The 72089-nt window shown below is 37.1% G+C and overlaps 1 protein-coding gene and 1 long non-coding RNA gene across 2 annotated transcripts; both read right to left on the bottom strand.

Annotated features, from left to right (window-relative positions):
• Positions 1-34329: 34329 nt before the first annotated feature.
• Positions 34330-36765, bottom strand: LOC142175456 (uncharacterized). The gene is made up of 2 exons (XR_012704516.1): positions 36089-36765; positions 34330-34459 (listed from the first exon to the last, which is right to left on the bottom strand). It is a non-coding gene; the product is annotated as an uncharacterized LOC142175456 (long non-coding RNA).
• A 16682-nt stretch (positions 36766-53447) lies between these two features.
• Positions 53448-55565, bottom strand: LOC107815580 (bidirectional sugar transporter SWEET6a-like). The gene is made up of 6 exons (XM_016641190.2): positions 55376-55565; positions 54796-54832; positions 54387-54603; positions 54117-54278; positions 53868-53987; positions 53448-53776 (listed from the first exon to the last, which is right to left on the bottom strand). Exons 1-6 carry the CDS (start codon positions 55419-55421, stop codon positions 53657-53659), a joined length of 702 nt encoding a protein of 233 aa, XP_016496676.1. The 5' UTR covers positions 55422-55565; the 3' UTR covers positions 53448-53656.
• Between the last annotated feature and the right edge of the window lie 16524 nt (positions 55566-72089).

The following is a 72089-nucleotide window of genomic DNA, read 5'->3' as shown; positions in this document are numbered from 1 at the left end:
TCCCAACGATTTTGCTAGCCTTGAATGTGGCTTTTAATGGCAACTTCCCATCTACTAGGGGATTTTCAGAAACTCGTGAAGCACGACACAACTTGGTGACCAGGGAAGGGAAGTAGAAACCTTTGATTATTTTCGGGGAGCGAATGAACATTTCATCCTGAATGAGCTGGGCCACATCAAAATCGTGGTGGGTCATAAAACAATAAATCACCACTGCTTTTGGCTCATTAACATCTGTAGTGTTGCTGGATAGCAGTAAACGGCTATTGATGATTGTGAGCCAACACTTAGCTTCCCAAGTGAGAGATTGGGAGTTCAAGGTAATTCTCTGCTTTATCCATTTTGGATCCCGATCAGCCACACAGATTTTTCAACAATTGGTTGATACCAAATAGGTGGGCGTTGATAATCCTGGTAATAATCCATCTATCCAGTGAAGACTAGCAACCTGTACACTCAGCGGATGGCCTCAAGAGACGCATCCACCAGAGTATTTTGCACCGTGACAACCCTCTCAATATGCTCTAGGCAGTTCACATAAAACTCCCTTACAATCAGTACATTGCCCTCTTTTGGTTCATTAAAGAAGATGTCCAGCTGACGCCTCCTCAATTCTTCAAAGATACTTGGGCATTCAATTTGCAAGGCATTCCTGTCAATGTGTACTTCAGGCAACAACTTTTTGGATGACTTTGCATTAAACCTATCTTAAGCCGCTTTGGAGACGAACTGAGTGCGGTCAAACTGGTCCTCACTTGCCTGAGCTCGAGTTCTGGATGAGCCTCCTGGTCCACTAGCGGAGGAAGCTGTGGCATGTCGCTTCCTTGACTGATGCATTGTACCTGACAAAACAAAGGCTATTATTAGTGAGGGTTTGAGGCGTGTGAACCGTGGGTGGTTACTCAGACTTCACCACCACCAAGGTCACATTAGCCATTACAACTCCATTAAGGCAATTTCACAAGCACCTTGTGAGCATGGACTATAATTTAACACACCAATCCCATAAAATCATAAACTCTCCCCCCAAATCAACCATTATCACTTCATAACTCCACTCCACCACAATTAACTTCACACAACAATACTATTCCCTTCTCTACAACACTTTACACGTTACCCACTAAAAAGAAGAAAAGAAAACCAAAAATTTAACTATAGATACTACAACAATTCAAGCATTAAAATTGCAAAATAGAAGGGTACAAGAAGAGAGATGGACAATATGACATACCTAGTTCTTGTAGAAGTGGAGAGTAATGGAACTTGGGGAGGAGGGAGGTTGGAGTGTGTGTGTGTAGGAGAGGAATGGGTGTGTGAGAGATGGGAGAAAGGAGAAGAAGAAAGGGGCGTGGGTTAGGGATTAGAATAAGAGAATAGAAGTGGGGAACGTGGGGGGTGGGTAGGTTTAGAAGAGAAAAGGATTGGAGGAAGTGGGGGGGGGGGTGTAGGTTTAGAAGAGAAAAAAGGAAAATAAAATTAAAAAAATTTCTTTTTTAGGTAAAACTTACCTGCGCAACAGAACAGTCACATTTCACCGCGGTCCTACCGCGGTCGCGGTGAAAGAAGGGAGATGAAATAGAATACTCGCCATTTACCTCGATCGCGCCGCGGTCGCGTTGGACAGAGTAAACCAAGACAGAATACTCGCCATTTACCGCGGTCGCGGGCTTCCGATTTTTTTCATACACATAAACTACAACATCAAAATAAAAGAAAAAAGAAACAAAAGAAAACATGGGTTGCCTCCCACACAGCGCCTGATTTAACATCGCGGCACGATGTAGGCTCATGTCATCACTCCTTATTTGTGTATTAGGGCTCCTCCAACGTTATCACCACATTGTCCCCTTTTTCTCCAGTCATTCCAAGGTAAGGTTTCAACCTCTACACATTCACTGTGAATTTGTTCGTCCCATCTTCAGATTCGATCTTCACAGCTCCACTTAGGAACATTTGCACCACTCTAAACGGTCCTGACCAACAGGACTTCAACTTACCTATAACAATCTCAATCTTGAGTTATATAGTAGCACTAATTCTCTGGGGTTGAAGTTCCGATTCAAGATATGCTTATCATGCATCAATTTTATCCTTTCTTTATAAAGTCTAGCACTCTCGAATGCCTGGAACCAGAATTCTTCAAGCTCATGCAACCCATTAACTCTGTTGGTGCCCGCTGTCTCCATTTTTAAGTTCAGTTGTCGCAATGCCCACAACGCTTGGCATGCCTTTCCAAATACCAACTTGTATGTTGACATACCAATTGGAGTTTTGAAGGCTGTGCGGTATGCCCATAATACATCATCCAGCTTCCTTGCCAAGTCAGTTCTTGTTGCATTCACTGTTTTTGAGAGGACACTTTTGATTTCTCTATTGGACACTTCCACCTGACCGCTTGTTTGTGGGTGGTATGGTGAGGCTACCTTGTGGCGAACTCCATACTTCCACAACAGGCGTGCAAACGCTCTATTGCAAAAATGAGAGCCACTATGGCTCGGGGGGTGCCAAAACGTGTGAAGATGTTTTTCTTTAGGAAACTGATCACCCCTTTCGCATCATTGGTTGGGAGAGCAACTGCTTCGACCCACTTGGAGACATAGTCAACGGCAACCAATATATACTCCCTCCATTCCAATTTATGTGAATCTGTTTGGCTAGGCACGAAGTTTAAGAAAAAATAAAGACTTTTGGAATTTGTGGTCCTAAACAAGTCAAAAAGAGGCCCATAGTATTTGTGTGGTTATAAAAGCTTCTCATTAAGGATAGAATTGTAAGTTTAAGCTAAATTGTTACCAAATTTAGAAAGGGATCATTTTTTCTGGAACGGACCAAAAAGAAAATAGGTTCACATAAATTGAAACAGAGGGAGTACTTATTACCGTATGAGCTGACAAATAGCCCCATGAAGTCTATTCCCCACATGTCAAACACTTCTACCTCTTGGATTATGGTCATTGGCATCTCATGACAACGGGATATGTTGCCCGTCCTTTGACATTCATCACAGCTTTTGACCCAAGCATGGGAATCCTTGAACAATGTAGGCCAATACAGGCCTGATTCCAGCACCTTTGCTACTGTCCGAATTCCTCCAAAATGTCCACCATATGGCAAAGCATGACAAGCCTGCAAAATAGAGGGTTGATCTTGCTCGGGGATACACCGCCGAATCATGTTATCAACACATATTTTGAACAATAGAGGTTCATCCTAATAATACTCCTGACACTCACGGAAATTTTTTTTCTTTTGAATTGAGGAGAGATCATGAGGTACAATACCACATGCTAAGTAATTAGCAATATCAGCATGCCATGGTGCCTCCTCCATTTTCAAAGCAAGTAATTGATCATCCGGGAATGTCTCAAGGATATCTTCAACCTCCGTTCTCTTTTCTGCCCTTTCCAACCTCGAGAGGTGGTCTGCTACTTGGTTGTCTGTCCCTTTTCGATCATGAATCTCCAGGTCAAATTCTTGTAGCAAGCGAACCCATCAAATCAAGCGAGGCTTTGACTCCTTCTTTGCCATTAAGTACCTAATGGCTACATGGTCAGCATAAACAATAACTTTCGAGCCAATTAGGTATGACCTGAATTATTCGAAGTCAAACACTACAACGAGCATTTCCTTTTCAGTGGCTGTATAGTTCAGCTGTGCACCACTAAGTGTCCCGCTTGCATAGTAAATTGGGTGTATAATTTTCTCCTTGCGCTGCCCCAAAACCGCTCCTATAGCGTAATCACTGGCGTCGCACATCAGCTCGAATGGTTGCTCCCAGTTGGGTGCAACAATGATGGGTGCAGTCACCAATCTCCTCTTTAGCTCCTCAAATGCTAACCTGCAATCATTAGAAAACAAAAAGTGCTGGTCTTTTTCAAGTAGCTTACATAAGGGGTTAGCAATTTTTGAAAAATCTTTGATGAATCGCCTATAGAATCCGGCGTGCCCAAGGAAGCTTGTCACTACTTTCACTGAAGTGGGTGCTGGAGGTTTCTCAATCACATCAACTTTTGCATGGTCTACTTCAATCCCCTTTTTGGACACTCTATGCTCTAACACTATGCCTTCGTGCACCATAAAATGGCACTTCTCCCAGTTCAGCACCAAATTTGTCTCCACACATCGTTTGAGCACTCCTTTAAGGTTGTGAAGACAATCTTCGAATAAATCCCCTACCACAGAGAAATCATCCATAAACACCTCCATTATGTCTTCGACCATGTCGGTGAAGATGGCTAACATACACCGCTGGAATGTGGACGGTGCGTTGCAAAGTCCAAAGGGCATCCTCCGGAAGGCAAAGATGCCATACGGACATGTGAAGGATGTTTTCTCTCTATCTTCCGGGGCTATTGAGATCTGATTGTACCCCGAGTATCCGTCCAAGAAATAAAAATGGGATCGCCCAGCTAACCTGTCCAACATCTGGTCAATGAAGGGCAAGGGGAAATGGTCCTTTCGGGTGGCTGTATTTAATTTCCTGTAATCCATGCAAATCTGCCACCCTGTGACTGTACGAGTTGAGATCAACTTGTTCTTCTCATTTTGTACAACTGTCATTCCACCATTTTTCGGTACACACTGGACGAGGCTTACCTAATTGCTATCAGAGATGGGAAAGATGATGTCCGCGTCTAGCCACGTGATTACCTCCTTTTCACTACCTCTTTCATATTCGGGTTCAGCCTTCGTTGATGTTCTCTGTAAGGTTTGTGCCCTTCTTCCAAACGAATTTTGTGTATGCAGAAGGCCGGGCTGATAACCTTTATATCTGCCATGGTCCAACCAATGGTAGTTTTGCATTCTTGCAATACCTGCAGTAATTGTTCTACCTACACAACTAGCAAACCAGATGATACAATAATAGTCAAAGTAGAATTGGGACCCAAGAAAGCATACCTGAGGTAGGCTGGAAGCGGTTTCAGCTCCAGTTTGGGTGGTTCCTTTATTGATGGTTTTGCAGGTGGTGTAGCTCCCTTTTCTAACTCAAGGGGTCGAACTGAGGTTCCCTCTTCCAGAATCCTTGGCCTTCGAGTGCCATGACCCACTCTGCCAACCCTTCGCTATCCATCTCCTCTAAATTTGTCAAGCAAGCTCCCAATGGATCTTTAGCATTCAAGGTCTCATCATCTTCATACAAGATCACATCCATAGCTTCCACTAGTAAGCAATTTACATATTCACTGGGTCTCTTCATGGATTGTTAGACGTTGAATATTACTTCTTCATCGTTCAACCTCATTTTTAATTCCCCAATTTCATAATCAATCGGTGCTCTCCTAGTGGCTAAGAATGACCTCCCCAGAATGATGGGTATCTCTTCATCTATTTGGCAATCTAGAATAACAAAGTCTGCAGAGAAAACAAACTTTCCCACTTGTACCAGCACATCATCAAGAATTCCTGTCGGTCTTTTAACCGTGTGGTCAGCCAGTTACAACAACATCGAAGTCGGTCTAGCTCTGCCGATCCCTAGTTTTGTATATATTTCCAAAGGCATCTAGTTTGTGCTGGCTTCTAAGTCACACAATGATTTTACAAAAGCATAGCTCCTAATAGTACGCGGAATAATGAAGCTACCTGGATCAGACATCTTTTGAGCCATGGGTCTTGTCACTACCGCGCTGCATGTCTGTGTCAGAGTTACTATGGACAGGTTCTGAAAGTCAAATTTCCATGACATCAGGTCCTTCATCATCTTTGCATAGTCTGTCATCTCCTTCAAAGCATCTATCAGAGGAATATTCAATTGAATCTGATGGAGCAATTCCATGAATTTCCTGTATTGATCTTCTTTATTTTGTTTTGCCAGTCTCTAAGGGAATGGTGCATGCATCACTCTTTGTTCACTGCTTGCTGGCTGTTCTTTATTGGAATTTTTTGGCACAAGAGGTACCACCTGTTCTGCAACTTGTTCACTTTCTTTAGCCTTACCCTTATCAACCTGAGCCTGTTCAGCCACCACTTCAGTGAGTTCTGTTGATTCATCTATCTCTAATGGAACTGGAGTGGCTGGTGTAGTCTCTCTTCTGGGTTGAGCAACTTCTTGCTCCCTATCTAAATATCTCCCATTCCAGAGACTTACTGCCATCAGCTGATTCAGGTTTTTCTCCTTGGGGTTAATGTTTGTATCGGCTGACAATGTTCCCTAGGGGAGGTTATTTAAAGCCATGGACAGCTGCCCCAGTTGAGTTTCAATACCCTTAATTGTTGAGTCATGCGCTGCCAACTTTTCTTGCATCGTACCATTTGTTCTAATGAGTTGTTGCAGCATACCCTTGATTTCTACCATGTTGTTGTCCTGTTGCTGATGAGGTGGCTGATATGTCAACTGTTGCTGGTGCTATTGTTGATAGCCCTATTGTCTCTGATAAGGCACCATTTGGCCATGGGGCCGCATACCTCCAGGTTGTGGCATGTTCGGTCTGTATTGCTGGTTAGGTGCTGGCCCCCATTGTTATCCTCCTTGTCTCTGACCCCCAAAATTGTTGACATAATTCATATCCTCTCTCAACCCTTGGTTGTCACCTTCACCACTCCATGAACACACATAAGACTGATTAATGCAAGGTGTACACAGTCCTCCATTTGTTGTGTCAACGATATGCACTTGCTTTGTACCCATCTCATCAATCTTCTTTGTCAGTATACTCATCTGAGTCATGAGTGTGGTTATGTTCTCTGCATGTGAATTATTTGGGTCAAGAGGAATTGAATGCACTATTGGCGTCAGGGTTGTACCTCTCATCATCCACCCCGAATTCTGGGACATCTTGTCAAGAAGGATTTTACACTCCATGAACATCTTGCTCAGAAATGCACCCCCAACTGAAGCATCTATATTGGCTTTTAAATTGTCTGCTTACCCCATGTAAAATATCTGGCCGAGCATTTGGTCTAGAATACCGTGGTGGGGACACTTCACTAGCATCCCTTTGAATCTTTCTCAAGCTATGCAAGGTCTCAGTGGGCTGCTGCTTGTACTGCAATATCTCATCGATCTGTCTTGCAGTCTTGTTGGGCGGGTAAAACTTGTTCAGGAACTGCTTGACTAATTCCTCCCAAGTGGCAATGGAATTTATTGGGAGCGATTTCAGCCAATAGCTTCCCCAGTCATAAAGAACGAGAACAGTAACAACTTGATGGCTTCTGGGGTCACATTTGGTTGCCTTTGGGTCACATAAATTGACAGAAAATTTTTTAGGTGTTGTTGAGGGTCTTCAATATGTGACCCGGAGAACAATCCCTTATTCCGTAGAAGGTGCAGCATGTTGTTGGTGATCTGGAATGTCTCCGCTTGTATTTGGGGCACATCAATGGCAGTCGCCAAGTTGTCAGCTATAGGTTGTACCCAATCATAAAGTGCAGCTTCTGGCACAAGAGTTGCCACCACTGCTTCGTTTGGCACAATAAGTATCTGAACATTTGCATCGATGTTTTCCTTGTTGTCCATTTCAGTTGCGAGTTGGTGTGTTTGTAGTGATTGATTGTTTTTCTTGTTGGCACGATTTAATGCTCTGAATGTTTTCTCGGGGTCTGAGAGTCCTTCAAGTAGTTCATCAGTCCTCGAAGAATTTCTAGGCATACACCTGAATCACACAAGAGTTCAAACGTGAGAATTTCAATGAAAATTATTTAACACCGTAGAAAATTGATCTAAACTAATAATTCTAGCACTACTTCTAAGTTGTAATAAATAATACCGCTAATTCCCCAGCAACGGTGCCAAAATTTGATCATGCCCAACTATGCCTTATAAAAGACAAAGCGGTCGTTGCAAATATAATCCGGTTTTCAAGTTCGGAGTCGAATCCTCAGGGAACTAACCTATCTATTACAACTCTTAGTGATGCTAGTACAAGCTCAAACAATTTCCGGATGCAAGATTTTTATCAATAAATATTGGGTTTGTTTAACTAAAGTAAAATGATATTAAAACTAACAATATTCTAAATCAAAGATAATTCAATGGTAAAGAGATCTAGGGTATTGACCCCAATTTCTAGTTTAAGTCTTAACTCTTTTGTTATAATCTCGCCGTAATACACTATGAGGATTATGAGCTATGGGTTACCGCTGTCGCGCCCCCTTTTTCTCGTGAAATCGGGTTTATGACATTTGGAGGGACAACTCATTCCTTTTGGGAATTGAGTTTGCATTTGAAGAGTCGCCACATAATGATTAGGGTGAATTAGGACATCAAAAGAGTTTGATTTTGAATAACCAAAGATTATGGTAAGGGCTTGAAATTATTCCAAGGGGAAGGTGTTAGGCTCCCCTTAGAATCCACTAGTGTGGTTCCCGACCAGACAATTATTGTGAATTTGGGGTGCAATTAACATGTAGACAAATATGACTTAAATAAGAGGGGGTTTCATATAATGGTTTGCAAATAAACAAAGTTTGCAAGAGCAAAGAAAGCTGATTTTTTTAAAGAAGGAGTTGAAATGATAAAAGAAATAAAGAAATAAGGGAAAGGGGTCCTAAGTTTATTAACAATATGGATCACCCCACACAATGTCCGGTAATCACTCATCAATGAGGGGCTACACGTGACATTATCGCGTGGTCATCATATTCATATCTATCCTTCCCACCACGTTAAGGTATTTAAAGCACGGATTGGTCTCGTTTACTTATTGCATGCTATTACCCCCTCCCAACCATATCAGTCCCGGAGGCATTTAGGACTACTAATCCTAAAAGGGAGGGATATTAGGCTTATTTGTAGTTAAGGCGACATACAAAACACGTATTGCAAATTGGGGAAAGCATATAACAAGCAGAGGCTCAGATATACCTCCTTAAACAAAGAAGCACGTAATTAGCATGACTTACACATACTGTTTAGGTCTGATTTAAAAGGTATTAAAGACGAGTGAGAGGAAATTGTTGTGACAAATTCAGCTAATCACATAACTCAGATAAGAAGTTCGAATCGGGCCTGCCTGCTGGTTGTTGTAGACATGTGATTTTTGACCCTCCCCAAGATTTTATATATTTTAGCATGTAAATATTTAGTTTAGGCCTAATAACTTATCACAAAAAATAAAAATTATAAAAAATATTTTCTCTTATTTAGCTAGTAAATATTTTTATCTAGTTACTTCTAATTTGTCTACTAAATCCAAAAATACAAAAATATTTCTAGGAATGTTATCTTAATTTATAATGATTTTTCTATTTTTTTTTATCTTTTAGTACGATATTTTGAAAATACCAAAAAAATAGTTTTATTTTAATGGTCAGTCTTATTTTAACAGTTATTTTATTTAAGTAGGACTAATTAATAAGTAAGGTCGTATTTCAGTCCCGTTCGCGAAGAAAGATTAAAATTTGGGCTCGAGCAACCCATCTTTAGGCCTAATTTTGAACCTAGCCCATAATTTCCAAGCCTATAATTCCTAGGCCCATACCCCGAACATAATCCCTACCCCTATATAATAGTACCTACACCTAAAGCATGGACACCAAAAAAAAAGATTGATATGCCGTTTCTCAAAAGGGACGAGACAAAAAGCCAAAAAAGAGAAAATGGCCTGACTTCCAAAAAATGATCCGTCGTTGTCAGCGAAATCAGAGATCGTCGTCTCCAAGCTAAAAAAAAGCAAGGCTGCTCCTTCACAAAAATGAAGGACCTCCTTCCAGCTTCTTCTTAACAGATAACCCAAACGACCTCTGCTCTTTCCTTGGATCTCACACCAACGAGCCTTTTTCTTCTAAAAAATAAAAACACATTCAAAAATCAAGCTTAGCAGCAACAAAAGACCTCTAAAAATCAGTTCAAACCAACTTTTTCTTTCTCCCTAAATAATAGGAAACCCGTCCAAATAAGCTTAAAAGAAAATGCAGCTTGGATAGCTGCATTTGGATTTTTCGTCGCCGGTCGACGTCGCTAGTCTGAGGTTCCATTGGAGGTCCTGACCGCTGGCTGATTTTTTCCGGTTTCTGAATATTCAGAGATGGTTCACCATTGAAATTGCAATTTTGAGGTCCATTTCTCTTAACCCGCTCTTAATTAATGTGATGCACTTTTGATGCCTTACATGTTTTAATGATGAAGAAAGAATTTGATATTTTCTAAAGTGTTTACTTCATTGCTTATGTGTGTCGATATTTTTCAAGATGAGCGATTAGCATGTTTAATCTTGTCTTAATGTTATTTCTGGTTTGTTGGTTTGATTTGTTTTTTACTCTTTTTCATTTACCAGTAGTGTTAATCTCGAGTGGCAGTGAGTTTGTTATTAGGAGAAAAATTGAGATTTTGGGCAAAAGGACAATTGGTTTGGGATTGGTTGTTGATAAAAATTTTCGTTTCAATTAAATGGAAAATTAGCCAATACGTGACAGATCACGTGAGTTGGAATAAAAGTTCTAATATGGACCTTCACAACTAATTTACTTTTTTTTTTGCCACAATGAATTACATAACTTTGAACAATCTCAAATTAGCTTTAGGACAATAATCATGAACATTTGTAGTTTGCTTTAAATTGAATACAATCCTTTTAAAATAAGTTGAGGCGTTCCATGCCAAATAAAACCCCAAGACTCATGACCCTCACTTAATTAATTTTAATCCTTTAGAAATCGAGGTGTTCCATTTAGTTGAATTTTCCATGGCCCTCGCAAACTTGAAAGTGTGTAGCTGCTTTAGGCGCGTAATTTAAATTAACTTCTTTAAACTCGGGTGTGCATTTCATGTGACCCAAATCCAAATCTCAACAATGCTAAATAAAATGTGTCGTGGACCGCGGGTGCATTTCATGTGGCGTGGTTCAAGACGTGTTTTAGATAACGTTGAATCTTTCCTAAAATTAATTAAAAACGGTTTTTAAAGTTAGAAATGCACATAGGTTCAAAAGTGTTTTAAAATCAGATAATTAGGCCAATTATAACAGTTGAGCGACCGTGATAGAACACGGAACTCGGGAATGCCTAACACCTTCTCTCGGGTTAACAGAATTCCTTACCCGGATTTCTGTATTCGCGGATTGTAATACAGAGTCAATCTTTTCTTCGATTCGAGATTCTAAATCGGTGACTTGGGACACCATAAATTATCCCAAGTGGCGACTCTAAATTTTTTTTAAATGAAATAACCCCGTTTCGATTGTCACTTTAATTGGAAAAAACTCCCTTATACACCCTTTACGGGGGTGTAGAAAAAATGAGGTGTGACAGTTGTAATTATTAACAGAAGCAGATTCAATTTATATTTATTACTCTAGGGCTTGCCTAAGTGTTGGACAAGGATGCTATAAGCATGATATCTACTGGATTCAGAAAACAATGAAATAGTAAGACTCGAATGAACTATTTAAATTCATACTCGTTAAACTTGCTAAGTGAGGGACTCAAATTATTGAAAGAGAGAGGAAGAATTTAAATGAATTGATTACAAGTTCTAAAAACGATAGAAGCCATTACTACTTTTTTATATCTAACACTGAGTGAGGCGAATCAGATTTTTTATTAGAAACTCCTATAGGCATGCTTTCTGGGCGTTACTGATTTTAAGACCTTGTAGGCATAGCGTCGAAATGCAGAAGCCTTATAGACATGATTTCTAAGTGAAGTTTGAATATGCAAAATCCTATAGACATGATTTCTAAGTGAATTAAATATGCAAAATCCTATAGACATGATTTCTAAGTGAAGTTAAATATGCAGAATCCTATAGACATGATTTCTAAGTGAAGTTTGAATACGCAGAATCCTATAGACATGATTTCTAAGTGAAGTTAAATATGCAGAATCCTATAGACATGATTTCTAAGTGAAGTTTGAATATGCAGAATCCTATAGACATAGTTTCTATATGAGGTTGAATATGCAGGAATATAGTAGTCCTATAGTCATGATTTCTACCCTTTGCATACATAGTTACCCACCTTTTTTTACTAACCAGTCCCAAATATTTATTACAAATTATTACAAACCAGAATAAATAAAATTACATTAGGAAAAAGTAAAAAAAAAAGTGCAACTAGAGGAAGCCTGATTTTGACTTCCTCTCTGGGTTACATGATAGACCCAACTCAAAGACCATTGATCCAAAGCCTTTCTCCAATCTGAGTGTGTAAAAGTTCCCTAAGAGCATCAATGGGACTCCGGGCAATGCTCACACCCAAATTGCATTATCAGAATGGGGATAAGTGCAGTGGAAGGGCCAATCCTCAAGTGTCCAAGTTCAGAGGGAGCTCAGGGGGTCCCAAGGCAAGGCTCACAAGAGGGGGGCAGAACTTAAAGTCTAAGAGAGAGTGCAAGTGAGGAACAGAGTTCTAAAGGGGTGAAGGAGAGGGAAACAACTACAAACAAGTACACAAACGGGGTTAAGGGGAATAAGGAAGTTGCAAAGAGTCCATGTGCTTAGACATTTAGCTAATTCTGGGCATGCACAACAATAGAGAGTGTTGTTATGCTTACAAATCAACAAGAATACACAATATATGATAGTGACAAGGAGGTTATGATTCCAGGGGAATCAAGTTTGAGCCATAGCCAATAATACTTAATAATGTCATGCCTCAAACAAACCATTAGCATCAAACTCAGTAGGGTAAGGGGTTTTGGATTCGTAATAGTAAGGAAATTACAGCATGCTAAAGTAAATTCTGAACTAAATTCAAAGGAGCAAAATACAGTAGTAGCAGTACTTGAAAGAAAATAGGCCACAATATAAGTAACAAGAGAGAGGGTACTTTTTGAATGTGAGTGTGAGTTCAGAAAACTAAGAGTGTTCGTGTGTTTGTGTCAATGAAAGAGCATGGTATTTATAGTTTGAAAACAGGCAGAGAATAGACAAGAAAATAACTGTGTACCAATTAAATCAATCAGTAGAAGAAATTCCTTTAATTAAGGAGTTCAAACTTAAACGGTAATGAACAGAAATCATTTAAGGAAAGAGATCAAATAAGCATCTTGTGCAAAGTAGACAATTAGGGGTAAATACATAGGAGTTTAATTAAGGGAAGGATCTTTGAAATACACGGTTAAACAAATAAGGTAAGAATCAATTAGTACATAGTAAATCAAGGAGTCAGAGATTCGAAATTACTGGTTCATGAATAAACCAAGTCAGAAAGGCTAAGGAAAGTTTTCAAATCAAACCAAGAAACAGGGAAATTAGTAAAACAAGGAAAGAATCAATCAGACTTACACAAGAGGTTTGAAATCAGCAAAAATTGAAAGTCATTTTAGAGGAGAAGCTCAGCATATATAAAGAGCACACAAGTATTAGGCATGCGAGGTTGAATTTAGGACAAAGAAAAGTGTCATGCAATTTCAAAATCAGTAAGTAGTGGACTATAGGAACATGGTAGTCATATAGGTCAGTTTCAGTAACTCAGCAATGGAGAAGGGAGAGAGTATCAAATGGCATGCAAAGGGTCCAGTAGAAAGACCTTAGAAGAGTTTATCAGGGATTCAGAATCATATAAAGAAACAAAAGATTTTGAAATTCAGTCGAGCAACAGATGAAACAACTTCAGAAACTCAAATAGGTCCAAAGAAATTAGAGTTTTGAAACCAAACAAGTTCGGAGATGAGGAACAAACAAATCACATAACAAATAATATCAGAACTCGAATGAACCCCAAATCTTAGGGTTTTTCCATCAATCGAGTGTAAAGGTGAAAGACAAGAGAATCAGGCGAAAATATCAACAAAGAAAATAAAATCAGAAACCCTAAGAAAGAACTTAAGACTTTGACATAAAGAAACACAATAGAAGAATCAACATAAGAAACATAGTAGAAGAACAACATAAGAAACACAGTAGAACATGCTAAAGATTAGAGAGACTTTTAAATATCTCACAAAAACCCTAAATCGGAAAAGATAAAGGTTTTGAAAGCAGAGTTTTGAATGAAACTTTGAGAAAGCGTTTGAAAGTTTAGGGAAAACACGAATCTAGAACAGATCTAAAGAAATCAGAAGAACCTCAAAAGTTAGGGTTTCAGAAGAACCTAGATGGTGAGAAAGGCTTGGAAAGTCATTGATCTAAGCAGGAGAAGTCGAGATCAGGCTCGAATAGCCAGGGCTGGTCGGAGTAAGGTCGAAGACGGCCATAGAACTCGAATCGAACAAAGTCTGGGCCAAGCTTCTTCAGGGTCAGGCCTTGAAACTATAGTAACCAGGCATGTAGGAGTTATAGGAGGCCGGTATAGGACTTAAGTAGCCTTGGAAGCCATGGATTCCGGTGATTTTAGGGTGGAAGCGGAGGGAGGCGGCTAGGGTTTGAGGGGAGCTTGAGAGAGAACTGGGAGAAAGGGGGGATTCAAGGGTGGCTACAGAAGGGAAATGATTAGGTTTAGGGGTTAGGTCGGGTTAAAAAAGGAAGGGGTTAAGGGTGGCCGTTGATCATTTTGATCAACGGCCTGGATTGAAGAGGAATCCGGGCGGGTTATTTTAAAGGGTCGTGGGTCGGGTAGATTTAGGATTTGCGCTGGGTAATTGGATTCAAAATTGGGTTTAATTGGGGTGTCAAATCTGGCTAAAATTAAATGCAAATGGGCTAACATTTAAATAGCCATTTTTTTATTTATTTTATAAAAAATAGTAAAATAATTTTTGAAAATAAATTAAAGGTACTAAAATGATTAATAATATATAATTATTAAATTAAAAATACTGGAGTCGATTTTATAAATATAATTACAATTAAATCTTGAAAGAGGCCAATATTGCAATTATATGCAATTTAGCTTTAAAAATACTAAATAAATTTGTAAAAATATGCAAAAATTATTCTAGCTATATTTTAATATAAATATAAGATATTTGTTAATATAAATATAGGAATACAATAAATGAATCACCCAAAACGATAATTTTGGGGATAATTACTTGGTTTTTCTTGATAAAATAGGGCAATAAATTGATTTAAAAATCTTTTAACAATTAAGAAAAAAATAATAAAACCTTGGGACATACTTATATATGCACATACATGATATTTTGAGAGTATTTCGTATATTAAAAATATACAGGGAAAAATTGGGTATCAACAACCGCAATTATCTCTCGATCAACTACGATAATTTACTAGAGCATTCTCTCGAATTACTCTAGCTGATAATTTATGCAGCTCTGAATTATCCCACCAATGTTTCGTTATCTCTAACCCCACTTTTAAATTCAAGTAATGAATCTCTTCAATTACCCAAAACTGGTGTTGTTCAACAACAATCTAACCTAGTATTCTTTCTCAAGTAACACAAGACAATTGTACACGATTAATCAAGAGCCCATTCAATTAATCACCATACAAAACGTAATTGAACAATCATGTAATAAACCCAACTCGATTATAATAAAATTGAGTCAAAACTTCATCTAACAATTGGTTCCATCAACTCTAGATTAAATGTTTAGCTACTCATAGCAAAACAAGATAAAACCATAAAATAATTCATGATCTCAAAATAATGATAAAAAGAAGAAGAAAGAAAAACTCTAATGGTGTCTTGATCTTCTCACACTTGTTCTTGCCTCCAATTGAGTCTAAAAACAAGCTTAACCTTGACTTGGGCGAGTTTGTTGAGTTTATATAGGATTAGGATAAGTTTCCCACAATTTACACTTTGGCCCTTAAACTTCTTGGCTATCTCCAGATCGACCGCGGTTGCGGCACGACCGTGGCGATTTACAAGTATTTTATTTTTTGCCTTCTTCCACCGCATTCCAGCTGCGGTCCCACCGCGGTCGCGGTGAGATGTTGCCAGTTTTTCTTCTCCTTTTCTTGCTTGTTTTCCTCCGGGCTCTTCTCAATTAGCCTTGTATCTACATAATTGACTCCAAAACACTCTATATCCTCTTCCTAACTCGGAGTAGTTCCTGAAAAGTATAAAAACCTCAATTAGATCATTTTACTATCATTTAGCACTTAAAACATCAATAAAGTATGGTTAACTTAGAGCATAAATAGCATTTACATCGTATAATATAGGCTACTATCAATGTTATTCGCCAATTATTTATTCATTCAATCTAACTGTATTCATCTATGTTTTAAAACAACAATAAAGTGAAATACAGTAAAATACGCTCAATACAAATAAAAAATCAATGAATACAACCAATAAAATATACTCAATAAAGAATGTCTGATAAATCTTCTCATTAATTGGATTGATAATGTTGTGTGTTATAATTGATTTAGGTGAGTTATATTAGGAGTGTATCCCATTAAATTAGCATCTTTCCATTATTAAACAACTGGAGAGACCTATTATTACGTTGTATTCATGAATACATGGTATGAATACATGTGAATATAGAGGATGGCAACTGGCCTGGCCTAGTTTTTAGCTGATATTTGCTACTGTATTCATGAATACAGTAGCTTGAATACATCAAATACATTACCATAACAACTGAAAGGTAGCTACGGAAAGTAATTATGTATATGGTAGCTATAGGAAGTTAATAGCCACTAAACAATAGTCATTTCTGAAAATTCCTCTAGAAACATTGCGGCCTTTTACACTTGCACAAATATGTGATGACCCTAAGAGTAAATTCTACGTTCCAAGGCCTTAAAAACCTCTTTCAACATCACCTCAATTTACGTGCGCATAACCGGAAAGCCATTTTGTGAAAATCTATGAAAAATGATGAATTTTGCCTTTAAAATGAGTTTGAGTTGACTTCTGTCAACATTTTGGTAAACGGACCCAGACCCGTTATTTGACGGTCCCAGAGGGTCCGTAGGAAAATATGGGACTTGGGCGTATGCCCAGAATCGAATGCCGAGGTCCCAAGCCCGAGAAATGAATTTTTAAAGAAAATTATTTTCTGGACTTATTTATGAGTTTTTGAAATGAAATGTGTTTAAAACTTGATGGTATCGGGCCCGTATTTTAGTTCTGGTGCCCAATACAAGTCTTATATGTGATTTAAGATCAATATGTGAAATTTGGTAATAAACGGACTTGAGATGACGTGAAACGGACCTTATTTGAGAAAATTGGAAAATTTGAAGTTCTAAAGAAATTTCATGATTTTGATGCTAAATTCATAGTTGTTGATGTTATTTTAGTGATTTAAATGCACGAATGAGTCCGTATGATATTTTTAGGTTAATGTGCATATTTGGTTTGGATTCCCGAGGGATCGGGTGAGTTTTAGATAGGCCACGCAGTGAAAATTTTACTTAGGAATTTGCTGGTATATTGCAGGCCTACAGGCTTTGCATTTGTGAAGCCTGGCTCACAAATGCGAGCATTGCATCGCAAATGCGAGAAGTGGCATGGGTTGCCTTATTCACAAATGCGAAGGCATAGTCACAAATGCGAATAGGCTTGGTTTTCCTCAGGGTTCGCAAATGCGAACCCATGTTCGCAAATGCGAAGGTAGCAGAAGTCTGGGGCGCAATTGCGACATCTGCAACCTGCAATTTTATAACTTAGCCAAAAATCTTTCATTTTTCACACTCTTTCAAAACGAAAACACTTTTGGGCGATTTTTCAAAGCCAACTTTTATTCCAAATCGATTGTCAATTTTAACTCATTTTCTTCAATCATTAACATATTTTCACATAATTTCAACTCAAAATCAATGATTTTTATGGGGGAAATTGAGTGTTTTGGGTAGAACCTAGGTTTTTCAAAAATTGGGGATTTGGACCTCAATTTGGGGTCTGATTTCAAAACAAATTATATATTTGAGTTCGTGGGGAAATGGGTAATCGGGTTTTAGTTTGAACCTCGGGTTTTGAGCATGTGGGCCTGGTGGCGATTTTTGAATTTTTGGGTAAAACTTTGGAAAACTCATTTTCATGCATTAGAATTGATTTATTTAGCATTTATTGGCGTAATTAAGTAACTTGTGGCTAGATACGAGCGAATTGGTGGTGGAATCAAGAAGTAAAGCGATCATAGAGACTTAAATTGTGTTCGTGGAATCGAGGTAAGTATTTGGTCTAACCTTAGCTTGAGGGATTAGGAGTTCTGTCCTATTTTCTATGTGTTATTTGTTGAGTACGACGTACAGGTATGGTGACGAGTATCTATATGTTGGTGCCAAGCATGCCCGTGAGTCTTATACTATGATTAATGTGACTCCATTTCGTATTGTTCATGCTCTATATGATAATTTCTATTGAGGAATATGACTTGTGGAAGTATTATCTTTAAATGAACATGGTAGAGCGTTGGCTCAAGTTGAGAATTTAATTGTTGAACATGGTAGAGCATTGGCTCAAGTTGAGAATTGAATTGTTGAATATTGTAGAGCATTGGCTCAAGTTAAGAATAGAATTGTTGAACATTATAGAGCATTAGCTCAAGTTGTGAATTGAGTTGTGAAGTAAATGTGAAAGAAGAAAGGAGAGAGAGAATCATGATATTGTCTCCCTTGCCTGGATGTTATTGTTTCCCTTGCCGCGATTTGATTGTTGCACTATTGTTCCCTTTCCGGAATTTTATTGTGATTTCATTTATTTCCTTGCCCTTATTTCTAGGGGTGTGTATTCGATTTATTGATTCGATTTTGACCCTTATCGATAATTACTTATCGATTATCGATTTGTACATATGCTTATCGTTATCGTTTCAATAAGGTTTCAATTTTTTCGATTTCGATTTATCGATTTTTAGGGCTTATTGATTCGGTTATTGATTACACCAATAAGAAAATTTGCAGGATTCCACGGAAAGTATATCGCTATAAATACACCTAACTAATATGGACAAAAAGAAGCTAAAATAAGACGAACACCGTTTATAACATAAAAATTGTGTCAACAAGCACATGCAACGAATTAAAGTAAGGGATCAAATGTATGCCACCAATACTCCAACGGTATAAAAAAAATAAAAATACATCAATACGGCTAATTCTATTTTCCATTAATTTGAACTTCATTCCCTTGAGCTTTAATTATGGTCATTCCTTAAATGTGGTAGATGAAATAATAGGGTTAGGGTCTTAGGGTAAATGAAAGGGTATTATAGAATAAGGGTAAAAAAAAAATTTAGTATATCTTATCGGTTTATCGATAAACCGATAACCGAAGAGGACAAAATCGAAATTTTTAATCGATAAGGAAAAATTTGAAATAGAAATTGTAATCGATAAATCGATAAACCGGTAACAAATAATCGATTCGATTTATCGATAAACCGATTCGAATGCACACCCCTACTTATTTCTTGTGATTGTTGTTTGGGTGAGGAAGAGTGTTAAAGCACGAAGGGTGATGCCGTGTATGATTTTGTGAGAAAGAGTGTAAATCACGAAGGGTGATGCCGTGTCGCACGATGTACAATTTCGTGCCGATTATATTGATTTTATGGTGAGGATGAGAGTAAAATCACGAAGGGTGATGCTGTGCAGTTTATATTGATTCTTATGGTGAGGACGAGAGTAAAAACACGAAGGGTGATGTCGTCCACTTGTCCTTAATTTTCCCGATTCTTGCTGATAATTGAGTTATGTTGTCCTTTACATTTATTTACTGATTTTCTGTTGTTACTTGATTTTATTTCGATGTTATAGATTCTCTTACCCTATTTGCCTTGTGTTTGTTGCTTGGGTGAGGAAGAGTGTAAAGCACGAAGGGTGATGCCGTGTATTGTTTTGGTGAGAGAGTGTTAAAGCACGAAGGGTGATGCCATGTATTGTTGTAGTAAGAGAGTGTTAAAACACGAAGGGTGATGTCGTGCACTTGTCTTTGTTTTCCTGATTTTTATTGATAACTGAGTTACGATTTCTCTACATTTAATTATTGGTTTCATGTTGATACTTGTTGTACCCCGCAACATGATCTCCCCTTCCTATTTTCAATTAAACTGTGGTGATCCTCATATTTATTTGTTGTTCTTCTATTATTATTCAATATCCCCGCAGCATGTTACCCCCTCCCATACTTAACTGTACATTACTGTTCTTCTTTTCCACTGTATATGATTTAACTGCACACGTTTATTTGGTAGTCTGGTCCTAGCCTCGTCATTACTTCGCCGAGGTTAGGCTAGGCACTTATCAGCACATGGGGTCGGTTGTGCTGATACTATACTCTGCACTCTTTTGTGCAGATCCCAGTGCTGTAGACTTTCGACCGCAGTGGGATTGCTTTTTCTTGTTCATCAGGCGACCCAAGGTAGTCCTGCAGGTGTCCGCAGGCCTTGGCATCTCCTTCTATCTACTATTCCTGTTTCTTTCATGTATTTCCAGAGATATTATTATATTTATTTCTTTTAAACCTTTATTTGTAGTACTCCTAGACAGTCTGTGAAGTTGTGACACCAGTCTTGGGTAAATTTTTTATGGATTTGTATTAGCAGTATTATTAAATATTTACAATGCAGTCTTCTGCTTATTTAATTCTATTGTTATCTAATTGTTGGCTCTAAATTGTTATCGGATTAAAAATGGAAAGACAGTAAAATAGTTCAGTTGGTTGGCTTGCCTAACTTTCACTAGTAGGCGCCATCACGACTCCCGAGGGTGAAAAATCTGGGTCGTGACAAAATAGCCACTTTTTAAGGAGTTATATTAGGAGGTGGTCACATATTCAAAATTAGACTAGTAATTGGTCACATGTCTTATTTTAAAAAGAGTTAATACCCTAAAAATCTCCTAAACTATACAAGATTTGTCAGTTGCCTACCTAATCTATCACATGTCCCCGAAACCCCCAAAACTATATTCCCCTTCATAATAAAACCACATCGTCGCATTCTTACTAGTGTGTGTAATACACTCTCCAAATTATTTTTAAAATCTGCCATGTGGCAATCTACATAAATATTTGTTTATCTTAATCTAAAAAATAGACTTAATTAAGATTTTAATACTCCTTGTTATACCCTTATAAAAAATTATATGGTAAAAATAAAAAAGGGGCTAGGGTTAAAATTAGTGGGTCAATTGTAAAATACTCATTTTCTCTTTGCTCTTATCGGAGAATGGCTATACTAATCTCTCAGTAGCGATTTTCTCCATTAATCTTGGTTCTAACCTCGATTGCTTTGTCTATTCTTGCTTCCATTTGAAAATCGAGATAAAACTAGGTTTTTGCTCCTCAATCGGTATATAAGATAAGGGTTTCAATAGACCTAAATTCTAAAGATTGTTGAAATGAGATGCCTAAATTGTTAAAGAAGATAGCTACACACAAATTCTATTTCTTTATTCCCAAATTTCTTGAAAGGCATTAAATCTCGTGCTCTACAATTACTTTAAAGGATGTTACTTCTTTCAAATAAATTTATGTAAAAAATGAAGGATGGATAAAACGAGAAAGAAAAGAAATAAAATCAGAAATAATGAGAGAGAGAGAGAATTTCCTATTGATTGAAATGAAGAGATGGAGAAGAAAGGCAAAAAATGGAGAAGAAAGATATAAAAAAATGAGGAAGGAAAATGATATATAAAGAAAAAGAGGAGAAAATAAAAAGAAATATAAATTTTAAAAAAGAAGGGCTAATTATCTGTTAGATATGCCATTTTAATGGCTCTTTTTTTAAAGACTTGTCACACCTCCTTTTTCCGCCCCCGCGAGGGGTGAAGAAGTTTTTTCCAATTAAAGGACAATCGAAACGGGATTTGTTTATTTATTTCAGAGTCGTCACTTGGGAGATTTAGGATGTCCCAAGTCACCAATTTAATCCCGAATCGAGGAAAAGAATGACTCTGTATTACAGTCCGCGAACCAGAAATCCGGATAAGGAATTCTGTTAACCCGGGAGAAGGTGTTAGGCATTCCCGAGTTCCGTGGTTCTAGCACGGTCGCTTAATTGTCATATTCGGCTTATTTATCTGATTTTATACAATTATGAGCTCATGTGCAAGTTTTAACTCTTTACCGCTTTTATTATTATATTTCAAAAGAATGTGAACATCGTTTAAAAACATGTCTTTGGATTGCGTCACATGAAATGCACCCGCAATCCGGAACACATTTTTATTCAATGTTTTGGGATTTGGATTTGGGTCGCATGAAATGCACACCCGAATTTAAGAAGGTAAGATTATTATAATGCGCCTAAAGAGTCTAACGCGTTATTATCTTTGGGGAAGACAGTGAAATTCACTAAACAGTCCTTCCCGAATTCGAAATATTCAATTAAACGTTTATTGAGGGCCCTATAATTAGTGCGTTTTATTGGGCGAGGCTCATCTCATTTATTTTTAAAAGACAATCCTAAAATGCCTACATTTTTCTCTATTAAATTTGTCTCTACAAAATAAAAAAATGTCTTAATTTATTTACATGCTGAAATTAACCAATAATATTTAATTAAACAACATTCCTCCAAGTTCCAAAATGGTCTATTCGCTTGATGAACTAACGTGCTTTTTGAGACATGGTAATCATCCAACAATAGCGAATTAACTAGACGAAGTTATTACACCATTTATTTATTTTTAGGCAATATATAGATAGTTTGTCCGTTAAGCTATCGTCCGATGTTTCACTATATATATTAAACAGCTACATGATTCTGATTAGAGTAAGCTAAACAATTTATATATACAAATAAAATTTAGAATATAATTAAAATAAATCTGGAACTTCAACTCTTCATTTTCGTATTCTTGCTACATGTTTCAGTTTACAATAATCAACGTGTCAGTTGTGTACCTGATATTGGAAGCAAAAGAAAAGTGAGATCAGTAGAAATTCAGTAGCATACAACAACAGCAACCCCAGCAACCAGTAACAACTAGCAATGAGAAACCAGTGACAGATTTTAAAATCAAGATGAAAATCCCCAAAAAAAATTGACAACAATCAACGGACAGAAGCCAAAGGAATTTTTTCAGATTTGAAGGACTAATTAATGTTCAACCCTTAATTTCTGAATCCGTATATCAGAATACTTAAATTGTATATCGGGTGTATACTATTCTTCTTTTGAATTTCCAGAATGTTTTTATTTGTATTTTTTGAAGTTTTTATATTTTCGGAAATTTTCTCTCTCTTCAATATTCAGCTCTCTCTTTTTATCTATTTCTTCTTCTCTCTCTCCTCTTTTTTTTTCTCCTCTTAAAATCTGATTCAAGTCCCTTATTTATCTCCCATCCCAAACCCTTTAATCAATTAATAAAACAACCAATTTCTCCTACCAAACCCACTATCTTCTCACTCATCCCCCTTTTAATCTCACTACCTAATGCTTTGTCCCCCACTACATTAAACAAATATATCAACCCCACCCCATTACATCTTGTCCCCCATGCTTAACATAAAAAATTATATTATTCCCCCACTAATTTATGTCTTGTCCCCCATTATATTAAACAATTGTTCAAATGTTTAATTCCAAAAATACCCCTCCGACCTTACTGAAATTACCAATTTACCCTGAAAACATTGTAATTTACCAATCTACCCCGTCAGCTATAACAAGTTCAACTAATCAATTCTAACCAAAATATAGCAGCTATAACCAATTCCTAATCAGATTTTACGAACAACTCAAACTAAATGATGAACAACAAAGAAACCACTAAAATTATCTTGATTGAACAATATTTTTAACAACAAACAAACCTACTTTCAGATTCAACAACAACAAACATGTATATTCAGATTTCTAAATTCGATAATCATTTGAACTTAAAATTAAATCTAACAACATTACAACCAACAATTTCTATATTAAAACTAAACAAGATCATGAAGCAAACTGAAGAAATAATCATAAATGATAAACAACAAACAAGAAAATCAAACTTATACTAATTTCGGATTCAAGAACAATCAAACAAAGTATGAACATAAATGAAAAGTTTCAACAACAATAACAAGCAAGTTTTATTCAAATTCGAATTAAGCTTAAACAAAACAAATAAACATATTCAAATCACTAAACTTCAAATAATCAATTGATCTTTTTAATTAACTCCAATAAAATTATAACAAAGATACATGATTCAAAAAATTAAAAACCAAAACATAACTTCTCATTAAATCAGTGAATTAAAAACGAACTTTAAACAAAATGAACACGAATTTAATCTACAACAAACAACGGATTCAGGCGATTTAAACTAAGATTCTTTTATATTAACATTAAATCCTTTTAAATTAATAAAACAAACTGAAAAATAATTAATTGAATCTTCAACTTAAATCTTAACAACATTATAATTAAACTAATCAATTTTTATCTAAAAATAAATAAGAAAAATGAAACAAACTTATACTAATTTCAAATCTGAAAATATCAAACAAATTACGGACGAAATAAAACTTAAACCAACTAACCGTAAATGACCAACGACGAACTCGAACGAACTTTAAACGAAACCAACGAAACTTTGACATAAACGAACTTGAAGACGACGAAGCGACAAGCTGCGATGGCAGCCATGGAGAAAGAAAACACAAAACAGTAGCAGCACAAAACAGTAGCAGCAACGGAACAGTAGCAGCGGCAGCCATGGGAACAGTAGCAGCGGCAAGGAATAGTAGCAGCGACGGAACAGTAGCAGCGGCAGCCATGGGAACAGTAGCAGCGACGGAACAACAGTGGTGGAGCAGTGCAGCAGCAGTGGTGTAGCAGCGGCAGCAGCAGTGGTGGAGCATGATGACGATGGTCATTTGGAGCTGGGTGTTCATGGTGCGACGAAGAAGATGAAGCAACAACGACAGGGCTGGTCGTTTATGGACGTGAGGGAGCTAACCATGGCAGACGCAGCAGCAGTAGAAGAAGCAACGACGCAACGAAGAAGAAACAACAGTACGAATGGAGGTAAAGTAGAAGACGGAGCAGCAACGCAGCAGGTCGACGAAGAAGAAGAAGAAGGAGAAAAAGATGTGCAGCCATGAGAGCTTGACGAGCTCGTCAATGGCGGATGTTGTTTGACGATGAAGATGAAGCTTGGGACGAAGAAGATGAAGACGGGACAACCATGGATGGAGGTCATTTGGAGCTTGAAGAAGAAGAAGGAAAATGAGGGGGGGGGTGGCGGATGTTGTTTGTTTTTAGGTTTAGGGTTTTTGTTGTCTTTTTGTTTTGTTTGTTTTTTGTCAAATGTAAGATATGGGGTGTTGGATATTTGGGTTATGGACCGGGTCGACCCGTGTGGAGATGGACCGGGTCATGGGGAAGGTTGGGTATTATTTGGGCCCGTGGCTTGAATTTGAAGAAGAGACCCAATTCCGATTTTCTTTATTTTTTGCTCTCTTTTCTTCTTTTATTTTTCTAAAACTAAATTCTAAAAATCCTTAAACTATCATATAGAACTAAATTAATTTATAAAAGTGCAAATTAACTCCCAATAACAATTAACATACAATTGAGTAATAATTAAGCATGAAATTGTACAATTGGACATTAAATGCTAAAAATGCAAAAAATGCCTATTTTTGTAATTTTCAATTTTTGTAAAACAAACTTAATTACTAACAATTGTAGAATTAAATCCTAATGCAAAATGCGACATATTTTTGTATTTTTTATTAATTTAACAAATAAACATGCACAGACAAATATACAAATAATTACACAAAAATACCACAAAAATTCAAAAAATTGCACACCAAGGAAAAATCATTTTATTTTGAATTTTTTGGGAGTAATTCTTTCATAGGGCAAAAATCACGTGCTTACAGCTGCCCCTCTTTGCCCGAAGACACGAAGGGTTTTCGTGCAAAGATAAAGTGAGTGATTTTTGCCCATCCGAGTACTTTGTATGAAGCATTTTTTTTGAAAAAGATTTGACCGAACCTTTGCTTCAGAGGTTTCCTACATATCCTGGGCTAAACAGGAATCAGGTCAATGTAGTTCGGGAAGTTTTGGTAGCTGGGACTACCGTGGGACTGCAAGGTTACTGCTGTTGCATGCTATTACCACTGCTTACCGATCTCCTTATTACACCGTGCTTAAAAGAAAATAAGAAGCTAGGCTAGACTGCAACTTGTTCTTGTTGCCTTGCTTTCTTGTCGGCTTGTGTTTCCTCCGGTTCTTTTCTTCCGTGAATTTGGGGATGACACTGGCCCTTTGCTTTTCTGAATACCAGTTTCATCATTTTGCTCGGTCCATTGGGGATATGGCTTCCTTCATTAAGCTTTTCGGTGGTTCCTTTGGGGATACGACTTTCTTCATCAGATTTGTTATGCTGGGCATAATTAAATGTTCACAAGCCGCTTCTTTCAAAACGCATATTTTCTTCCTTTTGACTCAGGCGCTTGAATTTGTGCTGGGACCTCTTGTTGCAACCTTCTGCTTCCCGGTGCTGGGGATTTTTATTGTTTCCTGCTGGGGATTCCTGTTGTAACCTTCTGCTTCCCGGTGCTGGGGATTTTTATTGTTTCCTGCTGGGGATTTCTGTTGTAACCTTCTGCCTTCCGGTGGGGTTACTGATTTCAAAATCTGAAGTATAAGACTAAAAAGTATTCCTCTCGTTATACAGGTGGGCTCCTGAGTGCAAAATATATAATGTATGCCCGCATTATACTGGTGGGCGACCGAGAACATGAAATGAAAAGACAGAAATGTATTCCCGCATTATACTGGTGGGCGCCTAGGACAAAAAATGAAACAGAAATGTATTCCCTTGTTATACAGGTGGGCGCCTAAGACATGAAATAAAAAACAGAAATGTATACCCGCATTATACTGGTGGGCGACCTAGGACATGAAATGAAAAACAGAAATATATTCCCGCAATATACTGGTGGGCGACCGAGGACATGAAATGAAAAGACAGAAATATATTCCCGCATTATACTGGTGGGCGCCTAGGACATGAAATGAAAAACTGAAAGGTATGCCCGCATTATACTGGTGGGCGACCGAGGACATAAAATGAAAAGACAGAAATGTATTCCCGCATTATACTGGTGGGCGCCTAGGACATGAAATGAAAAACTGAAAGGTATGCCCGCATTATACTGGTGGGCGACCGAGGACATGAAATGAAAAGACAGAAATGTATTCCCGCATTATGCTGGTGGGCACCTAGGACATGAAATGAAAAACTGAAAGGTATGCCCGCATTATACTGGTGGGCGACCGAGGACATGAAATGAAAAGACAGAAATGTATTCCCGCATCATACTGGTGGGCGCCTAGGACAAAAAATGAAAACAGAAATGTATTCCCGCATTATACTGGAGGGCGCCTAAGACATGAAATAAAAAACAGAAATGTATACCCGCATTATACTGGTGGGCGACCTAGAACATGAAATAAAAACAGAAATGTATACCCGCATTATACTGGTGGGCGACCTAGGACATGAAATAAAAACAGAAATGTATTCCCTTGTTATCCAGGTGGGCGCCTAACTTCAACCAACAACTTCGAAAATAAATTCGCCATTCCTCTCTTCAGGCAGGCTCCTGACTTCATCAACAACTTTGAAAATAAAATGTCATTCCTCTTTTCAGGCGGGCTCCTGACTTCAACAACAACTTTGAAAATAAAATGCCATTCCTTTCTTTAGGCTGGCGTGATTTCAACAACTTTTTTTAAAAATAAAACGTCTTTCCTTTCTTCAGGCGGGCTCCTGACCTCAACAACAACTTTGAAAAATAAAACGCCATTCTTTTCTTTAGGCTGGCGTGATTTCAACAACTTTTAAAAAAATAAACGCCTTTCCTCTCTTCAGGCGGGCTCCTAACCTCAACAACAACTTTGAAAATAAAATGCCATTCCTCTCTTCAGGCGGGCTCCTGACTTCAACAACAACTTTGAAAATAAAATGTCATTCCTTTCTTTAGGCTGGCGTGATTTCAACAACTTCTTAAAAAAAATGTCTTTCCTTTCTTCAGGCGGGATCCTGACCTCAACAACAACTTTGAAAAATAAAACGTCATTCCTTTATTTAGGCTGGCGTGATTTCAACAACTTTTAAAAAAATAAAACGCCTTTCCTCTCTTCAGGCGGGCTCCTGACCTCAACAACAACTTTGAAAATAAAATATCATTCCTTTCTTCAGGCGGGCTCCTGACTTCAACAATTTCTTAAATTTTAACACCTCCATTCTCCAGGCAGGCTCCTGACTTCTTCAACTTCTTAAATTTTAACACTTCCATTCTCCAGGCGGGCTCCTGACTTCAACTCTAATATTTTTTTAAAAATAAATCAAGCTCCTTTCGAGCTTTGGAGAAAGATTCATCGGACTAAGATTTGATATCTCAGGAGAAAATTTCATCAGACTAGGACTTTTATCCTAGGAGGAAAATGTAAAGATCAAAGGTTTGAGAAACTTACCTTTGTAATTCCCTTTTTTTCTTTTCTTTTTTACTGAGAAATTATTTACTTACCTGTTGGGGAATAATATTATTGGGGAGTCTCCTTTCTTCCCCTTTTCTCCAAAGCCACTTCCTTCAAATCTTTTCTCTCTCAACATTGCTGGGGATAAAATGTTATCCGCCGGGGATAACGCTGTTGAGGATAACATTGCTGGGAGATTTTGATTCCTTCAAAACTAGTGCTTCACTCTTCTGAAGGCTGCTGGGAATGATACTGGCCTTTTGCTTTTTCCGAGCACAAGTTTCATCCTTTTGTTCTGTCCGCTGGGGAACAACTTCCTTTATTAAAACTTGTTATGCTGGGGGTAAAACTGGTTCAAAGACCACTTCCCTTGAGACTGGTGCTATCTTTATTCTTCCCCAACTGGGTATCTGACTTTCAGAAAATTTTCTAAATGAAAGGAAAATTTTCTGCCCCAGTTTGATAATATCCCTTGTGGCATGCATTTCTGTCATCAATGCCATTTCCTTTACATGTTTCAAATCAAACAAAATTTGTTAGTTTAAAACGCGGTGGTTGGTCATGATACTCCTATTGGGAGGGCTTTTCCCTTTCTCCTTCCCTGCTCTGCGTTCCCAAAACTTGCGGGGATGATATTATTTGCCGGGAATGATCCCTTTCTGTGGGGATATCCCTCTTCTTTTGTGGCATAGTTCGGAAACTGTCATTTTCCCGACCTTTTAGTCTCACATAAATTTCCCAAATCATGCCCATTGCTCTTCTTGATTTGTCCACAGGCCTTGGCCTTGAGGTTTATAACCTTTGATTTCGGCAAGGGTATCCCTCTTGACACTCGTCAATCCTTTTATCAATTCCCTTTTGCTGGGGATATCTTTCTTGGCACTGGCCTCACGCTTGTTCCTTGCTGACTATATCACTTGGATGTACTAGTCAGATCTCATCTTGCATAATTAGAAAGCTGATGGCATATTTTGAAGTCAATTCACACTTGTTCTGACCAAACAGACTCTATTGGGGAATTTTTCTATGAAAGGAAAAAGATAAAAGGGAACAGAATAAAAAGACAAAGGAAAAAGATGAGTCTTTAACAAAAGAAACTATAAACAAAAATCTATCAAACGCAGATATCGACTCTAATGGTCATGACATGCACATGTGGCCTATCCTCCGCCGTCAATCATCTTTCAAGATCTTCATTTGGCGATTCCCCATCTGATTCTCAATCTTATTCGACTTGTAGCGCCCGAAGGGTTTTCACTATCAAGCCTCTCTCATCATTTTTTTTCTTAGCTTTCATCGTCTTATGGTGTCCGTGAAGATTTTCACCAATAAGACTCTCTCAGTTGTATCACTTTATAGCTGGGGATTTGGAGTGTTGCCGATATGACTCTTTCTGCTGGGGAATAGAGTCACTTCTGCTGTGGAACAGAGTGTTATGTTCACCGGTAAGACTCTCATTTGTCTGACTTGACGTCTTTTGCAGACTGATTAGAAGGTCTTTCTTTGGACCGTAATGTGGGTTTTTGGATAGGCTAGAAACAAAGGGTATTAAAGGCTCAAAAACAAATCAATTTGAGGTTCAAAATTACAACCTTCGGAACCATATTTGTTTACAACAAGCACAACCCTTGCCCTAATTTCTTGCTTGGGGATTATTTTTTTTTTATTTTTTTATTTTTTAACACCATGACCGAGCCGTGAGGCGCCTACGTATCCTCTTTGAGGAATCAGGTCGAACGTAGTTCCCAATTCCTCTATTTTCTTCTGACTTTCTTTTGTTTTTTTTTATCATTTTTTGTTTCTTCTTTTTTTTTTTCATTTTTCTTTTGTCATTTTGTTGATTTTTTTTTTGTTTTTTTCTTTTTCTTTTTCTTTTTCTTTTTCTTTTTCTTTTCTTATCTTTTATGTTTGTGTTTCTACTCTTTGCTACTGATTCCGAAAGAAGGGTATGAAAGAAAAAAAAAATAAACAAGGCTCAAAAGGAGTAACGAAGGATAAAGTGTTTAGGTAGCAGAACGAAATGCCTTCGTCATTCCAGTCTTCAAAACATGTCAAGTGCAAACAACACAATTGAACAAGGATTTATAGTCTCTTCTGATGGTGCTGGACTTGACAATTATATTCAACATTTGCTTTTCATTTGTCATTTCTAAAGCACCGTTGGGCGACACTCTCACTCTTATTATCATGAACGACCCTCATGCCAATTTGGCGAATCTTGCTTTTAAACGGTTTTCTTTGTGTTTTACTTGCCCTAGTTCCACATGACTCGAGCTCCGAATAATCTCAACCGTCCTTATTTCCTTTAAATGTTCTGACCACCTTTCCGGGGTTTTATGATTAATTTTTAAGATTAGGCCCAAACTATGTGCGCATGTCATTTCACCAGAATCGGCGCTGGAAAAAATGATAAAAAGACCCAACAAAAGATGACGGGAAATAATAAAAGACCGGATTTTGCATTAGATTACCGGTGAAATGGTTTGAATAACAAAACAAACGAAACAAACCAGAATAAAATCCTAAAATAGCCTGGACAAAACTTAAACAGACCGCTATGACAAAATGGAAAGATAAGAAGGTTTGACACAAGACAATATCTGGATTACAACCGTAAGAATAATCCGGACAACAGAAATGACAACAAAATAAGCCACCAAAAGCTTCTCTCTTGCTAACCAAGGAATGGAGCGTCCTCCCATTTTATCAAAACTGGCATCTCAGCCACTGAGTTTCGTATCAGTATTGCCCAGACCATTGCCAACTTCAATATCATCAACCCTAGTCAACAATTCCCCAATAGGATTCGAGTGCTTCTGTCATCAGGCCTGATCCCCGCAAAGTGTGTATCATGATGTGTAGGTAAAGGATTCCGCGCGACATTCTGGGTGTCGTTGTCCGGCTTACCACAAACCAACCACCTTAACTTTCTTTGCGATTCAAAACAAAACAGGTTAGAATGGACTCAGTCGGTCATCATTATTAACAACATTCTTTTTCTTTTTTTTTCTTTCTTTTTCTTTTCTTTTTTTTTCAATTCAATTTTTTTCATCATTTTTTTTCATTTGTTTTTGTTGTGGTCGAATCTTATAGAGATTGCCTACGTATCATGACCCTGCATGAATCAGACCTTGCGTAGTTCGGACCAATAAAAGATAAACAATAATAAATATTTTTTCACAATTTTCATACTAAACAAACTGGGTTTCAAAGGTTTGAAGATGACCTACAAACTCGAAAATCAAACAGCCCACATATTCTAATCAAAAGATTTACAAACTCCAAAACAAATGGCCAGCTTCCTTTCTCCGTTTGTCAAATGCAACCAAACGGTTATTTTTGCAAATGTGGCCCCTTCCAAATTTCACATGAATTTTGAGGCCGGGGAGGATTATTTTATGACACTTTACAAACTTGCCCATTCTTTTACGAAAATAGCCTTTCGACAACTGAAAGATACTCTGAGGCTATTTTGGCAAGAACGGTTTAAGACGCGGCCGAAGCTGGCTTGGCTTATTTTTGACTAAAAATCCAGACGGTGTTCACCTGATCGCTGACTCTTTTTTTTTCTTTCAAATTACAATGAAAACGTGGTGTTGCAAACACGGCCCTTCAGCGCCTCGGGGACGAATTTTTAAGGCTGTGTGGGTCAACTGGACCAAAATCCTAAAAAAAAATGACCCAAGGTGGTTGTTTATACAAAGTCAGCCTTCCGGCGTCCCTTTCGGGAACATTCAGCTATTTTTGACAAAAACAGCATCACCCAACTTATTTATGACTCTTTTTATCATTTTTCAAAATGGAAAACTCAATGTTGCAAACACAGCCTTTCAATGCCTCGGGGACGAAGATTTTTAAGGTTGTGTGGGTCAACTGGATCAAATCTTAAACGTGACCCAAAATGTGGCTATTTATGCAAAGTCAGCCTTCCGGCATCCCTTTCGGGAACATTCGGCTATATTTTGACAAAACAGCGACACCCGACTTCTTTATGACAAAATTAAAATTTTGACATGTTTTTTTTTTATTTATTTAAAGGGGAGGTTGGACCCGATGAGGGTTGCCTACGTATCTCACATCCGGTGAGAATCAAACCCGCATAGTTCGGGCCATTAACATAAACTATTTTAAACTCTCTTTTTTTTCATTCATTTTTGGCAACAAATATCAAACCCACTTTCAAAGCACGACTCTTTTTCTTTTCGATTTTGGGCGTTTTCATAAAAATAAAAAAACTATTTTAAAAAATAAGACCCTTTTTTTTTATTTTCATTTTCCATGGCAAGACAAACTATTTTCCTTTTCTATTTTTTTTTTCATTTTGAAAACAAAACAAAGTGAAGATTTTTTTTTTCGTTTCAACAAAATGACCAACTTATTCTTCAACCTAAAAATAAGAGACTCTTTTCTATTTTTTCTTTTGCTTTTTTGAGTGAAACAAACTATATAAAAAAAATATATATATTTTTTTCATTTTTCCCAAAATTTCGCCAGTATTTGGGGCATTGGTTTTTTTTTCTTTCTAAAATAGTCAATTAACTCTCTACACAGTTACTTCCTTCTTTTTCGCAATTTTCCCATATTCCCGATTTTTTGATGCCGGTCATGCAAGTCCGAAACAAGTAAATGCATAAAGCATACAGTATGCAACAGGATGGTCTTTTCACTTCAGGTTGCTAGTCCTAGACGGACCCAACCCCTGTGTTGAATCCCCTAAGTCAAATGCGCATGATGCAAATAAGCGTTCCTACTAGGGATCCGACATGTGGCTTTGTTATACTAGGTTCAGAACCAGGGTGTTTGTTCTAGACCTGGCTTACCCGAGCGGACAACTCGAGTCGAGGAGGGGGCTACGTACCGGGGACCCGCGGGATCGTCCGTCTTTGTAACTTGTCCGACCTCTTTCTTATTTCAGGTATTGACACTAACAGAATAGGGAGTCTCGACCAGCGAGCACATCCCCGGAGGTGAAGAGAGAAGGGTTCGGCACAGTTTATATATACAGTCAAATAATATCAAAGCCGTAAAAGCAGCATTTAGCACATTAGGCTCAAACATGTAAAAATCAGATAAAGCCAAAGATAATTTATCTAAGCTCGAATTTCTGACCCTGAACCAGTGGTTCTGGGTTATAGTTTTATCCCCAGCAGAGTCACCAGAGCTGTCACACCTCTTTTTTCCGCCCCCGCGAGGGGTGAAGGAGTTTATTCCAATTAAAGGACAATCGAAACGGGATTTGTTTATTTATTTCAGAGTCGCCACTTGGGAGATTTAGGGTGTCCCAAGTCACCAATTTAATCCCGAATCGAGGAAAAGAATGACTATGTATTATAGTCCGCGAACCAGAAATTCGGATAAGGAATTCTGTTAACCCGGGAGAAGGTGTTAGGCATTTCCGAGTTCCGTAGTTCTAGCACGGTCGCTTAATTGTCATATACAGCTTATTTATCTGATTTTATACAATTATGAGCTCATGTGCAAGTTTTAACTCTTTACCGCTTTTATTATTATATTTCAAAAGAATGTGAACATCGTTTAAAAACATGCCTTTGGATTGCGTCACATGAAATGCACCCGCAATCCGAAACACATTTTTATTCAATGGTTTGGGATTTGGATTAGGGTCGCATGAAATGCACACCCGAATTTAAGAAGGTAAGATTATTAAAATGCGCCTAAAGAATCTAAAACGTTATTATCTTTGGAGAAGGCAGTGAAATTCACTAAACAGTCCTTCCCGAACAAAATATTCAATTAAACGTTTATTGAGGGCCCTACAATTAGTGCGTTTTATTGGGCGAGGCTCATCTCATTTATTTTTAAAAGACAATCCTAAAATGCCTACATTTTTCTCTATTAAATTTGTCTCTACAAAATAAAAAAAATGTCATAATTTATTTACATGCTGAAATTAACCAATAATATTTAATTAAACAACATTCCTCCAAGTTCCAAAATGGTCTATTCGCTTGATGAACTAACGTGCTTTTTGAGACATGGTAATCATCCAACAATAGCGAATTAACTAGACGAAGTTACTACACCATTTATTTATTTTTAGGCAATATATAGATAGTTTGTCCGTTAAGCTATCGTCCGATGTTTCACTATATATATTAAACAGCTACATGATTCTGATTAGAGTAAGCTAAACAATTTATATATACAAATAAAATTTAGAATATAATTAAAATAAATCTGGAACTTCAACTCTTCATTTTCGTATTCATGCTACATGTTTCAGTTTACAATAATCAACGTGTCAGTTGTGTACCTGATATTGGAAGCAAAAGAAAAGTGAGATCAACAGAAATTCAGTAGCATACAACAACAGCAACCCCAACAACCAGTAACAATCAGCAATGAGAAACCAGTGACAAATTTTAAAATCAAGATGAAAATCCCAAAAAAAAACTGACAACAATCAACGGACAGAAGCCAAAGGAATTTTTTCAGATTTGAAGGACTAATTAATGTTCAACCCTTAATTTCTGAATCCGTATATCAGAATACTTAAATTATATATCGGGTGTATACTATTCTTCTTTTGAATTTCCAGAATGTTTTTATTTGTATTTTTTGAAGTTTTTATATTTTCGGAAATTTTCTCTCTCTTCAATATTCAGCTCTCTCTTTTTATCTATCTCTTCTTCTCTCTCTCCTCTTTTTTTTTCTCCTCTTAAAATCTGATTCAAGTCCCTTATTTATCTCCCATCCCAAACCCTTTAATCAATTAATAAAACAACCAATTTCTCCTACCAAACCCACTATCTTCCCACTCATCCCCCTTTTAATCCCACTACCTAATGCTTTGTCTCCCACTACATTAAACAAATATATCAACCCCACCCCACTACATCTTGTCCCCCATGCTTAACATAAAAAATTACATTATTCCCCCACTAATTTATGTCTTGTCCCCCATTATATTAAACAATTGTTCAAATGTTTAATTCCAAAAATACCCCTCCGACCTTACTGAAATTACCAATTTACCCTGAGAACATTGTAATTTACCAATCTACCCCGTCAGCTATAACAAGTTCAACTAATCAATTCTAACCAAAATATAGCAGCTATAACCAATTCCTAATCAGATTTTATGAACAACTCAAACTAAATGATGAACAACAAAGAAACCACTAAAATTATCTTGATTGAACAATATTTTTAACAACAAACAAACCTACTTTCAGATTCAACAACAACAAACATGTATATTCAGATTTCTAAATTCAATAATCATTTGAACTTAAAATTAAATCTAACAACATTACAACCAACAATTTCTATATTAAAACTAAACAAGATCATGAAGCAAACTGAAGAAATAATCATAAATGATAAACAACAAACAAGAAAATCAATCTTATACTAATTTCGGATTCAAGAACAATCAAACAAAGTATGAACATAAATGAAAAGTTTCAACAACAATAACAAGCAAGTTTTATTCAAATTCGAATTAAGCTTAAACAAAACAAATAAACATATTCAAATCACTAAACTTCAAATAATCAATTGATCTTTTTAATTAACTCCAATAAAATTATAACAAAGATACATGATTCAAAAAATTAAAAACCAAAACATAACTTCTCATTAAATCACTGAATTAAAAACGAACTTTAAACAAAATGAACACAAATTTAATCTACAACAAACAACGGATTCAGGCGATTTAAACTAACATTCTTTTATATTAACATTAAATCCTTTTAAATTAATAAAACAAACTAAAAAATAATTAATTGAATCTTCAACTTAAATCTTAACAACATTATAATTAAACTAATCAATTTTTATCTAAAAATAAATAAGAAAAATGAAACAAACTTATACTAATTTCAAATCTGAAAATATCAAACAAATTACGGACGAAATAAAACTTAAACCAACTAACCGTAAATGACCAACGACGAACTCGAACGAACTTTAAACGAAACCAACGAAACTTTGACATAAACGGACTTGAAGACGACGAAGCGACAAGCTGCGATGGCAGCCATGGCGAAAGAAAACACGAAACAGTAGCAGCACAAAACAGTAGCAGCACAAAACAGTAGCAGCAACGGAACAGTAGCATCGGCAGCCATGGGAACAGTAGCAGCGATTGAACAGTAGTGGTGGAGCAGTGCAGCAGCAGTGGTGTAGCAGCGGCAGCAGCAGTGGTGGAGCATGACGACGATGGTCGTTTGGAGGTGGGTGTTCATGGTGCGACGAAGAAGATGAAGCAACAACGACAGCGCTGGTCGTTTATGGACGTGAGGGAGCTAACCATGGCAGACGCAACAGCAGTAGAAGAAGCAACGACGTAACAAAGAAGAAACAACAGTACGAATGGAGGTAAAGTAGAAGACGGAGCAGCAACGCAGCAGGTCGACCAAGAAGAAGAAGAAGGAGAAAAAGATGCGCAGCCATGGGAGCTTGACGAGCTCGTCAATGGCGGATGTTGTTTGACGATGAAGATGAAGCTTGGGACGAAGAAGCTAAAGACGGGGCAGCCATGGATGGAGGTCATTTGGAGCTTGAAGAAGAAGAAGGAAAATGAGGGGGGTGGCGGATGTTGTTTGTTTTTAGGTTTAGGGTTTTTGTTGTCTTTTTGTTTTGTTTATTTTTTGTCAAATGTAAGATATGGGGTGTTAGGTATTTGGGTTATGGACCGGGTCATGGGGAAGGTTGGGTATTATTTGGGCCTGTGGCTTGAATTTGAAGAAGAGGCCCAATTCCGATTTTCTTTATTTTTTGCTCTCTTTTCTTCTTTTATTTTTCTAAAACTAAATTCTAAAAATCCTTAAACTATCATATAGAACTAAATTAATTTATAAAAGCGCAAATTAACTCCCAATAACAATTAACACACAATTAAGTAATAATTAAGCATGAAATTGTACAATTGGACATTAAATGCTAAAAATGCAAAAGATGCCTATTTTTGTAATTTTCAATTTTTGTAAAATAAACTTAATTACTAACAATTGTAGAATTAAATCCTAATGCAAAATGCGACATATTTTTGTATTTTTTATTAATTTAACAAATAAACATGCACAGACAAATATACAAATAATTACACAAAAATACCACAAAAATTCAAAAAATTGCACACCAAGGAAAAATCATTTTATTTTGAATTTTTTGAAAGTAATTCTTTCATAGGGCAAAAATCACATGCTTACAAGTCTTCACATGCTCTTGGATTATTTATTATACACATTTTGTCACATAAGCGACAGGGGGGATTTATTATGAAGAGGGATATAGTTAAGAGGGTTTTCGGGACATGCGATAGTTTAGGTAGGCAACCGACAAAACTTATATAGCTTAGGCGGGTTTTAGGGTATTAGTGACTTATGAATTTAAGGCCATAAAAGCAGACACTTGGTTTAAGTAACACTTTTGGCTTTTGGACACTTGAAAACAGTACTTCAAGAAAAAACCTTACGGCGCTATGAAAGATTTAGTAGGTGTTTGGACAATATTAGTTGAAATTGTAAAAAAAGTATTTAAAATTTGAAGTTAAAGTAGTGTTTAAATATAAATTAACTTGAAAAAAGAGTTGAAAATTTGTGAGTGAAAATCTTAATTTCACTAATCAGTACTATTCATCAAACAAGTTTTTCAATCACTATTTGCAAATATACTTAGATATTCTATTATATTTGCATATTCAAAGTAGAGAAGTAGATTACTATTTCAAGGTGAAAACTCTTTCATTCGTTATGGATTAAGGATAATAATGTCAAAGCTAGAGATTGTAAGAAAAATGAGTATATAGTATTAATTAAGAATACGAAGGAAGAAGAACAACTTATCAAAAATACTGTGTCGTAGCAAGCCACTGCCTTGAAAACTTTTTCAGCTCGACTGAGTGCAAATCATTGAGACCGGTCGCTCCCCAAGGTTCCACAACACCTCCAAACACGTGCACTTGTGGCTGGAAGTTTAGAATCTACACAAAATAGTTGCCTAGAAAGAAAAGAAGATAAAGGTATTTTCTGTGTTGGATAATTCACAAAGAAGACTGCCTTTTATAAGCAAAGTTGTTGGACAACTACAGATGAAGGAATTAATCTGTAGCTATTACTGAAATTAAAATATTGTAGGAAGAAAAAATGATTAGCAAGATGAATTCTTGGTTAAGAATTAAGTGAATATGATGGCCAATGACCATCCTATTTATAGGCAATTAAGGAGGTTGCATGTATGACAAGTGTGGAGAGTCTTTTAACACTTGTCCAAATTTATTAGTCCACTTAGCTTCAATATTAACAAGTGTATCTAGTCTTCTATGTATGAAGACACATGGTAGATTTTCATAGCCACTTGCCAAAGCTATTCAACACTTGGCTTTAAGGCTTCATGCAAGAAGCCACTTGAAAATAGATAGAAGATTTGTAAAATAAAAAAGACACGTAGCTATTGGTTGTAAATGGATTTTCAAAAAGAAATCGGTGACTTTACATTATAAATAATACCAACGATCCCCCACTAATGCAAAGACAAAAATAGAATAATTCTGGACAAAAAAAGGAATATGTACTTAAGTGTCAATATCTTTCGATCTAAATTGACACGTAGTGAAATGAGGAAACAACTAACATCCACAAAGTAAAGTACTCTTGAACTGAATGGACATTAGTTGAGACCCCCACAACACATACTATATCCTTAATTTTATGCAAACTCTGCGATACTAACAAAGTACTTTTATGGTCATGCACATACCTTGGGTCTCATGAGGGCACTAGAAAGACATCCCAAGTCTTTCATAAAGGGAGACCGCACCTTTACACTCACGTAGGTGATTCCATCAAGTCTATCTACACATAGACTACCTTAAGTTTATGGAATCATTAAGAGCAAAATAAGCTCAACCTTATAAAGCACTACCACACGCCATATGGATAGGAAATATAGTGCATATTGAGGTCTCATATGGCTTCCTTTGATCACAAACGGGTATCCACCATACTTCCTCAATCTATGGGCTTTAGCCCCATCCCCCTCAATGTTTCAAGGATAACTCTCCTTGCCAAACCCTTGGTTAAAGGATTCGCCAAATTTCTTTCGGATCTTACATATTCCAAGGAAATAACATCATGTTTCAACAACTATTTTACCGCACCATGCCTAATGCGAATATGTCTTCTTTTTTCATTGTATACACTATTTTTGGCAATTCCAATTGCCGCCTATGAGTCACAATATAGAGAAACTGGTGAAGTTTTTCTTCCCCACAAAGCCACGTCTGTTAATAAGTTTCTCAACCACTCGACTTCTTGCCATGCCAACTCACGAGCAATGAATTCAGACTCCATAGTAGATCGTGCTATACAAGTCTGTTTTGAAGACTTCCATGAAATAGCACCTTCATCCAAAGTAAACACATAGCCACTAGTGGAGCTAACTTCATCATTGTTAGTAACCCATTTTCATCACAAAATCCTTCTAAAACAGCAGAAATTTTATTAAAATGCAAATACCAATCCATAGTACCTCTCAAATACCTTAGCAAACGATAAAGAGCATTCCAGTGTTCACTACAAGGGTTGTGAGTATATCTACTCAATCTACTAACAGCATAAGCAATATCAGGTCGTGTATAATTCATGAGAAATATTACACTACCAATTATCTTAGCATACTCAGTTTATGAAATACTAGATTCCTTATTCTTTTTCAAGTATATGCTAGGATCATAAGGAGTTCTCACATGTGCTATATCAATACAATTAAACCTTTTCAACATTTCTCAATATAATGAGACTGAGACAAAGAAAAACCATTAGAAATTCTTTTGATTTTAACCCTAAAATCACATATGCTTCTCCAAGATCTTTTATTTCAAACTTAGAAGACAAAAAATTCTTAGTCTCATCAACAACATTCACATTAGGGCCAAAGATTAACATGTCATCCACATACATACATATAATAACACAATCTGATCCTATCATCTTGGAATAAACACAAGTATCAGATGCATTAACAACAAAATCATTACCCACTAATGTGCTATTAAATTTTTCGTACCATTGCTTAGGTGCCTGCTTTAGACCATATAAAGACTTTCTCAATTTGCATACTTTATTCTCCTGTCCTTGAATCACAAATCCCTCAGATTGAGACATATAGATCTCTTCTTCTAAATCACCATTTAGGAAAGTCGTTTTAACATCCATTTGATGTATCACTAAATTATGAATAGCAGCTAAAGCAACAAGAGTTCTAATAGTCGCTATCTTAGTCACAGGAGAATAAGTGTTAAAGTAATCAATGTCTTTCTTTTGGTTAAAACCCCTAATAATAAGTCTAGCCTTATATTTCTCAATTGTACCATCGGGTCTCAATTTCTTCTTAAATATTCACTTACTACTTATGGGTTTACAATCTTCTTAACTATAGAGTTTAATTCACTTTTAATGACCTTTTTCCAAAAACTAGCATCTATTGATCTCATTGCTTCATTGTATGTCTTAGGGTCTTTTCTATTAAATAGATTGATACTAATTCATCACTCAAAATATGAAGATCAATACAGTCAAGAAAGTAGTAATAAAGTCAGGACCAAAGCTAGCTTCAATTATATGCCTCTTACTTCTTCTAAGTTTATTTTTATGCTCATTAGCAGTAACACTAGAAGAAGGCACAATATGAGAATTAATAGACATAGATCTAGAAGCATTATTAGGCACATCACTAGGCATATTATTTTTCAATGGAAAAACATGCTCAAATAATTCTGCATCTCAAGATTCACAAATAGAACTATCATTCAAATACGTAAATCTATATGCAACACTATTCTGAGCATAACCAATAAAAATAGCATGAAAAGTCTTGGGTCCAACATTTACTTGTTTAAAATCAGGTAGACCAACTGTTAATTTATATGAGTCCACCAAACTATGGAGCACCTGATCTTTTATGAGTTTCTACTGAAAATACTTATAAAGCAGTAAGTAAAAGGGACAAGGGATTTTTACGTGGAAAATACCATACAAGGGGACAAAAACCACGACCTACCCTTGTAGGCTTTCAACTTCACTAACTTGTAATCTTACTATACAAGCCACTTTGTAATACCTCTACTATAAAGGATTCAACTTAACTAACTTGTGATACTCTTACCACAAACCACTTTGTAACTCTCTAGCTACAAAGACTTTAAACTTATGACTAAACCTAGTCACAACATAAACTCAAAAAGTTTAAGAATTTTGGGTTTCCTAAAATATAGCTTCTAAGAAAGCAAGATAGGAATTACAATGAAGAACAAATAACAAAATTACAACTCAATTACAGATACACATAGACTCGTTGTGAAATTGATCCTTTAGTGGAGTTGTCTTCTTGTTCTTGACACACCAGTGACTTCAATGCCGGATGAACACTTTTAATGTTTGAGAGAATATCACAAAATTCACAAGCGAATGTCATGTGCCTTGAACCAGGTTGTTATACTACAAAAGATATCACAATGGTGGTGTCAATTTATGGTACATGCTTCTTCCTAATGAGAATTGACTTTTGCAGTATCTGCTACACTGTCGCGTGTACAGTCGCGGACAATCAATTTCTATTGTTGCGTTCCAGCTGTATGGTGGACTTGTACTTCTATCAGAGAACCCTAAGGGACCAGGTCCCAGTTGTGTTCCTCTTTGTGACAGTTGCGTATAGTCACTTTCTGCTATTATGTTCCAGTTGTACAGTTGACTTGTACTTCTGTTGGAGAACCTGAAGGGACCAGGTCCCTGTTGTGTTCTTCCTTGTGGTTGTTCACTCACTTGCTGGAGATCAGACTAAACATTGTTCATTTGAAATGTACACCAGGTGGGTCAGGTTCTTTATCTAGTTCTTGATAATAAGTTTGTTAGATCATCAAAATATAAGAACCATAAGGCAAAGACATTGAAAACCCATCAATTTTTCTCTTTTTGATGATGACAAACTTAAGCAGTAATAGTATTTGTTTAGAGCAGAAATAACCAGATAAGATACCAAAAATATACAAGTTCCCCCTGACCTTTTGCTTTTGATTCTCCTTTAATTAGATCCCCTATATTTGCAGCAAGTTTCTACTCAAGTTAAGTTCCTCCTGACACCCTTTACCCTTTCTGCACAAGTTCCCCCAAACCTGACACCCTTTAACCTTTTTCCCCATTTGGCATCATTAAAAAGAGACACAGGCAGGCAATTAGCATAAATAAGTCTAGCACAGCCAACTCATGCCACATATGTGCACACAACATGACAGAAAAGAGAAGCCAGAGGAAAGCAACATTGTACATGCAAAAAAGAGGAGACGTTTCATTTATATTAACAATGGACTGAGCAAAACAAGAGCAGTAATGGTGAAATCCAACATGTCATCACAAGAATATAAACAAAAATAAAACAACAGCCACAAAACATTAGAGCAAAAGATAGCTGGCCACTGAGAGGATCCTAGGGGCACTAGGAGAGTGAGGTTTAAAAGGAGGCAACAATGGTTTTGAGAACCAGGTCCAGTCGGGCATTTGCAGATAGTTGTTCTTCAAGTAGTTTTGCGCGAAGATCATCATTTTCCTTTGTTAGGCGAGCAACTTTTGCATTTACGGAATCGGGTCCTTTAACTGCTTGACTGAGCTGAGTTTCCAGTATGGCATTTCGAGCCCTCAACCGTTTGATCTCTTCAGAAGCTGCATTTTGAGCATTGATCAGCTGAGAAATGGTTGAGATGCTTCCACCAACTCTTTCTATGAACTCACATTCTTCCAGAGTGGTTTTAGAGAAGGTCTTCTTACGTGTGCCCGCTCTGGGATTACCCAAGGGGACCTTGTAAAATCTGAACACTTGAGTGAGGAGAAAGCCATATAGTAGCCCATGATTCCCACCTTTAAAGTTTGCCACCTTTTGCATATGATCTATCATGATTGCTAGTAGATTGATTGGGACAAACTCATCAAGTGGCTAAGTTAAAACCATATCCGATTTTGTAGCAATAGACCGCCTCTCAGAACGAGGTAAGAGTACCTTATTGACCAGTTCAAAAAGAAGCTGATACTCAGGATGTAATACTTTCTTATGCACATGTTCCCCCTACTGAATAGCTTGCTCTTTCATGATGACTCTCGTAAAGTTGACACCACAGATACCTTTGACTGAGGACATTCCTTCACATGGAATTTTGAGAACCTTTCCCAATGCTGAAGCGTCAAGTACAATGTCTTCTGCATTTACTAGCGCACAAATGTGATCCCCATCAACAGTGAAGAGAGATGCGTAGAAACTTTGTAATGCATCTTTGTATACCAGAGGTATGCTCCCTTGAAACAAATGCTCCCATTGCTGAAATTCAACTATCTCCAAAATTTGTCTCATATTGGCCATCTTTGAAATTTCTGGGTCAAATGTACGACCCCACAAGACTTTCTGAGTTCTTAATTTCTGCTGCCAAAGACCACTGGCACTGGGCATGGTCCTAAGAGAACCAGGTTCCCTTACAGTTTCCCGTTCTCGTTTTCTAGATCCTTTAGTAGACTTTCCTTTCCAAATTACTAGCCCCATAGTTTCATCTTCATGTATGGCTTGCTCAGCTGGACTCCTCTTAGACTTCCCCTTCACAGATGCATCATTTCATTTCTCAACAGCTTCATCCACAGACTTTTCAGCTTTTATAGATTGTTTCATTAAGGAACCAAGTTCCTTTAGAACATTTTTGTCAACCCCACTTACTGGAACACTCTTGTCAGTAGCACATTCCCCTTGATTCATCAACCTCTTTTCCTTGTCGTGACACTCCTCCTACTTTTCTGCAATGTAGACTCAAATCCCTCTTTCTGTTGCGACCTGGTAGTAGCTGACTTGGAGAAGGATTCTAAGAGCTTAGGAAGAGTAGGAGGTGCATGAGTGGGTTTTCCAGGAAGAGCATTAGGTTCTTCAGAAGGTTTTTCTACGAAAGGCTCATAAGCCAAAGACTCGAGGAGTACTATGGTTCTTACATAGCCTAAGAATGGAGTTTCTTCCCCCTGATACTCATACAAGAGATATACTCATTCATTCATCAGACTCTATACAACGATAGCCATGATGTTATGCACTACTTCCTTTTCTGGTGACTTTGTGAGAGTCACTAAGTCTGAAATGGAGGAGTTCAGATACTGATCAGGATCATCCTCAGAGACCTCTAACACTTGAGAGGTGAAACCTTCTGAGTGTTCTTTGATGAGATAACGAGACATAGGGTTTTCAACACATAAAATGGAAACATGGTTTGTCATAAAAGGGAAAACTATAGGAAAAGATGAGGGACCAGGTGTGGATACAGTAGTATAGGAAGGAGTGGAATAGTGAATTTCTGGGGATGATTTTAAGGATGATAGGGAGGTAGGAGTAGTGTTAATGGTGGAAGAAGGAGGCGATCGTTCGATTGCCATTATAGGAGTTTTTGGAAGGGAAGTGGAGTGAGAGAGAAAGATGAAGAGAGGATCACATATATATAGAAGAGATGAAGGTGCATAACTTACTGTGAGGGAGAAGAAAAGTTTTATTGGAAGAAGGCTAATGATGAGAGGAGAGAGAAACGGGTTCTGAATAGTTTTGAGAACGATGGTAGGTTTGTAGGGAGGCATTACCATGCAGAGGGGATGAAAGGATTTGAAAGACAAGACATGCAGGTTTTGAAAAGTCGGATGATGTGGCAGTTGAGTTAATTTTGTTAACATTTTTTGAGAAGGCATGTAAAACAAGCACATTACTACTAACTTGTGGTACAAGAACCTGATGCCCGAATAATTTTTTTGAAAAAGAGTTTAGCAGCTCTTCTTTCGTAATTCATAGGTGTACCTTTAGCTTCTATGATCATCATGCGTGTTTACCTGCAACGGTATCGATGTGAGTTAGGCTTGGCCAGAAAACACTTTAGCTAATTTTACCTGAAGGTGTTTTACATAGTCAATTGATAGGGGATCAGGTTCTCCATTAGATTTTAATAAACCCAGCTTCACCTTGTTTCTTCGAACATGTTCCCTACTCAAGGCTTTGGTGAAGATATCTGGAATTTGATCTTCTGTGCTGCAGGATTTCCACAGATCAATCCATTCTCCATATTGATCCTCAGAAGATAATGCTACACCTCAATGTGCTTGGTCCTCTTGTTTTGAACTGGATAGAGAAGGTATACCATCAGAAAATACCCCAAAATCTTCTGGTTGCTGCTTAATTCATAGGGTTTGAGCATAGCAGGATGCTACCGCTGCACATTCTGCTTCAGTTGTTGACAAAGCCATTGAGTTTTGCTTCCTTGAACCCCAAGAGATAAGACATGATCATGGCAAGTGAATCATTCCAGAAGTGCTTTTCCTGTCCACAAGATAACTTGCACAGTTAAAATCAATATACCCAATAAGATTAAAACTATCACCTAAGGGGTAATACAGGACCAGGTCCTGAGTTCCCTTAAGGTATCTCAAACTTCTTTTGGCTGCCTTCAAGTAGGATTCCTTGGACTTTACTTTGGATTCTATTCTATAGTGGAAATACAGAAGGGACTGGAGAATTTGTCTGACTCTAGAATCAAGAGGAGTGCTTATGTTATCAGGTAGATGAGAGCTTTTGTTTTTCCAGTTTGGGACTGAGGTTTGATTGGTAGAGGAACTTGGTAGGTTGACTTGATTTCCCAGCACTCTTTGTTCTATTACTTGTGAAGTGCCATGAACTGCATCTCCAATCTTCCTTCAGCTTCAGTGGTAGTAAGTGAAGTACCAGGTTCCTTGTGAGAAATGGAAGATGATGTTGCACAGTCTTTCACCTGTCTCCTTCTTCTTACTCATCATATCAGCCTCTCTATTTAAAACCTCAGATATTTCCCAGGGACCAGAGATGGTTCATTATATTTATCATCATTGTTTCCTCCTTGGTTAGAGGAGAGTGTCTCATTGAATACTCCATGAGCACTTCCTTCCACTCAGTGTGCCCTTTTGTTGTAGACTTTGTGGCCTTTGCTTTGTGGGGAGTATTCCAGAAGGATTCTTTCATCGTCTTTTTGCATTAAACTTCCGAAGCTGGTCCTTTCCGTTGTCGAGAACATGGCATTTTCATTCAGAAAGGGTCTCAGATGAGTTGTCTTTGGTTTTTCTTCCATTTGGCAGCTCATAGTGGGTGTTGGTTCAGGAGGGACCTAATCATATACCTGTTCACCAAGCAGTATTTATTGTTTTTGCCCAAAAAAATTTGGCGAATCCATTGTCGATGAGCATTGTCCATGCCATGTCTTCCAGAGCTCTGTTCTTTCTTTCAACAACACCATTTTGGTGTGGAGTCCTTGGTGCTAAGAAGTTGTGAGTGATTCCATTTTTGTTACAAGCTCATCAAAGATTGGCGTTGTCACATTCTATCCCGTGGTCAGATTTGATTCATGCTACCTTCAATTTTATCTTCTCTTGGATCTTCTTGGCAAAGACCCCAAACACCTCGAAAGTCTCACCCTTTGTTCTAAGAACCAGTATCCAGGTGAACCTTGAATTTGACAAACCACGAACTAGGTCCTTCGGAATCAATTTATTCATAGGTGAGAAACTTGCATGCCCCAATCTTCTATGCCAAAGTTCTGCGTCATCATCAACTGACTTCAAGCATCTCATATCACCAGCTTGTAAAGATTCAAAGTCAATAACGTAGATATTCTTGTTTCTTTTGGACACTAAGACCACTTTGCCAGTTACCAGATTAGTAACTGTGCACACTTTTTACAAGAACTTCTACTTTGTTCCATTTATCACAGATTTGAGAGACACTCAGGAAACTATACTTCAGGCCATCCACATAGTACACGTTCTCAATTGAGTGCCAAGGAGTTTTTCCAACTTTTTCCAATACTGAGAATATACCCTCTTCTTTTTCAAGGGATACATTCCCTTCCTACAGGGCTTTCAGTGAGAAGAAATTTATGGTGCTTCCAGTCACGTGCTTTGAGAATCCATTGTTCAAGGTTCATTGCAGTCCGCTTCCTCTCACTATTTCCTGCACATGCAGATTAAGGGTTAGATTTAGGAACCCAAACTAGTTTGGGTCCCTTGTTATGATAAAAGGGATGTATAAGGGCTTTTCTAGTCTATGCAGGCAGTATTTGTTTCTTACGAGTGGCACCTGGTCCCTTGTTAGTAGTCACTTTGTCAGTAAACACTTTGTTTTTCTGAATAGATTGAACCCTGGCCTGGCAATTTTATTTAAAGTGCCCATTGTTCCCACAATGGGTACACAACCAGTTATCAGGAACAGTGACATACTTGTTGTGAGGGTTGTAAGGAGTTTTTTCCCTTTGGAACCCGATCCCCTGCCTGTTTCCACTATTATTCAAATACATGGCAGTGACAGTATTTGAGGACCAGGTCCACTTCAGAGATTTCTCAAGATCAATTTTTACTTTCTCCAATTCATCTTGAAGGTGCCGATTTTTCTCAAGTTCATTGCATAGACTAGTTTTCACATCATTTAATTCTTGTTCAAGCTTGATGTGTGTCACGCTAGATATTTCCTTCCCTTTCCCAAAACTCACAGTACTATGTTCTCTATTGAGTCCCTCAATGGTTTCCTTTAGGTAAGTGATTATCACTAAAAAAATCATCCCTCAACAATTTTTTCTTCTAGAGTGTGTTTCTCATTACTGAGACCTTCTATTGTTTCTTTCAAGTCAACAACCACTACAATCAGGTCATCTCTCTCATTTTCTACACTTGTTATATTTTCATTCAAATCTTCCTTTTCTTTTTCAAGATTAGCTATGGTCTCATTTAGGTCCACTACACAGACCACCAGGTCATCTCTAGATTGTTCAGCTTCTCCTAGTTCTGTGGTCAGGATCTCCTTATCATTATTAAGGCTATAATAAGAATCAATTAGAACATTTGCTAATGACCTTAACTTCTTAGAAGAGTAGGATTTCAGATTTCTCTGAACATCCCTGAAATTTACCTCATCATCTTCATCATCATCAGATTGAGCCATCAGTGCGAACAGTGAGTCATACTTGGTTGCTTCAGTTTCCACTACCATTATGGAGCTGTTTTCTGCATCTGGTTCCCCTTCTGATTTACTGGAGGAGTCTCCCCAAGAAGCAAGAGTCTGCTTTACAATATTGTCAGGTGTACTTTTTCAACTGAATCGTTTGTCTGGAACCAGGTTCCTTTTGCAGCTTTGTCAGGGTTTTGTTTGTATTGCTCCTGTTTCACAAGTGGACAGTCTTTGATGAAATGCCCTGGCTTTCTGCACCTGTGACTGAGATCATTGTTCCTTGCCTTACTTGAACTGCCCCTCTTTGGTATACCACTATTTCTTCGAACCATTTTTTGAAATCTTTTAGTAAGATAGGCCATATCACTATCTTCTTCACTTGAGTCACTGCTTTCAGCCTTGAGAACCAGGTTCTTTTCCTTCTTTAGCTCTCTCCTTTCATTGTCTTTCTTTCTTTTCATCTCGTATGTCTTCAGATTGCCAATCCGTTCATCCATGGTTAGAGTTTGTAGATCTTTAGCTTCAGTGATGGAATTTACCTTGCTTTCCCAAGAACCAGGTAGAACACTGAGGATTTTTCTTACAAACTTATTTTTGGGAATAACATCTCCAAGTGAGTGAAGCTCATTTTTGATAGATGTAAGTATGGTGTGCATATCCTGTATAGACTCATCATCCTTCATCCTGAAGAGCTCATAATCTGTGGTGAGGATGTCAATCTTGAATTGTTTAACCTGAGTAGTTCCTTCGTGTGCGGTTTGTAACGCTTCCCATATTTCTTTGGCAGTATCACAAGCTGAGACTCTGTTGTACTCATCTGGTCCTATACCACATAACAAGATTTTCTTGGCGCGATAGTTCTTTTCTACAACTTTTCTATCAGTATCACTGTACTCCTTTCTGTCTTTTGGCACCATTGGTTCAGTTTCTTGAAGCTTCTTCATAGGAACATGTGGACCATCACAGATGATATCCCACAGTTCTGAATCTTCGACCATTATAAAATCATGCATGCAAGTCTTCCACCAGTCGTAGTACTGACCATTGAATCTAGGAGGTCTGTAGGTTGATTGTCCTTCCTCAAAGTTGGATGGAGGAACCATTGAGATCCTTTCTAGGTGTTAACCTTTTAGAAAGGACCTTCTCTAATACTAATTGTTAGTTTATATGAGTCCACCAAATTTTGGAGCACCTGATCGTTTATGAGTTTCTACTGAAAATACTTATGAAGCAATAAGTAAAAGAGACAAGGGATTTTTACGTGGAAAAATCTCACACAAGGGGACAAAAACCACGACCTACTCTTGTAGGCTTTCAACTTCACTATTGTAATCTCACTATTACAAGCCACTTTGTAATAACTCTACTACAAAGGATTCAACTTAACTAACTTGTGATACTCTTACCATAAGCCACTTTGTAACTCTCTAGCTACAAAGACTTTAAACTTATGACTAAACCTAGTCACAACATAAACTCAGAAAGTTTACGAATTTTAGGTTTCCTAAAATATAGCTTCTAAGAGAGCAAGATAGGAATTACAATGAAGAACAAATAACAAGATTATAACTCTACTACGGGTACACATAGACTCATTGTGAAACTGATCCTTTAGTGGAATTGTCTTGTTGTTCTTGACACACCAGTGACTTCAATACCGGATGAACACTTTTAATGCTTGAGAGAATATCACTAAATGCACAAATGAATGTCATGTGCTTAAACCAGGTTGTTATACTACTAAATACATCACAATGGCGGTGTCAATTCATGGAACACGCTTCTTCCCAATGAGAAATGACTTTTGCACTGTCTGTTGCACTGTCGCGTGTACAGTCGCGGACAGTCACTTTCTGTTGTTGCATTCCAACTGTATGGTGGACTTGTAATTCTATCAGAGAACCCTAAGGGACCAGGTCCCTGTTATGTTCCTTTTTGTGACAGTTGCGTATAGTCACTTTCTGTTGTTATGTTCTAGCTGACAGTTGACTTGTACTTTTGTTGGAGAACCTGAAGGGACCAGGTCCCCGTTGTGTTCTTCCTTGTGGTTGTTCACTCACTTGCTGGAGATCAGACTGAACATTGTTCATTTGAAATGTACACCAGGTGGGTCAGTTTCTTTATCTGGTTCTTGATAATAAGTTTGTTAGATCATCAAAATATATGAAGCATAAGGCAAAGACATTGAAAACCCATCACCAACCTTAGCCAAACACCCCCACACTTTCAGAATTTTCAAGTTAGGGGCAAACCCTTTCCATAACTCATACGGGATTTTGTCTAACTTCTTATGAGGGACTTTATTAAGAACATAGCATGCAGATAAAACAGCTTTCTCCCACATATTATCAGATAAACTCGAACTCCAAAGCATAGAATTCATCACTTCCTTAAGGGTTTTATTTTTTTGTTCGGGTACACCATTTTGTTAGGGAGTATAGGGAGCACTAACCTCATGTATAATACTATTTTTCTCACAAAAGGCTTCTAGAGTATTAGTACTATATTCACCACCCTTGTCATACCTACGTCTCTTGATTTTTCTGTCTAATTGATTCGCTACTTCTGCCTTGTATTTCAAAAATATGCTTTCAGCCTCATCTTTTGATTTAAGAAGATATACCTTAGTGTATCTAGAAAAGTCATCTACAAAGGTGATGTAGTATTTCTTTCCACCCTTACTAACAATGTTCTTGAAATCTTCTAAGTCTGAATGTACTAGTTCACGCAATTCTATTTTTCTACTAGTTACATTCTTAAAAGGGTTTTTGGTATGTTTTGCTTCTACACAAACAGGACACTTAGAAAAATTATCAACATTAACTGCAGGAATTAATTCCATTTTTCTAAGTTTTTTAATTGAAGCAATATTAACATGACCTAGTCTACCATGCCACAAATCAATAGACTCAGCAATATAAGCAGAATTGAAAGTACTAGCATTATTAGTAATCTCTTGAGCAATGTTCCGTACAAATAAACCCCCACTAAGGTAAATCCCAACAAAGTCTTTCCCACAAGAAATAACAACGTTATCAGATTCAAAAATAAGTTTAAGACCTGCTTTGTTGAGAAGCGCACCAAAAACTATGTTTCTACGAAGGGAGGGTACATACAGAACATTATTCAAGGCTAAGGTTTTTCCAAAAGTTAACTTAAGTAGAACTTTTCCTTTACCCATAAATCCAGCTATAGTGAAGTTACCCATTTAGACACACTTGCCATCAACAGATTCCTCAAAGTCATGAAACAGCTCCTTGTTAGCGCAAATGTGCCTTGAAGCGCCTGTGTCTAGTATCCAGTCATTCTTGTTAGCCATCATGCTCGCCTCAAAAACCACAGCAGCAATGACATCACCACCCTCAGTAAGGTTAGCTTGGACTGGAGCTTTTCCTCCATTCTTTGAGTTTTGTCCTTGTCTCTGATTGCACTGAAAGGCCTTGTGACCAATTTTGCCGTAGACATAGCAAGGTCCTTTCGACTTTTGAATATGGCACTCCGGCTTATTGAAGTAATTCTGCTTCTTCACATGTCCTTTCTTCTAGCCTTTCTTCTGTTTTCTTTTAAACCTATCTTTCACAAAGGTACAAGAAGATTCCACAAGGTTAGCTTTAGAAGAATTAAGAGAGAGAGATTTCATCTTATCCTTAAGCCGTTCAGACTCCTCATCTTTGAGACGGTTTGCTTCCTCAGTCCTCATGTGACTGATCAGTTCTTGAAGAGTTAAATTGTTCTTCTTGTGTTTCAGTTGATTCCTGCAATCACTCCAGAAAGGTAAAAACTTTCCAAGCAGAACATTAGCCTGAAGAATCTCACACATCTCCATGCCCTCATTCAAAACATCAACAGTCAAGTTCTCATACTCGTGAACCTGTTCCATGATTGGCTTATCATCAACCATCTGAAACTTGATCCACTTTCCAACGACATACTTCTTTTTTCCTGCATCATCAACACCATATTTTTTCTTCAAATTGTCCCATATGACTTTAGCAGATTTATAATTTATAAACAAATCAAAGAGAGGGTTAGTCATATGGTTAAGCAGATGCCCTCTTACTGTTTTATTATCCTTTTCAAATTTCTTCTTAGCAGTATCATCAGCAACAACAGTATTAACATCATTAGAACTATCAATAACAATATCAGCAGGAGGAGTGTTAAACAAAACATAATCAACTTCTAATTGTTCAAAGAAAATTAAAAGTTTCTAGGACCAAAGTTTATAATTGTTTCCATCTAAAGGCTCAAGCTTTGAGAGATCAGGAAGTATTTTGTTCAAAGTGGTGGCCGTTAGTCAATATTATATCGAAATCACTTTCAAATTGTAAGAAAAATGAGTAGATAATATTGACTAAGAACAGAAAGGAAAAAATAACAACTTATCAAAAATACTGTGTCGTGGCAAGCCACTGCCTTGAAAGCGATTTCGGCCCATCATTGAGACCGGTTGCCCCCCAAGGTTCCACAGCACCTCCAAACACGTGCACTCGTGGCTGGAAGTTTAGAATTTGCACAAAACAGTTGCTCAGAAAGAAGAGAAGATGAAGGCATTTTCTGTGTTGGATAATTCACAAAGAAGACTGCCTTTTTATAGGCAAAGTTGTTGGACAACTACAGATGAAGGAATTAATCAGCTGTTACAGAAATTAAAATGTTGTAGGAAGAAAGTAATGATTAGCAAGATGAATTCTTGGTTAAGAATTAAGTGAATATGATGGATAATGACCATCCTATTTATAGGCAATTAGGGAGGTTGCATGTATGACAAATGTGGAGAGTCTTTTAACACTTGTCCAAATATATTAGTCCACTTAGCTTCAATATTAACAAGTGTACCTAGTCTTGCATGTATGAAGACACCCACTTGTCAAAGCCATTCAACACTTGGCTTTAAGGCTTCATGCAAGAAGCCACTTGGAAATAGATAGAAAGAACACTTGTAAAATAAAAAAGACCGATGACTATTGATTGTAAATGAATCTTTAAAAAGAAATCTTTGACTGTGCATTATAAATAATACCGACAAAGATATCTCATTATTGTTTGTTGTGAAACTTTGCAGGAAACCCATGTACTGGTACTGATCACGTTCAATGGTATTGCAAAAGATTGGAGTACTCCAAATGATTGCAAACTCGAATAATACTAACTGCCAATCGAAGGCTCAATACAACAGAAAATACTCGTCTTGCACCACATATTGCTGCCCCATGTAAATTCATAGAACTAGTTGGAATAAAGTTTATTCTAAAGGTGGCAAAATTCAATAATAAACCGGAGAATAGCTGAAACTGAGTATAAAGAATGAATTAACACTTGCTAAAACTTGCAGAAAACTGAACTATGAGAAAATGTAAAACATCCGGAGTGTAAATGCCGCATAATATTTTGGGGGAATATAGGATAAGGGATAAAAGAAAAAGTAAAACAAAATCTAAGAGAATCATAGTCTTCTGTTGAGAGATGGGGGAAATCAGACGTTGTATGCGAGCTCCACGGTAGCCTGCTTCTCGTCCTCTTTCTTTGGATTGCGGTAAATGAAGAGCAACAGCAGCTGAATCAAACCTAATAGTGCTCCAATTCCATTTCCAGTCTACACAATCACAGCATTACACCCAATCAGTATACATATTCCACTTGAGTATGGAATTTAAGAAAAAAATTCAGTAGAAAATTAGACTAACCAAGATGTAGGGGTCAAACTTGAGGAGAGCATAGCCGGCCCAGCAGATTCCATTGAGGAAGCATGCTACGGAAAGCCACGTAGGCAAGAATTCAGCGCTCTTTGTTCTGATTACCTTAAACTGTATTCAGCAAAAAACCAGAAAAATTAGCCAGAGTACAAGTAGTATATGACAAAAAAAAAAAAACATACTAGTTTGATATAGTGTATGAAATTGATCACAGCAAAACTAGGTAGAACTTGTACATACCATGACCGATAAAGGAGCTCCATACATACAAATTCCAAAGATGGTACAGATAATTCCCACGATCATGGTTCTATTTGCGGTGGTGTGTAACCCTAGCATGGTTCCAACTACGATGGCGGCAAGGCCCACGATTTCCACGAACAACATGCCAACTATGATTTTCTGAGATTGAAAACAAAGAAGTTTCATGAAATTAACCATATATAAGAGCTTAATTTTATACATATTCTAAAGTATAAATTCCGAATTAATTCAAAAAGTGTTAATTACCCGATTCTGTTTGCCGGCGTAGCAGAAAAATATGGAAAGATAGCACAACTGTAAGAAGAGACCAACGCTGTTGATGGAGACAACAAGGGGGCTGTGGGGATGAACAAAAGGCATGCCGTAGAAAATCCACATCATACAGTTCATTGTAGAAGCTATGTATGGCCATGGGTGGAATTCCTCTACCGATTTGTTTTTGAAGATTCGCCAAAATGTTGGTCTGATTACACAAAATTTTCAATTCAAATTAAATTGAACAAAAATAAAAAGGATAGGAACGACTTCTAGAGATTCAGAGTAACGCATTATAAATATAAATCTCTTTACAACAGCAGAAAAGAATACATGTATTATCAGATGAAATAGAGGGAATTTTAATTAAGCAAAGAGAGAGAGAATGAAGATAGCTTACATTGGCGAAGCAAAGAGGAAAAAAGATAAGAAATTGCCTGCAAATTAGAAGAGGAGAACATTAGAGAAACTTATATGAGCATGAACCTTATAAATTAATTTAATCAGGAAAACATAAAACACATATAATCAATCTGTATTATGTATATGAACAAACATGCATGAAACCATGACGTATGCATAATGCATGCATGTATGCATGCCAACAAACTGAATTCATACGTCCTGCGCCTAATCGTCCAGATTCTTCCATCAGTTCTTAGATTATGTAGTAGAATACTACTTGTATCCACAAAATTTTGATTAGCACAGAACAGTAATCGGAATATCACAGAAAACATAGATTTAAAACCACGGTTCGGTACCATAAATTTAACGAAATTGCAGTTTCAGCATTAAATTCATTCACCAATACGAATCTATTAGGTAACAGAGAACAGCAACTAGAGAATAAATTCAAACAATTTCAATCAACTTAAACTACAAACAACTCTAACAGAGAAGCTAGCTCTCAATATACAAAAATCAAAATCTGCATTGCGAAAAAAAAACAGAATAGAAGAAAGGATTAAAGTGCGAACCAAGAATGCCGACGATAAAACGAATTTGATCTGTACTCATCGCCATCTTCGATTGCCTTTGAGAAACAGAGCACGAACTAACAGAGAAATTAAGGAGAAACGAAGAGAGTAAAAGTGTGTGAGTTGTGAGTGTTGAGGGAGGGAAGAAGTGCGTGTTGATTATATAGATATCAGAAAAATAGCAGTGTTTGAGTTGAACTGCGCCGCAAATAATCCAGTTTTTAAACTAATTTGGATTCTTCTCTCTTTCTCCTTTTTCGTTTCTTTCATCTACTCATCCTATTTTATCCAGAACTTTGTTTAAAATCCTCTCCTATTTACACTAGGTTTATTATTTGCAATTTTTTTCTTTACTAATATTGTCTACATTTGTCTTTTTATTTTCTTGAACGAGGATAAGGATAAGGTCTGCGTACACACTACCCTCCCCCTACTAGCGAGATTTTACTAGGTTGTTGTTGTTGTTGTTTTGATTTATTCCGAATTTACTTATATCTAGCTTGGGTATACACCAAATCATAGTTTAATTTTATGAAGTAAGAAATATTTATACGATTAGGTCATTTATAAGATAATTTTTGGTGAATTTCTATAATACTATACATTAAATATTTCAGTGAACTAATAATATTGCAATGTTTAATATTGTCCGATAAAGTTATTCATGCAACCAGTGCGGATAAATTCTTTGGCTTTTTTTTCTGTATATATATCTTATAGTATGAAAAATGTTACTCTAATTACTTTCAACAGACTATCACGCAAAAAGAGGGGGCGGTGGGTGTTTCGTTTAGTTAGTTACAGTAGGTTACGTTATTGGTATCCTTTTCCAGCTTATTTGCAAATAAGTACCCCTTTCCTTTCCTAATTCAAATTGATTACTACATCAGCTACGTATGTACCCCGGCCCGCAAGAAATAATATTCTCCCGTTTCATATTATATAAGTTAGTTTGACTTGGCATGGAGTTTAAGAAAAAAAAAATTTGAAACTTGTGGTATTAAAAATTTAAGGGATAAAAAGTTTGTGGGGCCATAACATTTATATGACTATAAAAGCTTCTCATTAGAGTAAATGGGTAAAATAAAAGAGTTTAAAGTTGAATTATTTTCAAATTTAGAAATGTATCATTTATTTTGGAACAAACAAAAAAGAAAAGTACTTCATTTAATATGAAACGGAGGGAGTAAGAAGATAAAAAATTGGCTGAAAATCAGTAATCCTATTCTATTTACTTACTAATTTAACTCATAATATGAATTATAACTTAGCCCAACTTTTGATAGAGAAAGCAAAGTTATGAGATACATATACTGGTGGAACATAGGTAACCGATAGAAATAATCGAGGCAAACTGATTCGGACACTCACGTGACATACAGCTTCATCGAGTATTTTTTACTGAGGATATTTTGGTCATAAATTTTGCCAAAATATTTTTGGATTTTTTTGGCAAATACATATTTGTTCATAAATTTTATGCATATGTTGGCAAATTTTCAAAACTCAAATTCCAAAACCAACTCAAGAGCTTGTTTTGGCCCAAAATATTACTATCATATTTTTTAAAAATTGTCCCAAACTTTTGTATTTTATAAAAGAGCCAACCATTTATTATTTTGTAATAATACTGTTTCGTCATCTCAGTCATCTGATAGTTTATTATATAGTTCATTATAAAAATGATAATTTTGTACCAAATATATTTATGTCCAGGACTATGGTTTGCGATAATATAATGAATGTTATTGATGAAGGTAATGTTGGGTATTTCTGATAGTTTTTATAACTTGTGGGTATAAGACATGTTTCATGTTTTCTTTAAAAAAAAAAGTAAAATATGTTTTGAAAACTGATGTCCAAACACATTTTCATCTTCAAACCAAACTTCGCTCAAATCAGATTTTTCAAAATAAATTTAGGAATCTATGGCGAATGCTAGCTAAATATGTGTATTAATACCGTGAGGAAGCGGATAAGTAGGAAAAAATATCTTAAGACTCAACAAAATTAATAGACTAAAGATATTTCTTGTCTAACTAGAATTATGATAATTAAAGTTATTATTCCCCTTATTTTATAAATTTCGACACCAGTTATAAAAATAATTGTGGTAAGTGCCGTCGGCGAAAATTGAGACAGCATAAGTTATTGATGATGATCCGTATTTCCGTACCTCCAGTCTTTGCAAATTGCAAACAAAAGGCTCTTTAATTTCGTGCAATCATACTTTCACTTATTCAAACGCAAGCTTTCAAGCTAAAATTAGAACTAGGGGGTTTATGGTTCGGTTTGAATCGGTTTTTCTCTAAGAAGAAACCAAATTAAGTAAGTCGGTTTTTCAAATATTAGAATCAAACCAAACCAATTAAGTCGATTTTTTCTCGATTTGGTTTATGTCGGTTTTTCGGTTTTTTCGGTTATTTGTCGGTTTTTTCTTAAATATAAGACATACACTACCAAACACACATTTCGGCGACCACATTTTCAACGTAACACTATCAAATCAATTGCCCTTTGAGAAATCTATTGTTTACCAAGATATATTGATGATAATTGAATCAAATAGTGATGAATATTTTAAGAACTCAATTAAAAATATATTATTTTTAAAATGAAATAGATTCTTACACTTAACAAAAGAAAACTACTAATTAAACTAGAATGTAAAGGTAAAGAACTGTACTAAAAGTGCAAACGATTAATATTTACTATAAAAATTTTAAAACTTTGTATAAAAGTATACATATATATAGGTGTAATAATAAATTTAAAATAGCTACTCCTATATTCGGTTTGGTTCATTTTTTTTTATAACTAAAACCAAACCAAATTTGATCGGTTTTTAAATTTCAAAACCAAAACCAAACCAAACAAAAAAATATCGATTTTTTTGGTCGGTTTTTTTGGTTTTCAGTTTGGTTCGGGTTTTCGGATTTTTATGAACACCCTATTTAGAACCAATGATAATAATAAAATTCCCATTTGATATGTCCTTTTTCCCCCTCATAATTCTTGTATAATTACAACATTAAGTAAATAAATAGATCTTGGGTCCAACTCAAATAAAAAAATTATATCATGAGGTAAGGATTGTCCAATAACACATATATAACAATATATAGTTCATTCTATCAACAAGTGTGTGGCACTTAATACTATCATCGTACCCATAATTAGAGCGTGGACAATATAATATGTGATCTAATGCTGAACAATAATTGCCTTCCAAGCAATAGACCCGGGTTTGACTCCTGGCAGACGCATTTCTTTTTCCTATTTTTTCTATGATTTCTATGGTGATACTAATATTGTCTTCTTTTGTCTTTTTGTTTCTTGAGCCGAGGGTCTTTCAGAAACAGTCTCTCTACTCCTTCAGGGTAGGGATAAGGTCTGCGTATACACTACCCTCTCCATACCCCACTAATGAGATTTTACTGGCTTGTTGTTGTTGTTGTAACGCTGAACAATATAAGGAATGTGGCTCCAATATGTTTATACCAAATTAACAATGTAAGACGTGTCTTTTATACACACATTTATTATCCTTCAAAATTTTGCAACTAATGCTCATACAATTTTCTAACTCCTAAGTCCTAACCGAAGAAAAATGGAGAATTGACATAAAATACATCAAATGCTACAGTAGATTTGCAAGTGAATAGTTTGATACGAAATTTCAGTAACAAAACTATATTCTTGTCACTTGTCAGTAAAATCAATTTTCCACATTCTCACGCATATTTGATACTTTAAGGAGATGAAGAGGAACATCGATTTGCACTAAGTGAAATTGAAGCATATATATATCGTTAACCGCGTCTATAAATAAAAACGTTTTGTTATTGTATCTACTTTTAAATTAGAGGAATTTTTAGAAACCACTATTGTTTAGTAGTTATTAATTTTCTAGAGCTATCATATACATTATTACTTCCTATAACTACTATTCAGTTGTTATGGTAGTGTATTCGCTATATTCGCGTTGTTGTATTCATGAATACAACTGTAAAAAGCGCTTAAAATTAGGGCATTCCAGTTGTACGCGCATGTATTCACAAGTATTCACGCCATGTGTTCATGAATACAACATTAAAAAGTGCCTAAAATTAGGGCAGTCAGTTGTACGCGCATGTATTCACATATATTCGCGCTGCTGTATTCATGAATACATCAGTAAAAAGCACCTAAAATCAGGGCGATCCAGCTGTATGCGCATGTATTCACATGTATTCGCGCCATGTATTCATGAATACAGTAATGTCAATCACCTTAAAAATAAATATGTCCAGATGTCTAAGAGAGAGAGAAAACATAAATAGCATATTTCATGTCTCAATGGTAATATATAGCATAAATATTTATTTTGCTATAAAATATAAAAAATAGCTATAGAAAATAATATTATAAATAATTTTAGTTTACAATAAATAGGATGTATACCTCTGCTATAAGAGGTAAAATTTCCTTTAAATTATATGACACGAGTGTACAACAGAAAGAGACTGAAGAACAAAAAGAGCTGTATTCTGTGCTTATTTAGGCTCTTTAAAGCCGTCGGCCCAACTGGAGATTCTCACCTATTGATAGCCCAATGTATTCTGAACTTAGTAAGAAAAAAGTGAAAATAGCACGCTAGTCAGTTTTCGGATTGATAATAGAAAAATGGTCAGTATTTATAAAGTTATTAAAAAATACTGTTTTGCTGAAACACAAAAAGTTCCAGTATAATATGCAGGATTATAAAGCTCATACGTATAAACTTTCAGCATATAATGTTGGAACTCTACCACACAGAAAGTTCCTGCATAATATGATGGATTATGGAGCTACTACATATAAAATTCTCGCATATTATATTGGAACTCTGGCACATTATGAAATTCTAGCAGATATGTTGGAAGCTCATATGTAAAAATTCTAGCAGAAAAATGGTAAGTATTTATAAAGTTATTGAAAAATACTCATTGTTTTGCTGAAACACGAAAAGTTTCAGCATAATATGCAGGATTATAGAGCTCATACGTATAAACTTTCAGCATATAATGTTGGAACTCTACCACACGGAAAGTTCCTGCATAATATGATGGATTATGGAGCTACTACATATAAAATTCTCGCATATTATGTTGGAACTCCAGGACATTATGAAATTCTAGCAGATATGTTGGAAGCTCATATGTAAAAGTTCGAACTCCGGCATATTATGCTCCGGATTTTAAAGGATGTTCTTGTTCAAATTTTATCTTTACATGAAAAAGTGGCTAAATTTTAATTAATTTTGAAACTGTGATTATTGTTCAATTACCAATTATAAATCTGGTTATTTCTGGAAAAAAAATGACTCAGGACTTGGTGGGCGTTACTAGCCCAATTAGCAGACTTCACTCAAGTCATGCCATTTTCGGCATAGTAGCAAAGACTAGCCACTTTTTTAGCTTTACAATTGAAAAATAGTTGCTGTCATGAAGTTCCAAATTTTACTGTGTGAAATTCCATGACAATATCCTCGAGCTGTGGAATTTGAAACTCCAGGACAATAGCTATTTTAAATTACAAGAGTTGAAAAGTGGCTATTTGTAAAAATGGTTGTACTGGTTTCCATTCACAGTACAATTTGGCAGGCAGGAAAGCGAAAACCCAAGTTGGTTTGAAATTGAAACTGAAAGAAAAAGAAGAAAAAAACTTATCATCACATATAGTTGTTTCAAACCAATAAATACACAATACATGTCTTGTATACATATATACTTATATTATATATCATGGTCGTTTAATATTTATTTTCACTTTTCTTTGTGATTCTTAGTTCTTAAGAGTTATTAATTTGACTCGATGTCAAATGAGTTGGGAAAAAAATTTCTATTTATTACAAAGAAAAAGAGATGAAGCTTGCTCAGAAGCTTTAATGGTGATTCTCGAGAGTTCTGAGAGGAAAATATTTGAGAGAATGAAATGAATTGTAAAATGAAACTTCACTCTTTGTCATTATTATATTGTGTATAAATGTACATGTATGACAGATGTGATACCACTACAGATATAACTAACTCCACATAACTACACATAACTATATGCTGACTCAGCACAGTACAAATGGTAGAAATAATACTCCTAATAATTAACTACATCTCAATCCCCTCATCCCCTGCCCCCTCTCAAGTTGGATGGGAGGATCTCACGGCCAACTTGCCAAGAACAACAGAATGCTCAACTCATGTGAGGGCTTTAGTAAGAATGTCAGCCAATTGGTCAGTAGTGGCTACATGGTGGAAAGAGATTAGACCCCCTGGAGTTTGTTCCTTACAAAGTGACAGTGTACTTCAATATGCTTTGTCTACTCATGGAACACATGATTGTGAGCAATATGGATGTCAGATTGGCTATCATAAAAGACTGCAATAGGACTGGACTGTGGGATAGTGAGCTCTTCAAACAACCTGCTTAGCCACACCAGTTCCCCGAAAACTTTTCTGAGGGATCTGTATTCAGCTTCAACTAAGGACAAGGAAATAGCCTCTTGTTTCTTGGACTTCCAGCTAATGGGACTATCTCCCACTAGAACAATATAACCAGTGACAAATCTCCTAGATCAGGACAGGCTGCCCAGTCAGAGTCACAGTAGGCAGAGATGGAGCAATCAACGTTGTTGGAGAAAAATATCCCTTGTGTGAGATCCTTCTTGAGGTATTTGAGAAGATGGAAAACTGCGGTTAAGTGTGTATCTCTAGGTACCTACATGAATTGGTTGAGGAGCTGCACAATGTAGGCTATATCCAGCCTGGTGTTAGTTAGGAAATTCAGTTCGCCCACTAGTTTTTTGTGGTATATGGGATCTAGGAGAAGAGTGCCTTAATCAGCCTTAAATTTCAAAGCAGGATTAAGAGGGGAAGATAAGTTGTTGTAGGCAAAGCAGTCATACTCCTTTAACAAATCCAAGGCAAACTTTCTTTGAGAAATGATAACACCATCTGGCTAGTAAAGAACCTCCAAACCCAAGAAGTAGTGAAGTCTCCCTAGGTCCTTGATCTAAACTGCTTGTCAAGAAATGCCTTTAAGTTGGCTATCTCAACTGAATCAGTACCAGTGATGATAACATCATCAATATACACAGCTACAAAGATAGTGGAGGATGAGCTCTTCTTAAAGAAAAACGAATAGTCATTTTCAGAATGCGTGTACCCCATTAATGATAGGGCTTTAATTAGCTTGGCATACCACTATTTGCTGGCTTGTTTCAGCCCATACAAAAACTTGTTTAACTTGCATACCATCTTGTGAGAACTAGATAGAAGACTTGTGGGCACCTCCATAAATACATCTTCATATAAGTCACCACGGAGGAATGTATTATTTACATCAAGTTGAAATATATCCCAACCTTTCTTCATAATAACAGTGACTAAAAGTCTAATTGTTGTCATCGTGACAACATGAGAAAAGGTCTCTGTATAGCAACTCATGCCTGTTGAGTATACCATTTCACCACTAATATAGCCTTAAATCTCTCAATAATTCCATCTGCTTTATGCTTGACTTTATAAACCCACTTGCAGCCTGTTACTTATTTTTCAGCTGGCAAGGGTACTAAGTCCCAAGTGTGGTTGGCATGAAGAGCCTCAAATTCCTGTGCCATGGTTGCTTATCATGCAGGATTAAGTAATGCCTCTCCATATTAGGATGGTTCACTATCATTACAAACATTTGTCACCAAGTGCTAACTCTCAGAACACAAGACATCAGGGAGGACATAGTTATGATTGTAGAAGAGTGTATTTAAAGAAGGTGAACATTGAGAAGTAGCGGTTGAGATGTGTTAGGCAAGGTAAAAATATAATCCTTGAGGTAAGCAGGAGTCTTATGTATTCTGTTGGATTTTCTGAGTATATGTATTTCTGATTGGGTAGATGTAGGTGAAGAATGGTTGGTAGCTTCATATGAAGCTGCAAGGATAGAAACATAGGGGGATGAGGTGTCTGATGTATGCAATGAAGTGTCATTAACAAGAGAGGATTCAAGGTGTTGATGCACACCTAGAGATGTGATACCTGCAGAAGTTTGAACATCAGGATGTGGACTGTCACTCTCAATGTAATTAGGAAAGGAAACTAATTTGAAGACATTATACATGGAAACATCCTTAGAAGCTACAGTAAAAAGAAAGACATTTTTATAGAACACTACATCTCTAGATATATGGATCTTCCTAGTGGCTAGGCTTAGGACTTTGTAACCCTTTATCCCAAAAGGCTAGCTCATAAAAACATGAGGAGTTGCCCTGGGCTCAAATTTGTCCATATGCACCTTAGGCACAGTTAGTAGTGGAAAATGGGCGGGTTTGGTCAGATTTAGGCGGGTTAAAAATAAGTTGAGTAAAAATAGGTTGGGTCTCAACCCGCCCATGTTTCATGTGGGTCAAAAACGGGTTGGATGTCAAACGGGCGGGTTGAATATGGATTAAAAGTGTAATTTTTCCCAAATACAATTTATAATTTTGCTTTTGCTAAAATTATTTGGTGGCATAATCTTAACTGGAATAATATATACTCTTTTTCATTAAATGTATTCAAATTTGACTATCATATTATAAACTTAAGTTACTCTTCCACAAAATATGACAGTTTTCATTTTCTTTAAGAAAATGTGTTTAATGCAAATCAAGAAATATCACTAATAATATTTGACTTTGTGCATTTTCTACTTTGTTCATATATTGTCATCAATGCAATTACTAACAAAATATGACTATGTACAAGTTCAATGCTGAAATATTTGCTCCATAACTAAAAAAAATGCTTTTTTTTTGTTTAAAAAGAAAGTACTCTTCTACCATACAAAAAGAAAGCACTCATTTTGTTGAAATGAAAGAAAATACTTTTTCTACATTATAAAAAATACTCATTTTTTTGAAATAAAAAAAAAATTTTCTACATCATGAAAAGAAAGTATTTTTATTGTTGAAATGAAAAAAAAATACTTTTTTACATCATGAAAAGAAAATACTCATTTTGTTGAAATGAAAAAGAAAGTATTCTAAATAATATTTTATTGAGTTGGTGGGGTTTGGGGGTTGGAATGGTAGTGGTGGGGTAAGTATGGGGTGAGGTAGAGTGGTTTGGGGGTGGGGGTGGGGGTATAGGGGTAGGTTGGTGGGATGGGAAATATGATGGGGAAGATTGAAAAAGAGTTTTGGAAAATATTTCCCCTTTTCTTGATAAGAAAAATAATTTTCTCTAATTTGAGAAAAATATTTTCCAAAACATTTAAGCCAACTATATATGGAAAAGTTGGAAGATAACCTCCATTTTACCTATGATACTCATATTTCTACGGGTGGAATATGGATTGAAGCCCAAATTTTATCCAACTTAAATATCACTCTCCCAACGCATTAAAATATGGGCGGGTTGATAAAATATGGGCTCATTTTGTCAACACTAGGCACAATAGAGTAGTAAAGACAACCAAAACTCCTCAAGTGAGAATAATTGGGTTTTCTTGTGATATTGAAGTTCAAAAGGACGTTTGTTGTTTAAGTTGGTAGTAGTTAATTTGTTAAGTAGGTATGTGGCTGTCAAAATATATTCTCTCCAATATCTAGATGGTAATTTGGATTGAAAAATAAGTGCCCTGGCAGTTTCAAGTAGATGTTTGTATTTTCTCTCCACTACCCATTTAGTGGCGGTGTATAAGGGCAGGTTTTATGATGAATAATACCTTTGGATTGATAAAATATGTTGGCTTCATGGCAGGTAAACTCCAATCCATTGTCAGATCTGATGTGTAGAAGTGTTGAATTGATTCTCAATCATGGTTACAAAGGCTTTAAGGACTTGTAAAGCATTGCTTTTACTGCTTAATAAATGTGTCCAAGTTGACCTGCTAAAATCATCCACGAATATGAGGAAGTATTTATAATTATTATGGATAGTTATATGGTGTTGATACCCAATTTTGTCCTATCTTTCCTTCAATTAATTTCTTTGTGTTTCTCTATCTTTAATACCTTGGACAAGTTATTTTATATAGTTCTTGCTTTTCAATAATTTTGCTTAAAATAATATTATAATACTATTATCAAATATAAAAGTATTAGATTTTATATGTTTAAAGTATTAAATTTTTAGTCCAGGTTATTAATACAAAGAAGCCCAAAGAAATTGATTTAAAAAAGGGAAAAGTCTACTAATTTCGGCCAACCCATTCTCTTTCATTAGCCCACTCTCCAATAGTCTAGACCAACCCAATTAGCCATCACCCAATTCCCATAGACCCAATACCAAGCCCAAATATCATTCCTAAAAGAACTTAAAGACTAAACTAGGTTTTCTTCTCATTGCCAGCAATGTCTCCTTCCCCCTTTTTGTAAACTTCACCATGGCAGACTATTCCCTCAGAATTGTTCCTTTATTTTTGTGAAACTCCGTACCCTCCCTCTCTCTCTCTCTCTCTCTCTCTCTCTCTCTCTCTCTCTCTCTTCATTGCGTTTCTCCATCCCTTTCCTGGCACAAGATTAAGTTAACACTAGAGGCCAAAGAACCTTTAAAATCTCTGAAAAGGCAGAAATAACAGAGATTCAAACGACTCTTTTTCAGACTCCACAATCAATCCATGACCTTTCTCCTCCAACAAAATTTGGAATTTCAAATTCAAATCAAAACCCTAGATCAGTGTTTTTCACCTATAAATACATTCTAAAGTCTCAGCCAAAAGACATGTTGGAAAATCTCGAAAAACTCAGTTTATATCATACTCCACTTTTATTTTAATCTCAAGCTTTACAATCTTTGGAAAACTTCTCATTATTTGGTCTCTATTTTTACATTCTCGAAACTAAGGAGTGGTAGATTCGAGCCCTCAAAGTCCTAGTTCATTGCCCCACAATAGCTAATGGAGTTTTAATTCGAGACTCTCGCAGTGGCTTCTCATAGAGACTCAACGCTACCACCACCACGTGGAGTCATTGCATACCATCTTCCTTAGAGCACCGGATAGCGAAAAAAATAAGCGAAACGCTTGAGGATGCCTATGACGTCTTTCATTTCTTTTCCTCATCATTCATGCTATTTACTTTACCTATGTGATTTCGGTTTATCTCCAACTTATGAAATTATATGTTAAAATTTGTATTAGCTTGGTGTAATTAGTTGTGTAGAATCTTTACTTCTTACTACCAATAATTTCAACTATCTAATCACATAAAATACAACCTTTAGATATATCAACTTAATTTTTCTTTTTCGAATGACACTTTCAAAGACTTTTTTAATGATGTTGAATTAGATTTTAGCAAACACAAGATGTTTAAGTCCAGCTGAGTAGTTCTCTAAAAGTACATATGAAGGATTTTCCCAAGACTTAACATTTTTGAAGAACGATTCTATAGCTATTGGGTTTATTAAAGGACTCTTTGAGGTTTAAACGCTTTTCTAGAAGAAATTGGCCAATATTAACGTCAAATGCTATTTTCCATCAAAATTCTATTTGGATTTGCCTTATATAATTAACCTATGTTTGGATGGTAACCGCAATTAACGGATCATATAGGGTACTTTGATAACCTTCCATATAGGATTAATTAGAATCCTTACTCATAATCTTTAAGTTAAGGCCATAAAAACGGATGTAACGACCTGGCCGGTCATTTCAGGAGTTACCGCCCTGTTTTTCCCTATTTCTACTTTTTATTATCTTGTTCAGCTGTATTATGTGATATCGGGTTCGTTGGTTGGGGCTCGGAGAGGTTTTGGAAGGATGAGACACTTAGTCTCTTTTGAGTAAGCTTAGGTTGGAAAAGTCAACTCGGATGTGAATTCCAATAGTTCGGTTAGCTTCGGGAGGCGATTTGGTACTTAGAAGCATGATCGAAATGTGTTTTGGGGTTCCGGAGTAGACTTAGGCTTGAATTGGCGAAATTCGAAATTTGGCATTTTTCAGTTGATAGGCGAGATTTTGATATAGGGATCGGAATGGAATTCTGAAAGTTGGAGTAGGTCCGTTATGCTATATGTGACGTGTGTGCAAAATTTCAGGACATTCGGAGGTGGTTTGATAGACTTTTTGAGCAAAAGCGGAAATTGGAAGTTTTAGAGTTCTTAGGCTTGAATCCGTGGTTAAATTGATGATTCGATGTTGTCTTAGGTGTTTTGAAGATTGGAATAAGTTTGGAAGGTAGTATATGACTTGTTCGTACTTTTGGTTGAGATCACAGGGGCCTAAAGGTGATTTCGGATGGTTGACGGGAGGTTTTGAGTTGGAATTGGCAGCTGAAGTGCTAAGTTCCTGTCATAACCACACTTGCGGCTTGGGGACCGCAGGTGCGAGCCCGCAGAAGTGGAAGTGAAGTCGCAGATGTGGCCAAGAGAGGGAAAGGGTGGAGCCGAAGATACAGAACTTTGGGTGCACCTGCGCCATCGCAGGTGCGGTGGCTGGGCGGATAAGTGAAATCCACAAATGCGCACCTGGGACCGCAGGTGCGATAATTTGACTGCAGATGCGGTTTCGCTGGGTTAGAACATATAAATTTCACCTTTCGCGAATTTGAGTTATTTTTCATAACATTTTAAACGGGAAGAAGCTTTGGGGAGCAAATTCAAGGGAGGATTTAAAAGGTTTTCTTAGAGGTAAGGTCTTTGGTCCCTAAACTCATTTTTATGATGATTTTTAAGGTTGTAAGCTTGAAATCTATGGGAAAATCAGCAACAAATTGGGGGTTAGGGCTTAAAAAATTGGAGACCTAAAATTAGGAATTTGAGGGGTCATTTATGATCAGATTTTGGTACTTTTGGTATGAATGAACTCGTGGGGGGAATAAGGATTCCATTGTTTTAAATTTTGTCGGATTCCGAGACGTGGGCCTAGGGGTCGGGTTTTGACCAATTTAGGGATTTTGATGTAATTTGATTATTTTTGGGTGGGCTTTGTTCCCTTAGAATATTTTGATGGTTATATACTTATTTTGGTTAGATTCGGGGCATTAGGAGGCCGAATCGAGATGAAAAGGCGTCGCGGGCTAGAGTTTGGCTTGGCTTGAGGTAAGTAACACTTCTAAATTGGTTCTGAGGGTTTGAAACCACGAACTATGTGTTCTATGATTACTATTGAGGTGACGCAATTCCATGTAACAGGCGTGTAGGCGTGCACCGTGAGAAATGCGGCCTGGACATTACATGGCACCACTTAGTGACTCTTTTGTGTTAATATTTGTGTTGTAAATTATGTGCTTAGGCTAATGAGCTACAAATCATGCTAAATTGTCACGTTAAGGCTTCACGCCAACACTGTTGAGACCCGAGAGGTCGTTTCTTGTTGTCATGTCATTAGTTTCATTTATAATCTATACTCAGTCCTGTTCATGCATATTTTATCATGCCTCAGTCTTGATTATTGCTATTTGACACATCATATCATTGTTCGGGCTTGTATCAAACGTTTAGCACGTGTGTGTGAGGTTGGAGAGTATTGACTGAGTGAGTCTGAGCGCCTGATATATATTGATAGTATGGGATCGAGTTGCACGTCGTAACAAGATATTGATCATGCCTTCGCTGGCATTGATATAGCGCTTGGGCTAGTGAGAGAAGCCCCTCCGGTATCTTTACACCACCAGTGAGCGCAGTTGATGATATTGAGGGATGGATCTTCCCTGGACATGGATCTTGTCCGAAGTATTGGTATGGAGATGGATCTTCTCCATGAGGCTGGATTGGCATGTTTCCTCGGTACTAAGTGACTTATAGTCTATGATGTGTATACGTTCTGGGATGGATCTTCTCTGGGCCTAGTGGGCCGTATACAGTACTGAGTGGTTGAGTAGCTGTGAGAGGAAGTAATCTACGTAATACTGAGCATGCTATCTGTGCATTGGTACTTAGAGTTTTTCCTAAGCTTTATACTCTATATCGTTCATACTGCGTTTAATTACTACTAAGAAACTACATGAACTGTAAGCATGCCTACTTTTCCGTATAAGTAACTGTTGCAACCTGCCGAGGTTTGGTTTATCACTACCGTTAGTCCATAGTTTGGACTTGTTACTTACTGAGTTGGTGTACTCACGTTACCCCCTACACCTCTGCGTACAGATTCAGGTATCTCGGGGCACGGTAGCGGTTGTTGATCTTGCCAATTGGAGGTCTTCTGAGGAGATTGCGAGGTAGCTGCTTGGTGACCGCAGTTTCGCCTTATACTTCCCTATCCTCCTTTAGTTTATTTATTTGGATATTGTCGGACCGTGTTGGTCATGTTATTTCGAACAGTTGTAGTAGTTTTTGGATCATGACTTAGTGACACCCGAGATTCAGGATTTATGTTTCTTTCAGTTGGATTTTGGATTTCTATTTTTATCTTATTGAACTTCTGTTATAATTATGATTTTCCTTAAGTCTTATTTGAAAAATAGAAAAGTTGGGAATAAGTGACTGGCCTAGTATCACGATAGGCGCCATCACAACATGGCTAGATTTTGGGTCGTGACAGTTTCTATCAAAGCCTAGGCTACATAGGTTTGCGAGTCATGAGCAGGTTTAGTAGAGTCTCGCGGATCGGTACGGAGACGTCTATATTTATCCTCGGGAGGTTGTATAACCTTCAGGAAAACTTCATATTCTTGAATTCTTGTCGTGCGAATCTGTTGATCCGAGTACTAAACTTCTGTTATTCTATTCTCTCACAGATGGTGAGGACATGTGCTACCGATCAGGATGGACGACCACCAATACCACCAGTTGGGGCCACTAGAGTACGAGGACACGGTCGAGGCCTTGGTAGGGGCAGGGGTGTGGCCCGTACAGCAGCTAGAGCAGCACCTGTAGATCCACCTGCCACCCTAGTTCATGATCAGGCTCCAGCGGGGGATGCTCCAGCAGCACCAGCTCAGGCACCGATTGTGCCTATTGTTATTCCAGGTCTCCAGGAGACTTTGGCTCATATTCTAACGGTGTGCACTAGTCTTGCTCAGGCAGTCGCAATTTCTACCACATAAGCTACTTCTCAGGTCGGGGGAGGCACTCAAACTCCTGCCGCCCATACACCCGAGCAGGTTGTTCAGGGACTCCAAACACCTCAGGCACCAGCAGCCCAGCCGGTTGCACCTGCTCAAGATTTTGTCGTTCCAGTTATGCCTGACAATGAGTAATGTCGATTGGAGAGTTTTGGTAGACTTCAGCCTCCGACTTTCAGTGGTGCAGAGGGTGAGGATCCCCAGGGTTTCTTGGATAAGTGTCAGAGGATGTTGTGTATAACGGGTATTTTGGAGGCTAGTGGGGTCTCATTTACTACTTTTCAGTTTTCTAGAGCTGCCTTCACCTGGTGGGAGGCTTATAAGAGGCGTAGGCCTGGTTGTGCACCGCCCCTTATTTGGCATCAGTTCTCTATTCTCTTCTTAGAGAAGTATGTACCACATTCCCGCAGAGAGGAGTTGCGCAGACAGTTTGAGCAACTGCGTTAGGAGGATATGACCATATCGCAGTATAAGATGAGGTTCTCCGAGTTAGCCTATCATGCTATCTGGCTAGTTCCCACAAACAGGGAGAGGATCAGGAGGTTCGTTGATGGCCTCAACTATTAGCTACAGATTTTTCTAACCACAGAGAGAGTATTTGGCGCTTCTTATAAGGAGGTAGTTGACATTGCTAGAGAGATTGAGTCAGTTCATCGCCAGGAGCGAGAGGAGAGGGAGGCCAAGAGGCCTCAGGGATCTGGTAGTTTTGGTTCTTCGAGAGGCCGTTCATTTAGACATGCTCAGCCAGCCCGTTCAGGTCACTGTGGTGGGTCATCTGGCCATGGTTCTCATAGTTTACATCAGGGTCACTCATCTCTTAATGCCCTTCCAAGTCAAAGTTCGACTTAGGCACCGTCAGTTCAGGCTCATCTATGCCTAGTTCTTCTAGTGGACATTCCAGTGCTCGGGGCTCCCTTTAGTCCCCACCGCCATTTGCTACAATGGGTTGTTTCGAGTGTGGATATTTGGGTCATATCAAGAGGTTTTGTCCCCGTCTTACGGGTGGTTCATCCTAGCAGAGGAGTCAGCTCGGCTTCAGTACCAGTTACTTCCCCACCTGCTCAGTCAGCTCGGGGTGGAGGTTAGTCAGTTAGGGTTCGCCCTAGAGAGGGAGGTTGATCAGGTGGTGGTCAGGTCCGTTTCTATGCCCTCCCATCCAGACCAGATGCTATTGCTTCAGATGCTGTGATTACAGGTATTATCTCAGTCCACTACAGAGATGCCTCTGTATTATTTGATCCCGGTTCCACCTTTTCTTATGTGTCATCATATTTTTCCCATTATTTGGATATGCCCCGTGAGTCTCTTATTTCCTCTATTCATATATCTAATCCGGTGGGTGATACTATTATATGGACTGTGTATACCGATCATGTGTTATGACTGTTGGGGGTTTGGATACCCGAGTGGATCTCTTGTTGCTTAGTATGATTGACTTTGATGTGATATTGAGCATGGACTAGTTATCTTCGTGTCGTGCTTTTCTAGACTGCCATGCTAAGACAGTGACATTGGCTATGCTAGGGTTGCCACGGATTGAGTGGCGAGGTTCGACCGATTATGTTCCCAGTAGGGTGATTTCATTTCTGAAAGCCCAGCGGATGGTTGGGAAGGGTTATCTTTTATATTTAGCATTTATGAGGGATGTTAGTGTAGAGACTCCTAGTATTGATTTTGTTCTAATTGTAAGGCATTTTCCTGATGTGTTTCCTA

The sequence above is a fragment of the Nicotiana tabacum genome, chromosome 3, assembly GCF_000715075.1.
Source record: "Nicotiana tabacum cultivar K326 chromosome 3, ASM71507v2, whole genome shotgun sequence".
Classification (NCBI taxonomy): Eukaryota; Viridiplantae; Streptophyta; class Magnoliopsida; order Solanales; family Solanaceae; genus Nicotiana; species Nicotiana tabacum.
Note: the sequence above shows the minus strand (reverse complement) of the source record. Positions and strands in the feature narration are given on the sequence as shown.

Bases quoted from the DNA above. Each gene is read 5' to 3' on its own strand.
- LOC107815580 (XM_016641190.2), bottom strand. From the start codon at position 55,421: ATGGCGATGAGTACAGATCAAATTCGTTTTATCGTCGGCATTCTTG. The intron at 54,604-54,795 runs GTAAGCTATCTT...TTGTGTAATCAG, and splicing joins TTCCTCTTTGCTTCGCCAAT to ACCAACATTTTGGCGAATCT. The intron at 53,988-54,116 runs GTATGTACAAGT...TGCTGAATACAG, and splicing joins GAGCTCCTTTATCGGTCATG to TTTAAGGTAATCAGAACAAA.